Source organism: Rhipicephalus microplus, chromosome 7 (genome assembly GCF_043290135.1).
Source record: "Rhipicephalus microplus isolate Deutch F79 chromosome 7, USDA_Rmic, whole genome shotgun sequence".
NCBI classification, from domain to species: domain Eukaryota; kingdom Metazoa; phylum Arthropoda; class Arachnida; order Ixodida; family Ixodidae; genus Rhipicephalus; species Rhipicephalus microplus.
This window is the reverse complement of record NC_134706.1, coordinates 72,854,749-72,926,837: the sequence shown is the minus strand read 5'-3', so window position 1 is coordinate 72,926,837 and position 72,089 is coordinate 72,854,749. Positions and strand designations below refer to the sequence as shown.

Here is a 72,089-nt window from a genome sequence, read left to right as displayed (position 1 = left end):
TTCTTCCACGATCTCCATCTTGGGTTAACGCGTCCGCGGTCGCAAGGTTAGGCCTAGGCCTACCTGCGCTGCCTCGCCGAGGTTAGGCTTACCGCGTTAGGGTTAGCTGTGCCGTGGCGTGGTCAGTACTGCACACACCCATAAAGGGGAAAAAGTCACCTACCGTACAAAGGCTGGTGTTGGTCAAGTCCTCACAACGCACTGTGTCGGTTAACACATAATGTACTCGGTTTCAATTAAAAAAACCAACCGAAATATTGAAAAAAGCAGGAGCCAAAATCAGCGCGTCCGCACTAGTCGGCACCCCCTGGCGGTCCCTCCAGACCAGTGTTTGTAAAAACTTAAGTTCGGTACCGTGCATTGCAGCCTTGTGATAGCTACCTCCAATTTACGAGTTTGGCATTAGACTTTTCGCCAGGCTTTTATTAAACGGCGATATCCAGTAGAGTTTGTCAGTGCTGTGCCTCCAAAAGCTTGTATAAGCGCACGCCTGCGGAATCGAACAGCAGTGACATAAGCGGATGGTGTAAAGTACGGTAGAATTGATCCGCTTATGGACGACTTAGCTAAGGTATCGACTATTTAATTTACAAACAAGCCGTTCTATCCAGGCACCCAAACTAATCATACTTTTTCTCAAATGCGCAGGTACTATAGTAGGTGACAAGCAAAGAAAAAAAGTAAAACTTACCGCTGTCTATTTGTACTTTGCGCGTCCAACTGCGGCTGCTCTTTATTATAATGTAACAGTGATTATGTATCAATGACGAATTCAGCATGGCGTCATTCGAGAATAAACTCGATGTACCGCTGCACCAAGATCGGCCGGCATCCATTCGGTATTTCTGCGCTGATTTTCTTACCAAGAAGAAGCTACTTTTTCATCAACTCACGCTCAGCATCATCCTCGCTGGCCGTCATCCAATGTTGGCGTTTCTGGTTTTGCAGCGTTTAAAGTGCACCAAAACGGCAGAGCTTCATCACGTTTCGTCATTTAGGCGGCATTTCTCTGGGCCGCTGAGATGCACAAAGAATGTATCACCTGAAGATCACTACTATCAACGGCTGTCGTCGTGGTCATTTGTGTGCATTAAGGTGAAGGTGAAGTCAAATTACGTGCATCTGTGCTTTTAGAAATGAGCGCGTCTGTGATTTACCACCCGCAAAAGTCATGGCAACAGCGCTACACATGCGTCAGTGTTTTGGTTGGGTTTCACAACGTGGGAACCTTGGTAATTTTTTGCTATGTGCGCTGTGCTGTTTTCCCATATGAGGGATCTAAGTACGGATGATGCATGAGGAAAAAAGCAACTAACAGAACCTGTTAGCGCGGCAAACATGTATCACGCAAGTACTTTCGTATTTTAGTACGAAAGTATACAATACCAGTGAGTAAATATACAGTGGTGTACGTTTTATAAAGTGAATTGTGGTCCTTCAATATGTGTGTGTGGATAATTTGCGTGTGTCTGAAGACGCAGCTGCGTCATCATAACGAAATTGGTTTCCACCGGCTCAAAGTTATCTGCCACATACCCTACCTTAGCATCAACTTGAGCTACGCACTTTTATTGCGCTACGCACTTTTATTTCGATAAAACAAGGCATTGAATGAGACATTGGCGTTTACTTAGAACGCGGCAACAAGCACGGCGATACCATCGCACATTTGGTATTTATGGCAGCACAATAAGCAAAATTCACGAGGCCAATCTCAGATCACTTCTTCATTCTTCTCTTTGAGTCATAATTGTTATAGTTACAGAAAGCTGTGTACGTATAATCGAAGAAATGTGGCAGCAAAAGTTTCGTAAAACAACAAGACATTGCAAAGGACCTTATAGATGTGATTAGCGCCACAAAAGAACGATTGCTTTATTTCAAAACTTACGATAAATGTGTGGAATCGCGGCAATTTAGTTTGTTGTAGTACCACTATAGGTACCTCGCAGAAACGTCGCCCTCGAGAGATGTACATTGCTTCTTCGTGGACTCCGAAATGAGCGCGATGGGGATTGCAGTTTAAACAAGAGATATATTGCTAAGCTGACGCTAAGCTTCATACCTTCTTAAGTTTCTATTAAGTAATGCAATATAATAGTTGTGCGTGAAAGTTATTGCCTTTGTTTCGGAACTACTTTATTGTAGCGCGGAGGGATGAAAAACAGGAGAAATGTGGCCTAGTGAGAGAAGCCTATATTTATTCTTAGATTTTTACCGGCATTAGTGCATGAAACACCTTTATTATTTGAGATTCAGCAGCAACATAAAGTTCCGCAAAGACATTCAGAGAATATATAATCATAACAGCTGATGTATTTGCCATTTCCAATTTGTGTAAGGCGACCAATATAGCTACAAATTCAGCCACGGAAACAGGCATGAAATGGGTATTTGTAGGGAATAAGACCAATCTAACTTCGGGCAAATGTACCAACCCCGCACTTTTCGTCACACTGTGATGCGTCTGTAGCAATAACAAAGTTTATTATAATACTGCGCAGGTAATCTTGTAGTCGGACATCTGAAATACTATTATAAAGTAATTTGGCGCTATTAGCAAAAATATCAAGTCGAAGTTTCATAGAGTGTGAATTACCACGAGTGAGGATTATATAGCATACACCTACGGTGAGAGGCTTCAGTATATTTTAAAAATGTGATTTGTTATGTGTGGAATCGCGGCAATTTAGTCCCCCAAAAAATATTTCTGGGTTGAAAATAAAGGCTGTATACGATTGTCGTATTGGCTACTCATAAATTTGTAGTAATATCTAAACGGCCAGAATGCAAATGCAGGTGGAAAGAGAAGGACTCTTGATCCGAGATACAACATATTGCTAGCGTCTGTTGTAGGCAGGCCAAGGCATAAGCGCAAAGCTCCTCTTTCCAAAATAATTAGATGCCGTAACTGGTAAGCTGGAACTACAGGGAAAAGTGCACAACCAAATTTCAAGGACAAACTTATTGCAATGCAATATATCATTACCAGTGTGTCTCTTCTCACACTTATGCATTTGTTACTTAGCTTAACGTATTATGTCAATAGCTCGGGCACCTTTTCCGGTGATAAATCCAATGTTATATCACCAATTATGCGATGTATGATAAAATACTTCAAGGTGCTTAAGATTTCAACTGTGATATATCCTTTATTGGTAAAACAGAGAGATGTGTGCACGGGGTATAGCAGCGAGAAAACAAGGACACATTTATTCGGTTTATGTAGAAAGCAATTGCCACCGATCCAGCTTTCAAAGATAATAAGGGAAGTATGTAGCCGTTCATATAGGGTAAGAATATTATTTGTCATTGGAAAAAAATGTGGTATCGTCTTCATAAACATAAGTTCTTATGTCCTGTGGAGGTGAATGAGACTTATTAGTACAATAAACAGCACCGGAGAAAGCATCGTGCCTTGCGGTGCTCCCCTCGTTTGTGTGTGAGTATATCATGAAAACCCATCTTTAAAAGAATAAAATTTCTTGTCTGCGAGAAAATTTGAACCCACGATACTATATATGTCAAAAATAAAGCTAATAATCGATCTATTAGAATACAGTGTTCCATGGTATCATAATATTTAGCAATGTTTGAGGTAACTAAAGCTGAAACCAATTTAGAGAGGCTTAGAATTGACCTCTCAGTAGTAATTTCATTATTGTGTATATTGATGAGTCTCTCAACCAATGTCAGTAAATATGATGTCAGCGCAACTGGCCTTATGCTATTGCATAAGTTTTCATTCTGTATCGCATAAGTTTTCATTCTGGTTGTATTCATACTTTCCGTAACGAATCATTCACAAGTTTTAGCAGAAGATTAGGTGATTCCTGGAGTAAAACATTTACCATAGAATCCGTCATTCGATCTGGTTCTGGAGCTGTCTTCGTTAAGCATAATATTACGTGAGAACACTTCTGGAAACTTGTGCGAGTTTACCAGCATAGGGAGAAGGGCCAGAATATTTGTAGTAAACTTTGCACAACGTCCGCTAGATAAGAGTTCATTTCTTGCGGCATCAAGACAGATGATTCTAAGGTAAAAGGCGTTGGCAGTGCTTTTCTTTTCTGGAGGCATTTGAAGAAATCACACCTAATTTTTTTATTTGGAAAAATAACGTAATGTCTACTTTGGTATTTTTTTTTCGCGCGGGTAACGGCACGCCTAAATACACCAGCAAGGAATTGATAGCGCTTCCAGTTTGTTAGGCATTGATTATGAAGAAGTCGTTTCTAAGCAGCTTTTCGTCTTCTAAAATCGCGCGTAAACTTGTCGTCCCACAAAGGGAACATGGTTTTTTATATTTGATGGTATAGGAAATTCCACTTTTTCCCTAGATGCCTTTATTATTCAGCCAAAGGAAGATGGAATCTCTTTAACACTGACATTCAGTAGTTTAGGAATGACAGAAAACAGGCAGGCTTCAAATTTGTTATTGTGGATATATCTGCGTTTTTGGTAACCGAAAGTTATTCAAGGACAAGTAAAATCAGAACTACACGAAGATGGTCGCTGTTAGTTGCCGAGTCAACAACAGCCCATAACTTCGATAGCATTGCAGCAAAACTTTGAACCTAATATACTGATCTCAGCAAAATAGCACATAGCTTTCAAAGAGGAGCATAAATTTATATGCTGTGCGTCGATGAAAATTTTCTGTGACATGGCCTAGTTCGCGCTATTCTGTAAACCTATCCAACAAGGTAGCTATTTTCACCATGTCTAATTCGTGGATGTGTTCTGTTCGCCAAAGTGCGTTCAGTTATAAAAAAATAGGGGACCCTTAAGGTTCACCTTTAGGAGTTGAACGCGATAGCGAAATCCGGCGCCTGGTGCGCCCTTCAACCACTAAGTGCATACTTATTACTATGTCTTGTTACATACACACACACACACGCACACAGTAGATTGCACCAGCGTGTGCGCGGGAATGGTACATACAGGTTTTTCATCTAAAACAAGAGTCACATGGCCTCCATAATACACACAGTGCGCTCGCCATCTCGGAGGCCATAAGAGTCTCACAATGCCTTACAGATGGCAGCATATTATCTAGCGCTTGCTGTTTGCTTGATAAATAAATGCCTTTGCAAAGGCATGAAATGTTTTCCGCTAAATGGACACAGTTGTCTATTTTTAGAGCCTTTTGGAAGTTTTTCTGTGTTTTTAGTGGCGATGGCTGCTTTATCCCGGCCTTTTACGACGTAGTTGGAGGCCTCTCAAATGCGCCTACAAATCGCCGAAAGGGCTCGTTTCGCAATAACACCTGTCAAACAAAATGCGTTAAACAGGCCGTGAAGCACTTTTTCAAATAATCATGAAATGAATTCACTAGAAGAGCTTATTGCCTCACGACTTTAACCCCGCACAAAATTTTAAGTATCCGTAGAATGTGAGTGGTGTTACAAAAGTTTGTCGCATGCTGCAAGTAGTGTATTATCTCTACTCTCGTTCCGACGAATGTGCTGGAAGCTAAGCAGGAAGAGGTAACAGGGGCAAGAAAACCACGTCACCCGCGCCTGGTGACCTTGTGCCTTTTTTTTTCGAATGCGCGACCTTTTCAGCAGAATTGCGCGTGCACGTGGACAAGTAGCGGCCTCCCGCGGTGATCTCGGTTACAAGCTTTTTCACTCACGGACAATTTTTTGCCAGAAACCAACGGGCTCGACGCTGACGGTGGAATTTCTGGGACATGAGCTCTCTAACGCATTCGCGTTAAAACGGTCAATCTTGACGTCCAGCTCGCTAGACAATGCCAGCGCACCCAAACCATCAGCACGTTCCTGGTGTAAAAAGAAACTGCATGGACGAAGTGTAGAAGTAAAATAACTTTTAAACGAACTTGACAAATCGGAACGTGCGTATAAACATAATGAGATGCTTGAAGAGTGACTCAGGGAATGAACAGTTTTTGGGAGCATGTGACGGGGGCCCACTTTGGACGTTATTCAAGTGCTATTGTTATTATAATTCATGCATGGCCTCAGCGACGTGCGTCTAAAAGCGGATCTCTGGGGGCAGCTTTTGTTATGGCTAAACGCATTCCGTCCTTCTTATTTGCGTCCGGTATTGTGAAAGCTGCGTGGCGTCAAAATGCCGCTGTGGAAAAAAAACGGAAACAGGCAGCGTGCTGATCGCCAGCTCCAACCAATCAGGGGAGGCTGAATCGAACATGTTTACGAAGTAGACGCCGCGAGAATGGCTCCTCTGAAGGTAAAACTACAGCAATACACACTTACACTGATAGCGGGTGAACATAGCGCAGGCCATCGTTATTATGATCATCGTTGGTACGGCCCATTCCTAAACATCACGCGTTACAAGTTAGAGCCTTATCACTGCTGTTCGCGGTTAGTGCGCACTCGTACTAAACTTGATCTACCACAAATACGAATCTCTTATAATAATAAGGTGCAATCTGCGACGAGTATTGATCCCTGTTTTCGTTTGTTTACACCGAGGGCGTCAAAATAACACGAGTGGCAACTTAGAAATGCGTTGGTGCGATTCCGGAAACAGAACACGAGAAAAAATTTATGCAATATGTGCTAACAACAAATCAAGAATGTACAATAAACAGTTGATTGATATATGTGGTTTACCGTCCCAAAAGTGCAATAAACAATATTCACAAACAAGAAAGCACAGTATTAAACCGAGCAGTTGAGTACATCAAGTTCTGTAATGTGCTTGAAACTGCACGAGGCGCGCGATATGCACGACTTCGGGCTGTCGATGGCACCAATAAGAGTTCGTAACGCCGTTCTTGCATAACCTTATTCTAGAGCGCCTGAACGTCGAAGGATCTTGTATAACCCAAGGTATCGTCGAAGAGGTTTTTCACCAAGTCCACCTCGTCGTATCGGAGCCCAGTCCCACATGCGGTTGCCAGGATGGTATCGTCGTTTAAGATTAATTGCAGTGCCTTTTGTCCGTCGGTCTTATGCTGACACTAAATACGCAGACGGGCTGGTTGCCTGGCTTCTTCAGCGCGCAGTAAAAAGGTGATGACGTCGATGTTTTTTTCGTCGGTGCATTTAATAACAAGGCAGCGACAGCCGTTGCCGGGTTCCGTACATCGAATTATACTTGTAGGCCACGACGTGCGTCGTTCTTTGTACGGTTTGCGTCGTACGTGGCTTGCACGTGAGTAAAGATTGCATCTTTTGTGTTGTGCTTGACATCGACATACTGTATACATGGCCAGCACGTGGGCAATAATCTTGTTCAGATGCTTGGTGAGGCCATTGGCTTAGGTGTGGTAGGTAGTAGCTTGTCGGGGGCTTGTGTGGTTATTTGCGGAGAAAATTACGCGGTGCGCCGTGATGTCGCATGCAACAGACAGCGCGCAATTTTTTTGTTGGAAAGGCGTGAATCAGTGGTGGTGGTTTGTGATCACTGGGCGAAGATGCTTTTGTACTCAGCATACACGCTGCCCTTCTGTTAAATTCAAGGAAGAAACATAGAAAAAAATGAAGGAAAAGAACGGCAGGGAGGTTAACGAGCCTACAGGCAGCCAGTTTGCTACCCTGCGCATGGGAGGGGAATGGGTGAGATGAAAGTTGGAGAGGAGAAAAAGAAGAGAGATAAACAGGGCACATTAAGCAGTACACACGCGCACACTCAGTCATAGTCCAGTCTTGTCTTTCGTGGTGTGTGACATTGCTGTTACAGCCGCTTGTTAAAGTTCGTGTCGCGTAGGGATTTCAACAGCGCTTTCGTCACATTCTGTTGCAATGTCTTCTATCGGGCACTCGAAAAAATAGTGTCCACACACAATTGGCTGTTGTTGATTCGTGCAACAACGGACGGCAATGACTGTCTCTGGACGTCATACAACGGACAGTCGGACAAGATGTGGTGTAGCGTCTCTTCGCAACGCCAGGCATCGCAGAGAGCGTAGTCGGTCATTCCTATGACAAATGAATAGGATTTTGTTCCCTAGCCATAAGCCATAAGCGATGAGAAGCTTCCCTAGCCATAAGCGATGAAGAAGGGTGGCTTCTCTTCGGTCGACCCCAGTGCGCATGCGGAGAGCCATTAAAGGGGACAGGTGGTGTTGACGATTCATCTGGGTGGTCTGGTTGCGTGATGGGCACCATAGTGAAAACGTGATTTCACGCTCAAGTCGTCGAAGATTACTGGCAGCATCAGTCCGCGAAAATAGTATGGCTTCTCGTGTACCTTGAAGAGCTGCCCGTGCGGCAGTATTGGCATGTTCGTTCCCCATGACGCCGCAGTGACTTGGTTACTTGGCAGCCACTGAAACGTCACATGGCACCCTTTCTTGTGTGAAGTGTAGAGAAGGCATCGAATTTTGAAAACAAGCTGTTCGTACGGTCCGCGACGTAGTGCTGAGAGCACAGAGTGTAGCGCAGCCCTTGACTCGATGAAAATTGACCATTGTTGCGGTAGTTTCCGAATGACCACACAAAGTGCAGCCGGCAAACCAGCTAGTTCTACTGCTGTAGATGCCGTGGCGTGGTCAGTCCTTAAGCTGTAGGTAACATCTCTTGCTGAGACAAATACTGCACCGGACGAACACTGGCGGTTCGTGGAGCCATCGGTATATATATTATTTAAGTTTGAAGTTTGAAGTTTATTTATAATCGAAAGCACACAACATTGATTTATGAAGTGGTTGAATGGGAAGTGATGATGAAAAGGCAACTGAATGCCTGACAGAGCACAGACCCCATTCTGGCCACAATAATGTACAAGTCTGTAAATACGCATATATATATATATATCTATATATATATATATATGAGATATAACAGACAGTAATGCCAAGGAATGTACAGGGGAAGTTGTAAGAACCAATGGAATGTAAATAAGAAGAAAGAAACGTGGATGAAAAAATTACCAGCCGTGAGCAGGAATCGAACCTACGACCTTTAAATAACGCATTCGAGAGCATTAAACGCGTTATTTGAAGGTCATAGGTTCGATTCCTGCTCACGGCTGGTTATTTTTTCATCCACTTTTCTTACTTCTTTCTCCTTATTTACATTCCATTGGTTCTAATAACTTCCCCTGTACATTCCTTGGCATTACTCTCTGTTAGATCTCATTATTATTGTGTTAAAACACGGAAAAACGAGCCCTTAGGTATACACTTCTTTCCCCTATATATATATATATATATATATATATATATATATATATATATGTATATATATATATATATATATTTATATGTAGGCAGGCATGGTGGCGAAAATGGCCGTAGCGTTGCAATAAGTCAAGTAGATCCTCCAAGAGAACGGTAACAACGGAAGTGTTTAATTCGACAGTTTCGGCCAGAGTCTGGCCTTCATCAGGAGTCATGGTACATTCTGTTTGCGCTCACATTTATAGTATTTTGGGTAAAAAATGAGAGGGAAGGAACGAAAAAAAACAGAAAGAAAGAAAGAGTTTGAAAAACGAGAGAGGAAAGGATATCCAGAAAGTTCCAGGTTCCACTGTGCTTCGCGAGTGGCGTCGTCAGTGTGTATTTTCTTAGTATTGCGTTCAGTGCAGTTTGGTGGCGGTCCCTTTATTGTAGACGGGGCCTGGCTAAGGTAAGGGCTTGCGTGTCGCGAAAAATGCTTTTTTTATTATTATTTTTTATTTTTTATTTTTTAAAGACCGTCACTAATTCGGCGTCGGGGACAGCGTTCCGAGGCTCCAGGAAGTCGGCGCGGGAGAAAATGTTTCTTAAGGCGCTGTCTGTCGTTTTGAATGCTATTTTGCTCTGCGAATCCGCGTTTGGGGGTTTTAATTGTGTATGGGGTGGCCCTTCTATATGTCGGGCTTTGTTGTCGAAATGCGGGAAGGGTTTCCAAACTGCGAGAAAGGACGTTTGAAGTGATTGCTATTTTGTACTGGGAAACCGCGTTCGGGGCGTTTAGTTGTGTATGTGGATGTCGGGCTTTGTTGCCAAAATCGGGGAAGGGTTGCCAAAAGGCGAGAAGGGGCGTTTGAAGTGATTGCATTTTGTTCTGGGAATCCACGTTCGGGGCTTTTAGTTGTGCATGCGGTGACCCTTCGACAAGTCGGGCTTACAACTATTGTTCGGTTATTCAGAGAAATAGAAATAGACGACAGTGGTTCACTGAAACACGCAAAGATATTTGTAGTTGTCCAGTCCTCGTCGCCGCCACAGTGCCGCGAAATCTTGAACTGTTATGATTACAATTATAAACTTACATATACACACGTATATGTAACTTTATCGATACTTACAATACTGTGCATCCAAACATACACTTCACACACACCTACTCACAAGTAACCGTAAATTTCCTTGACGTTACCATAATAATAGAAGATGATAAACTTTCCACAACCCTCTACCGCAAACCAACAGATCGACAACAGTACCTCCATTACCAAAGTGATCATCCACGCCATTGTAAAAACAGCATTCCATACGGCCAGGCCCACCGTTTTAAGCGAATTTGCTCAAAAGACACTGACTTCCACGCGAGCTCACAAAAGCTTAAACTCGTGCTCGAAAAACAGAAATATCCTCCACATGTAATTGATGACGCTATTCAAAAAGCTAGAAAACTTCAGCGTGATGACCTTCTGATGAAGCGGCCACCACAACACAACCTGCAACAGACACACCTATGTTTAACATACAGCACGAATTTCCCCAACGTTAACAAAATCCTTAAACGACATTACAACATACTGGAACAAAGTGAACGTCTAAAACGTGCATTCCCATCGGCTCCTGGCGTCGTTTACCGACGAACACGCAACCTCAAAGACACACTTGTAAACTCCCAAATCAATACTTCAACTTCCGACAGTTCATGCCGACCTTGTCTGAAGCCTCGATGTTTTGTATGCAAAGCGATGCGAGATACAAGCAAGGCAAGCAGCACACAATCCAACTTTTCAATTAACATACGAGGAAATCTAACATGCGATTCCCCTAATGTGGTATATCTACTTGAATGCAACGTGTGCGGCATGCAATACATCGGACAAACGGAAACACCCTTTAGGATTCGTTTCAATAATCACAGAGCCCACGCGAAATCAGCGCCGAAACTACCTCTATCAAAACACCTTAACCTTCCCGGCCACTCCTTCGACAAATTGTCAGTCACACTTTTAGAAACAGGATTTAAATCAAACCGGGAACGTGAACAACGTGAATCATACCTCATACACCGATTTAACACCCTCGAAAAAGGCATAAATGAAAGTCCGGGTACACTTGCAGCAATCAAAGCACTATAATATATACATATGCATTTATATGTGTATATGTACTTATGCATATGCGCATATGTATGGGGGTGTACGTGTGTATATGTAAGTTTATAATTGTAATCATAACAGTTCAAGATTTCGCGGCACTGTGGCGGCGACGAGGACTGGACAACTACAAATATCTTTGCGTGTTTCAGTGAACCACTGTCGTCTATTTCTATTTCTCTGAATAACCGAACAATAGTTGTAAGCCCGACTTGTCGAAGGGTCACCGCATGCACAACTAAAAGCCCCGAACGTGGATTCCCAGAACAAAATGCAATCACTTCAAACGCCCCTTCTCGCCTTTTGGCAACCCTTCCCCGATTTTGGCAACAAAGCCCGACATCCACATACACAACTAAACGCCCCGAACGCGGTTTCCCAGTACAAAATAGCAATCACTTCAAACGTCCTTTCTCGCAGTTTGGAAACCCTTCCCGCATTTCGACAACAAAGCCCGACATATAGAAGGGCCACCCCATACACAATTAAAACCCCCAAACGCGGATTCGCAGAGCAAAATAGCATTCAAAACGACAGACAGCGCCTTAAGAAACATTTTCTCCCGCGCCGACTTCCTGGAGCCTCGGAACGCTGTCCCCGACGCCGAATTAGTGACGGTCTTTAAAAAATAAAAAATAAAAAATAATAATAAAAAAAGCATTTTTCGCGACACGCAAGCCCTTACCTTAGCCAGGCCCCGTCTACAATAAAGGGACCGCCACCAAACTGCACTGAACGCAATACTAAGAAAATACACACTGACGACGCCACTCGCGAAGCACAGTGGAACCTGGAACTTTCTGGATATCCTTTCCTCTCTCGTTTTTCAAACTCTTTCTTTCTTTCTGTTTTTTTTCGTTCCTTCCCTCTCATTTTTTACCCAAAATACTATAAATGTGAGCGCAAACAGAATGTACCATGACTCCTGATGAAGGCCAGACTCTGGCCGAAACTGTCGAATTAAACACTTCCGTTGTTACCGTTCTCTTGGAGGATCTACTTGACTTATATATTTATATGTATATATATTAAAGACGCTATGATGTATTGGCGATGTGGCCTGGCTCATACCCCATGTTTATTCTTTTCTGCACTTCTTCCTTCTCTGCCTCTACCAACTATCACTTCACACGTCACACGATTCCCCCTCCCCCCGAAAGATGGCACTGGTTACAAACTATAACAAATTAAAGAACTGAATGAACAAAACAATGCCCAAATTCACAGTTTCACGTCCCGACGCAGCTCCACAATCTTACGAAATCTTCAAGGCCGATTGAGCAGTCCGATGAATTTTATGACAACTCTGGTGGGCGAGGATGACTATTGCGTTCTGACCAACAGAAGCACGCCTTGAACATATAAATTACTGCAGAGACAGTGATTCTTGTCATGAATGAACAAGGCCCGAAGTACTTGAATGAATGAACAAGGCCCGAATACTTGAATGAACAAGGCCCGAAGTGATGAGGTTTCGCTTCTTCGCTGTTTTTGTTCGAGTAAGCGTTGTAGTGGTTGGGGTTCTTGGAGTTGCATTTGTTCAAATTGCTCGTTTTGTTGTGAAAGTTGGTCAGATGGGTATCTTTCAGGAACATGAGTCTCTCCTTTGCGCGATGTTGTGATCACAAGATAGTCGGCAGTCGATACTCTACTGCTGGGCTCGTTTTGCGATGAAAGCAGCGTGACAAACTGATGAGAAAGGTCCCAAAAAGGTTGGGCGTCATCATTGATTGTAAATGCTTCTGTCAGTTGACAATGTTCAGGCATTGGTGGGTTTGAAACTTCTGTAGTGCTTCGAATCGCATGTGTGTTATCACTTGACGATGAGGGTACAACAGACATGGCTACAGGTGGTTTCGATGGCGTATGTTTTTCTTTTTGCAGCGTAGTTAGCCGGACAATATCTGTCGAACGACCCTGGTGCGGAACGTCAGGGTAGGGGCGGGAATTGTGGGGATTCACCAGCTCGTCACGCGTAAATTCAGTCGCACGCTCAAAACCGTCTGGGCCTTGTGTGTGACACGAAGCATCAAGGGATTCGGGTGATTCAGTAAAATGTGAATTGTTGTGGTGCAGTGAACACGTTAAAAATGCCGATTTCATTGTTCTTGGGAAAGCCGGCTTTAGGTTTAGTCTTTTGCCGAAATGGCCTAGATTCCCTTCGGTATACGGATGCTTTACCTTGTCTGTTGCGACGTGCAAGTTACCAGTCGTGTTTGAATGCGTGACGTTTTTTCGGAAGAGTCATATGATGGCACAATGGCAGTATATTTTCTCTGAGGTCTCGTTTGGGAAACAGGCTTACTGCGGGAAGACTTCACGTAACTCTGATGGGCGAGTTGAAAAGCCTTCCGCTGATGAGGTATGGACAGGTCTTAATAGTATTCTTTGAAACGGGTGATCATTTCTTCTTTGATCTTTTTTCAAGACTCATCGTTCTCGAAGATGTGGGTGAGGTAAAACTTGAATGCCTCACCTGAGATGTAGTCAGTAAAGTTGATGATCATCTCCCGTTCCGACCAGGATGCAGCGGCGGCATGGAGCTCGAAAAGGTTGAACCAGTCCTGTACGGGTCCGTCGTCCGTTGATCTGGTGTACTTGGGGACGTCAAGGTCGTCTGATGGTGCTGTCATGATGCTGGTCTTGGTGTAGGGTTGGGATGTACTTTCGTGGTTCACGTTCGGTCACTGCGTCTCGCTGAGACGTTTGAAGATGGTGGCTGGTCGCTGTGTGCGGCCAGGAGATGATTCCGTAGTCGATGTATGGTCAGGGCGCCTTGTGGAGAACTGCATCGATAATGAGACACTGATGAAGTGGCTGGGAGGTCTTCATCCTGTCGACTCGCGTGACGCTATGATGAATGGGTGACGTGGCCTGGCTCATACCCCATGCTTATTCTTTTCTGCACTTCTTCCTTCTCTGCCTCTACCAACTATCGCTTCATACGTCATATATATATATATATATATATATATATATATATATATATATATATATATATATATATATATATATATGCATTCATAAGTTGTATATTTGTGCTTCAAATAGGTAGTGCCCGATTGGCCCCACGAAGTGCAGCTGGCAAAGCAGCTAGTTCTACTGCTGTAGATGCCGTGGATTGGTCAGTGCTAAAGCTGTTGGTAACACCTCTTGCTGGGACAACTACTGCACCGGACGACCACTAATAACTTTCCTTATACAATTCTTGGCAGTATTGTCTGTTAGATCTCACAAATATTGCGTCAGAAAACAGAAAAACGAGCGCTTTGGTATACACTTCTTTCCCTTATATATATATGGCGTCTTATATCTCGCATGCCATATATATATATATATATATATATATATATATATATATATATATATATTGAATTCTCATATTAGTCAAACTTTATAGTTTATTTTTGGTGGCTTGCACAATCCTTAACGTTAACCAGGATGTTAACTTTTAGTAGAATGCTATTGAATTACTGTATTATATCTTACACCTGCTATATTCATATAACCATACCGCGTACAATGACAAGATTATTTCCAGACATACTAAACAATGTTTTATTGTAAATAACACGACCTGATCGTCCTAATATTCACGGTTTAATGTTTTTCTTTTTCATTTCAGTCAAAAGGACTATGGGATGAGTACGTATTGGCATGAAATTTACGAATGTTTTTAATTGCTGAAGTGCAAACGGTAATTTATGTGATTGTGCTTTCTACTATTGCGCACTAAGTTATACTTTACTTCCTTCTACTATCGAAGCACTCACTTGACTATGTTCGAGGAGACGATCTTTAATTGCGAATTATTTCTATTTAAGTTACAACTTTAAGTGTTTCCGTCCATCCGTCCTTTCGACCGTTCGTCCGCCCGCCTGCCTCCCCTCCCCCCCACTCGCTCGCTCGCTCGCCCGAAGACCGTCCGCCCGCCCGCCTATCTGTGCATCCATCCCTCCGTCCATCCATCCATCCATCCATCCATCCATCCATCCATCCATCCATCCATCCATCCATCCATCCATCCATCCATCCATCCATCCGCATCTGGGTGGTCTCGTAATTGCTTTCCTTGGGTTAGACCAAAATGCGTACGGTAGTGGGAGAAGACTTGACAATATTTTCACGTGCTACACACTTCAAAGAACTGAGCCGGCGGGGAGACGCACCGAAAACTGGCAATATGGCTGCTTCAATAATACACAACTAGCCAGAGCACGTGCTGCCCGAGAACATCGTGTTCCATACTAGCGTGCCACCATGGCTTACGCTGACCGTAACTAACGGCCAAGTGGCATTACTGGCTCCTGGAAAAAAATGGGCATCAATCTGATGCTCGAAAAGTACAATGGCAAAGTCGGGGTGAACCAATAAAAAATACACGCACACACACAAACAGCAATAAGGTTCATGCGCAGCCGCACTACTGCATGAAGTACGGCTTCTGTCGCACTATGTGTACTATCTCCGAGAACTGCTTTCACTACCGTGGCGGGAAGGCACCGTCAGGGACTACCATCTAGTTCACATGACTCATGTTCGCAAGACTTTGTACGGTCCGAAGAAGTGAATGAGCAGTTTTTCTTACAATCCCTGGCGTCGGACTGGAGTCCACGTCCAAACTTGATCGCCTGAACGGTATTCAACTTGTCGATGGCGAGCATTGTAGCGGCATGCGTCTGTACTCTGTTGGTGCGTAATGTTTAGGCGGGCTAAATGGAGTGCTTCTTCGGCGTACTGGGTAAGCTGCACTGCATCAGGAGTGATCAGAGCGTCGCAAATGTCTGGAAGCATCGCATCCAGCATCGTCTGGACCTCACGTCCATAGACAAGATGGAAAGGCGTGAATCGCGTAGTTTCCTTGATAGCAGTATTGTACGCGAATGTGACATACGGTAGCACTTGGTCCCAGGTCTTATGCTGTAAATCTACGTACATGGATAAGATGTCAGCGATGGTCCTGTTGAGTCGCTTTGTCAAGCCGTTGCGCTGCGGATGATCTGCCGTGGTCTTACGATAGCTCGTGGAGCTGAGCTTGAATACGTATTGAATAAGCTGGGACGTGAATGCTGTTCCTCTGTCTGTGATTACGCATGACATGGCCCCATGTCGAAGAAGTATCTGGTCCATGAAGAATAGGTCGCTGTCGGAAGCCGTAGCACGTTGTAGTGTCTTTGTTTCGGCGTACTTTGTCAAAATGTGGGTGGCTGCTACGATCCACTTGTTGCGAGCAGATGATAGCGGAAAGGGCTTTAGTAAATTCAATTCTATTTGATCGAATGGTGCTTTAAGTGATTCTATTGGTTGAATAAGCCCCACGGGCTTCAGTGGTGGGGATTTGAATTGTTGACACTCTCGGCAGCTTTTCAAGTAACGCTTAACGGATGCAGAAAGCTTAGGCCTGTAGTGTGTTTGTCGAACTCGAGCGAGAGTTCGAGAGAAACCTAAGGGACCACTTGTGGGCTCATCGTGGCACGCGAGAAGAATGTCGTCACGCATGTCAGTTGGCACAACTAAAAGATAGGTTCTCTCATTGCAGTTGGAGGTTTTGTTTTACGGGACCCTATCTCGCAAGCAGAACGACGACAGGCTTCGAGAAATACATTGAGCTATGGAAAAAATGCGTCCTTCAAGGTTTTCGATAACTGCGCGAATTTCATGGTTCACGCGCGGTCGTGTAGTCAGATCCGTTGGAGTAAGGGCGCCAAGGAAACAACCGTCATTATCGGTGTCGTGGCCGCAAACTTTGACAAGTGCACGAGATAATGAATCAGCATCTTTGTGCTTGCGACCCGATTGGTAAGCGATTGTGAAATCGAATTCCTGCAGACGAAGCCTCCATCGTGCCAGTCGCCCACATTGGTGTCATAGGTTCGCTAACCAGCACAACGAATCATGGTCGGTAACTACCTTGAAATGGATTCCGTAAAGGTAAGGCCTAAATTTAGTTGTGGCCCGTACAACAGCTAGGCACTTTTTCTCTGACGTGGAGTAGTTGACCTCGGTGCGTGAAAGAGTGCGGCTAGCACAAGCTATCACTCACTCTGTGCCCTCTTGTTGTTGGACGAGGACAGCACCAAGACTCACGTTGCTGGCGTCAGTATGAATTTCAGTACCAGCGTCTTGGTGAAAGTGAGCGAGGACTGGTGGTGTCTGCAAACGCTCCCATAGTTCACAGAAAGCTGCGTCCTATTCTTCCTCCCAGACGAATGCAACATCTTCACGAGTGAGTCGAGTGAGTGGTCAGCAATCCTTCGAAAATTGGCTATAAAGCAGCGATAGTACGCGCAGAGCCCTAGAAAGCGACGTACTGCCTTCTTATCACCTGGAACAGAAAACGAAGCCATGGCGGTACTTTTGTCAGGATCTGGTCGAATATCATCCGGCCTGACAGCATGACCGAGAAACTTAAGTTCATTGTAGGCGAAGAGGCAATTTGCTGGCTTCAGTGTCAGGTTAGCAGAGCGGAGCGCTTGCAGCACATTCTGAAGACGCTTCAGGTGCTCCTTAAAGGTCGCAGAAAACACGGCAACATCATGCAGATAAACTAGGCACGTGTGCAACTTTAAACCAGTGAGAACAGTGTACGTCATTCTCTGGAATGTCACAGGTGCAGAACAGAGGCCCAAGGGAATCACTTTGTATTTACATAGGCAATTCGGTGTAACGAAGACGGTTTTTTTCACGTCTCGTTCATCAATTTTGATCTGTCAGTAGCCACTTTTCAAGTCTATGGATGAAAAATACTTGGCCTGCCGCAGCTTGTCGAGGATATCGTTCATGCGGAGCGGCGGATAGACATCCTTTTTAGTCACGCTGTTAAGTTTCCTGTGGTCCACGCAGAAGCGCAATGATCCGTCTTTGTTTTTCACGCGCATGACCGGAGATGATCAGGCACTCTTCGAAAGCTGGATAATGTCATCTTGCAACATATCTTGGAATTAGCTTCTATCATGTCCCATTCCATTGCCAAAACGCGGTAAGGGTGTTGTTTTATGGTCGAGGCGTCGTTATACGTATTTATTCGGTGTTTGGTAATCGGTGTCTGACGAACTTTCGAGGTGGACGTGAAGCACTCTTTAAATTGATATGGCAGTTCACGTTCCTGGGTCTCTTTTTCCGAGATGGTCGAATTCACATCAACTTTTGCAAGTAGTGAAGTCATGTCGATTGGAGTCGGTCGAAGCCCGTCGTCGGCTGATGTAGATGCAAAGGATTCAGAAACGTCTGCTATAGGGTAGGTGAAATGAATGACGGTGTCAGAAAACAGGGGCTGGCACTCGTTACTGAAATTAGTCACAAGTAGAGCAGAGTGTCCGTCATAAATCGTGACGAGGCTGCGTGCAGCGCAGACACAAAGCGCGAAAAAAAGCGCGAAAAAAAGCGCCAAGTTACCTTCGGCGAAAACCTCACCATGCCGTACCTTGTTGGACACAACATCAACTAGAACGCTCGAACGCGGAACTAACGTGATGCTGTCGGCAGAAACGCGAATGCGCTGTCACGGATGTCATAAGATTTGTCGGTGGATCCAGCTGTCGAAAACATTACGGTATGCTCTCGAAGATCGATAATAGCGCCATGCTCCCGCGAAAAGTCGACTCCCAGGATTAGGTCTCAGGAACAGTCACAAAGTACGAAGCAGCTGGTGAGAAACGTACGTCCCCGAATGCTCGCTCTAATAGTGCACGTGCCGATTGGGGTAACTACGTGCCTGCTGGCAGTACAAATTTGTGCTTCGTACCAAGACATAACTTTCTTTATGCGCGCTGCTAGTTTTCCGCTCATGATCAAGTAGTCTGCACCTGTGTCCAATAAGGAACTAACGTCATGGTGACCGTCGACTACCACATGTATATCCGAAGAAAATCTGCTTTTGGCTTTCGTCGCTTTCGTCGGGGAATCGCTTCGTGTGCGTGCTTGCGTCGGTGGGAGGCCTTGCTTGCGTCGAGTGTCAGCGGTCTCGCTCCCGAAGGTCGCTTTCGTTAGTTTTCCCGCCTAGGGCTTGGTGAGTGCGCCGGTGCCGCCCCTGGGAGGCTCCAAAAATTTGGAGAAGAATGCCTTGGGGATGGTGACCACTACTGCCACAGCAGTGCCATGCGCGGCTGTGAGAGGTAATCTTCATTACCTCTCGGTCTTTCGCCCAATCTCGGCTGTGGTTAGTCGACAGCAAAACCCTGTATACCGAGGCGGTGATAGGGACATTCGCGGTACATATGTCCAGCTTCACCACAGTGATAACACAGTAGTCGTCTGTCCGGTGTGCGCCATATGTCGAACTTTCTGGGAAACGACCGTCGATTTTTCAAGTGCTGAATTGGCTGCAGCGAAGGAAGTGCATCCTGAGGCATAGCATAAACGAAGCGTGGTGAAGCAGGAACTTATTGAGTGACAGCTTCTGCCTATGATGCACGACATGGCTCAATCGGTAAAGGCGGGACATAACTGGATTGTGGCACTGGAAGAGCCTGTCGTATTCGTTTCTGAGGAGGCTGCAAATATACCCTGCGGTAGGTTGGGACTGGCACTGAATCCTTTGGAGTTCGCGCACCACCGATCGAATGAGGTCGCAGAGAGACTTGGTGTTGATGCTGCTTCCTGCACCTCCAATCTGACCTATTGACGAAGCAGCACTCGCCGGTCGCACACAGTAGAGCGCTGCTGCAGCACTTGTTCCATAGTTGTGGCTTAGGTCAAAATTTTGCCACGGTTTTTTTCGGGCCAGAGAAAAGCTGGTCCTTCACTCCCCGCATTAAATAACGGACCTTCTTTTTTTCTGCCATGTCTGGGTCGGCTTGACGAAAGAGGCCCGTCCCGTCCTTGACGTACATCATGACACTTTCGTTCGGCATAAGAGGCATAACTGAATTGCTCGCTCGGCTCGTTCACGGTGATCGCGATTGGCCCAACTAGACTGCAAGTATCGACGAAAGGCGCTCCATGAGAAAAAAGGCTCATGGTTTTCGAACCAAGTACGAGTGCCGTCCTCCAAGCTGAAATACACGTTCATCATCTTGTCGAAGTCGGTCGAACCATTTTAACTAGATACCTGTTTAAACTGAACCAGCCAGTTTTCGACATCTTCCAAGACAGAACCGTGAAAGACCTTCGGCACACGTGTCTTCCACAGCATATGAGGCGTGGCTGCAGCGCCTTCCAGTGCGCTGGAGGCTGCAGCGCCTTCCTTAGCGTTTGGGGGTGCGACAGACTTCATCGCGGCAAGAAGTCCACGCTCAGGAGGTAGTCCTGGGAATCTTCGGCTTGAGCGCTGAACACTAGCTGTCACTGCAGCTACAGGGCTACCTGGAGACATTTGAAACATCGGCTGGGGGTCACCCAGCCGCTCCACCAGTTTTCACGTGCTACAAAAGGTCTTCAACTCGGAAGGACTGAGCCGGTGGGGAGACGCACCGAAAACTGGCAAGATTGCTGCTTCAATAATCAACGACTAGCCTGAGCACGCACTGCCCCAGAACATCCATCCCATTCATTCTAGCAGCCAGCCATGGCTTGCGCTCACCGTAACTAGCGGTGAAGTGGCAATATTGTCCGGCTAGTCATGGCATGAAAAAGATAAATTCCCACCAAGTATGTAGTCAAACCACATTTACCGGATACTTGGTGTGCAAACCTCGGTGGTCTTATAATTGCTTCACTTGGGTGATACCAAAAAGAGTAAGGTAGTGGGAGAAGACTTAAGAGTATTATCAGGCTGGTCATGACATAAAAAGTCAAAATCCTGCCACGTATGTGGTGGGATTTTGACTCAATTACTAAACACTCGGGGCGCAAACCGCATACGTCAGACCGTGGTGTGTGGGACGCCACAGGTTATTGGCAGTTTATATACCTAGGAATTGTGAGAGCAGGCACTGGTAATTGAAATGCTACAGATTTAAAGAAAAAATCACATTCACTGGACTGACTAGACAGCTGTTGAGTATATATAACAGTGCCATTGTCAGCTTTATGTGGAGATTCGTATCGTGAATTACGCCAGAATAACGTACAACCATTTTGCACGCACAGCCACGTTTATCCCCGCAACGACAGCACAGAAACACATACACATACTATAAAATTGCTACAAACCCAAGCAAACAGGCAAAATATGGATGAACTTACAGATTGAATTTCCCAAATTTGGTCCGTAAAGAGGCCCTATCTCTCTAATGATGAACATTGAGATAAAAGATAGTCAATGTATATTACTTGAAAGCTCAGCAGGCGGGTTGCTGAGGACCTTCCGGAGCACTAGCCGATGGAGTGTCTTGACGACCATCGAGAGAGTAGAGAAGTCGTGGTCTTGCCCTGGGTCGAAAACGTCGTTGCGTCCTGCCTGCACCACTTCCAAAAATGTTTTTCCTCTTCCAAGTTTTGCCATCTTTTTACGTCGGCGTCTGTAAAATATTCAGTACTGCTGGATGGCCCGGCGAGCGTACCTCGCGGGCATCACTGCAAACCCGGCGTGGGGTGCCTTTCTTCGCCGAGCGGATCAAATCTAAACGCAGAGATTCCGAGAGCCACGGTCTTCTCCACCACCTTTCAGGCTCGAGCTGCCGTATCATCCCCTCCTATCTCATGCGCAAATGACTAGCATCATGCCTACCTTTCCAGACATCGCAGACTTCATGGCTTGCTGGCGGTGGCATCCATGACTCAAACGTGACAACCATCAAGCACTGAACTGGCGTATTCTGCGTGGCAATAATATATTCTACCCCCGGGCCACGCCAGCTCTCGGAAATGTTTTTGAAAAATGCCCTATGAGGCCATAATGTTCGTGAAATGTGAGTGATGTCGGAATGCTGGCTGTAAAATTTCATGAACTTTACACATACACTCCTATCATATTGACACAATGTGACTTTAAATTACGCGCGCTAGCAAATACTTGTGCCTTCTAGTTGATTTTCAACGCATGAGCCTGCGAGACCCAGCTGCGCGCGAACCGTGTTGGAAAAAAGAAGAACGTAGAAGAAAAGGCAGAAGTGAATCCTCGAGACAATCTAGCTGTGTTATTAATCTCGGGCACAAGTTCACCCTACCTACGTTAGCCTAATTAAAGAGTTCATTGAAGAGTGCGTTACAAATCTGGTGGAGGTGCTGGGTATGATGCCAAGCCCCTCTCAAGTGACGAAGCACAGTCCAGAACCACAGCGATTTCGACCCAACGAGCTGACGCCTGTTCATCAGCGCTGCAGTCGACGCCTACGTGGTGAGGGTCCTGAATTTTCACCTTTATCGACTTCGCTTGGAACATCAACGGCTGTGAACGGGTACGCAACCGACATGACAGCTCAGGTCACTCCAGCCAACATTGTAGTAAACCAGCCAATGCTACCAAAGCCTTTCTATGGCGAAAGGTACGAGGACGCAGAGGACTTGCTTGAGAACTTTGAACGCGTCGCAAAGGCTAACGAATATGGGGAAGAGCGCAAACTTGGAAGTGTTTACTTCGCACTGGAAGATAGAGCACGAACGTGGTATGAAAACCATGAAGCTACCTTCCAGTCATGGAATGACTTTCGACGAGAGATGCTCGCTGTTTCCCGAACACAGACCGCAAAAAGAGAGCTGAAGCTGCGCTCCAGACAAGAAACCAGCGAAATAACGAAACTGTCACCATGTATCTGGAAGACATGTCTCGCTTATTCCGCCGAGCGGGTTCAAATATGAGCGAAGACAGAAAGCTGCGCCATCTAATGCGAGGCGTGAAGCAAGAACTATTTTGCTGGACTATTTCGAAGCCCGCCGCCCACCGTCGACGAGTTTCGTTCCGAGGCGGCTACAGTGGAAAGGACGCTACAACAGCGAGCAAGGTTATACAACCGGGATGCAATCGTCACTTCCTTGGACATGTTGCTATCAGCCTTCGGTAACGGCATGGAAGCACTACGCGAGCTGGTGCGGTCTGTTGTGCGAGAAGAGCTGCTGAAGCAGCGTCTTGACCAGAACGCTCCAATGCTTTCGTCTCTGGCCGATGTGATCCGCGAGGAGGTCAGGCAGGGGGTACGCTAACCTTCGAGCAACGCACAGCCAGGGCCGCCACTACAACAGAAGACGAGAGTGACGTATGCTGATGTGCTACTACGAGGACCTCCAGGACGTGCGGACGTCGCGGCGGCTACACCTATGCAGTACCCGATGCCGCCGAGCACCCTGCAGCCAATGCCAGAGAGGAGACTAAGGAAGAGCGATGTCTGGCGCACTCCCGACAGGATACCGCTGTGTTACCACTGTGGGGAGCCTGGTCATCTATACTGAACGTGCCACTACCGCCAGGCAGGTCTACGTGGTTTTCCTGCTAATGCATCTAGACCACGAAATGGTGAACGTCCCTTCGAAATTGAGGAATACCTGTCAGGTCGTCAAACCTCATGTGGCTTCCAGCGACACCAACCTCGTGCAACGACAACGGGGAGGTATAGATCGCCTAGCCCCCGACCTTCAGCAAGCTCTCCAAGGCCTCGTTACCAAAGCCCGCGTTGGGAAAACAAGAGTCAGCGACCTGTGGAGGCAAGCCTGCTGTCGACGCTAATGCAGAAAAACCTCCATTGCTGACTCTGAACGACGACCGATTCAGAAACCAGTGCTTCGATAGTGACGTTTCTTCCGATTTACGTGTGTTCGTTGACGGCTACGAAGTCATCGAACTGGTAGATACCGGCGCAGATTGAGTGATAAGTAGCGGACTTTCTAAAATACTAAAGAAAGTGCGGACTCCTTGGGAGGGACCCCAAATTCGCACAGCAGGAGGGCACCTCATCAACCCTACTTGAATATGCACAGCAAGAATCGGAATACGGGGTTTCACGTACGTCGCAAGTTTTATTGTGCTGCCGGAATGCTCAAGAGACTTTATTATCCACATGGATTTCTTACGAGCCAATGGCGCTGTAAATAACTTGCGAGAGTATTCCGTCGCATTCTCGACTTGGCATGCTATTGCTACTTTTGAAACGGAAGAAAACGTAAATGAACTTTTTATTGCAGATAATGGCGACCTGGTGCCGCCAAGATCGAGCATATCTGTCGCAGTAAACAACAAAGCATTCAGTGAATTTGAAGGATTTGCTGACAACAACACTGTCTTACTACTCCAAAAAGCGATCTGCATGGCACGAGGCTTTGTTATGTTACGTGACGGATGTGCAAATGTTCTACTCACAAACTTTCGAAATGAGGGGCAGCACGCTGCAAAAGGTATTGTCATCGCCAGTCTGAATGGTTTCGTCCAGGTTACGGTGCTGCGCACTTTCGAAACCAATGAGTCTGATTTCGAAGACGTGGAGTTTGTCCTTGCAGCCATCAACATCGAACCAGGCCTACTACCAAGCGAAAAAGAGCAAATAGAGGGTCTTTTAAAAAAATTCACCGAATGTTTCTCGTTGTCATCTGAGGTTCGACGCACTCCTATCGCCAAACATCACATCATTGTCGGCGAGTCAGTGAGGCCAATACACCAGCATCCCTACCTATGGTCACCAAGAGAAAGAGAAGCTATTGGTAATCAGGTTGAAGAAATGCTCAAAGACGATGTAGTCGAGCCTTCATCAAGTTCATGGGCATCAGCTGTTGTTCTTGTGAAGAAAAAAGACCAAACATTACGTTTCTGCTTTGATTATCGGAAGCTGAATGCCGTCACCAAACTGGATGTTTATCCTCTGCCAAGAATTGATGACACTCTGGATAGGCTGCGAAATGCCAGGTATTTTTCCTCATTGGATCTTAAAAGTGGGTATAGGCAGATAGAAGTTGACGAAAGAGATCGTGAAAAGACAGCGTTTGTGACACCGGACGGTTTATACGAGTTCAAGGTACTCCCTTTTGGCCTTTGTTCAGCACCCGCCACATTCCAATGGATGATGGACACAGTGCTTTGTAGTCTTAAATCGCAGTCATGCCTGGTTTATCTCGACGATGTTGTAGTTTTCTCTTCTACCTTCGAGCAACATTTGGAGAGGCTCCGGGCCGTGCTCACTGCGATCAAATCAGCGGAATTGACGATAAAACCGCAGAAATGTCATTTCGGCTTCCGTGAGCTGCTTTTTTTTTGGCCATGTCAACAGTGAAGAAGGCGTCTGTCCAGACCCTGCAAAAACTGAGGCCGTAGCAAGATTTCCGAAGCCAACAGACAAAAAGGCTTTTAGGCAATTTTTAGGTCTCTGCGCCTATTATCGATGGTTTGTTAAAAATTTTTCACGAATTGCTGGATCACTGACGCGGCTGAAAAAAGAGGAATTGCCTTTTGTATGGCTTGCCGAACAAGAGGATGCCTTCAATGAACTACGAAAGTGCCTTCAAAGCCATCCTGTTCTGGCGCATTTTGACGAGGAAGCGGAAACTGATATCCACACGGATGCAAGCAATTTAGGTCTTGGGGCCGTGCTCATCCAATGGCAAAACCGACAAGAACGAGTCATTGGGTATGCCAGTCGCACACTTTCGAAAGCTGAGCCGAACTACTCAGCGACCGAGAAAGAATGCCTTGCCGTGGTATGGGCTGTCAGAAAGTTTCGACCATATCTATATGGTAGGCCTTTTCGAGCTATAAGCGACCATCATTTGCTATGCTGGCTGGCTAATCTCAAGGACCCTTGTGGACGGCTTGCACGATGGAGCTTGCGATTACAGGAGTATGATATCACGCTTGTGTACAAGTCAGGTCGCAAGCACAGTGATGCGGACTGCTTGTCACGTGCTCTGATTCAACCTGCTGCTTCTGCTTCCACCGAGGATGGTGAAGATTTTATTTTCTTTGAAGCTGTGACACCATCAGAGATGGCACATCAGCAGAGATCCGACCCTGAGATACTCCTCTTGATGAAGTACCTACAAGGACAGTCTGTCGATGTTCCACGACTTTTTGTCCGCGGCTTGTCAGCGTTCGTCCTACAAAACAACATCCCGTATAAAATTAACTTTGACAACAATACAGCGACATTCCTCCTTGTCGTCCCTTCACCTCTGCGACCAGAGATTTTGGAGGCTTGCCACGACGATCCATCAGCTGGGCACTTAGGAGTAAGCAGAACGTTAGCACGCATCCGCACTAAATACAACTGGCCGAAGTTGCTTAGCTCTCTATGACACTATGTCAGAACCTACCGGGACTGTCAAAGACGTAAAACGCCACCGCTAAAACCAGCAGGTCTCCTTCAACCTATAGAACAACCAGAAGCCCCATTCACACAAGTGGTAATGGACTTACTGGGCCCATTTCCTACGTCTTCATCGGGAAAACGGTGGACATTAGTTGCGACCGACTATTTAACCAGATATGCCGAAACAGCGACTCTTGTTAAAGGATCAGCCGTTAAAGTAGCCAAATTCTTCATTTCCAACATCGTACTGCGGCACAGAGCTCCAAAAGCGTTGATCACGGACCGAGGGACTGCATTTACGGCCGACCTGATGAAATGTGTTATGAAATTGACGCACACCAGTCATAGAAAAACGACGGCATATCATCCTCAAGCAAATGATTTTACGGAACGACTGAACAGAACGCTGGCTGATATGTTGTAAATGTACATTGATATAGAACACCGTACTTGGGATAAAATATTACCCTATGCAACATTCGCCTATAACACTGCGATGCAAGAGACAACACGGATGACGCCATTCCAACTTGTTTTTGGCCGGATGGTAACGACACCTTTAGATGCAATGTTACCTATTGACGAGACGCCCGAGAATTACTTTGACGTTCACGTCTACATACAAAGAGCAGAAGAAGCCAGACAGCCGGCACGATATCGCATTCTTCAACAGCAGAAAACCAACACGCATCGATACAATCTGCGAAGAAGAGACGTCCAGTACGCACCAGGAGACAGAGTATGGGTGTGGATTCCTGTACGAATACGTGGCCTGTCAGAAAGACTGCTTCGCCGCTATTTCGGTCCGTACAGAGTGCTCCTCCGCGTCGGCTCACTCAACTGCAAAGATATGCTAGGGGGACAGGATATTTCATCCCGACGGCGGCATCGCACGGAAACTGTGCATGTCGTCAGGATGAAACCATATCACGACAGGCAATGAAACGCTGAAGATACAACGTTCTTTGACGTTAACGACATCCCCGACGAGAGTTTGTGAATGACTGCCATGCAACCAGTTCGACACAAGCATCAGGACGATGCACTCTGGAAAGGAGGGCAATGACACAATGTGACTTTAAATTACGCGCGCTTGCAAATACTTGTGCCTTCTAGATGATTTGCGACGTACAAGTTTGCGGGACCCAGCTGCGCGCGAACCTTGTTGGAAAAAAAAAGAACGTAGAAGAAGAGGCAGAAGTGAATCCTCGAGACAATCTAGCTGTGTTATTATTCTCGGGCACAAGTTCGCCCTACCTACGTTAGCCTATTAAAAGAGTTCATTGAAGAGTGCGTTACAATATAGGCATCACGTCAAGTTGTGGACAGTTGTATGCTAAAGCGTCATCCACAGGAGTAGGTCTACGTAGCACTTCCAAGCGCTACCATCCTAGCAGCCTAAACGTTACGTAACAGCTTACCGCTTTCTCGCGGTGGTAATGATCATGTTGCAAATGGTGGTCGTAAGGATCATTGTCACACAACTGTGAACAAGTAACAAGTGGTTACGTAAAACATGACGGTTCCGTAAATGTATGTGCGTGCAATTGTACATATATGGATGATTATTTCGTAAGGTTTTGTTCAATAAAGATGTTACACCACAGTCATCTCCCTACGCATGCATCAAAAGCATGAATTCTCAAGGTGCGACAAGCTTTACGCCTTCCAGAGAGCACACGATGGGGTGGTCAAACTTAGATTGCCCGTCCCAACGTGAGAATCTCAGTGTGCGCTAGCCACGTCTCTCGGGTATGTAAATAAGGTTCCACCATCGAATCATTCATCCCTGGTGCGTAAGATGGGGCGAATCCACGCACCGGATAGCCTCTGATATACACCGACTGATTCACTGGTGCGCCAATCGAGTATGCGTATTGGGGACCGGCTGGTTTGCAAATGATCAAGTGGACGCAGATGCCGCTTGCCATACAGCGGCAGTTCAACACCTGCTGCGTCTACCTCGTTTGTCTCCGAAGGACAGCTTGCTTCTGCACATAGAAACCTTCCCGTGCTCCACGAGTGCACTCATTCCTCCACGTGGATCAGACCTTCCCGGCCGGTTAACTACCCGAGGGAAGGTTGCACTAAGAGAGAAGCGCGCTGTTCAAGCATGATAAAAACAGGCACGAAACGAGCACACAAGTATACACAGGACAAGCGCAAACAACTGTCACAAGTCTTACTTGACTGTGTGTAAGCAGCGCGCTCCTTTCTTAAACACGGCTGCCGCAGCGAGTGAAGTGAGCTTTGTCTTTCCCTTATGGTGAGTCTGGTAAGCGCGCGTGCAAGAGGTACCATGCTCCGTGGAGGGGACTACCTTTAGAGGGAGCCCAACGTGAGCCTGTCACGCCAAATCGCTAATGATAACAAAACGCGCAAAAAGTTTGAAGCTCTGATGATCGCCAAACGGCGTATGTTGTACATGAATTGCTTGCCATTAGCATTCCGGTAAAACGCACTCTCCGTGGCGTAGTTGCTAGCGCCACGCACTGCCAAGCGAGAGGTTACTGTTTCAACGCCACGCGCACGATGGAATAATTTCTTGTTGTTTTTTGTTCTTCGCATTTTGTTAGTGCATATTTTACAAGATCATATCCGCGACAGAAAAATGTCAGTGGAGCCGTGGTGGAACCAGGCAGCCAACACTTTCGTGTTAAAAATATCCAGGATGAAACGGGGTTCGAACTTGGTTCTGCTATGTGCCAGCGCAGTACTCTGCTACTGAGCCGTAGTGGAGCCCGAAACTACTACGCATGAAAATGCCCCGCAAGCGCTATGTCGGGAAAGAGCCACGTTAACAAACAAAATCTAACGTGGCACAAGATTAAAATATTAACCTGCCGTCACATGATGCTAATCGTACAACTCGACGTAACAGAATATGAATTACATGAGGGCTGTGTCTTTGAATGCTTCCTAACCATTTCAAAGGGCTCAGCTATATTCCTTCAACGTCATCAGCTACTGTATCAATTCATCGAGTCAGTACCTTGAGAGTGTAATTGCATTGTAGCCCTAAGGGAGTTTGAAACTGGTTCTGGAAATGCTGGTTTTCAAGCTTTCGCTGCGATTGTGCTGCGCTTTCTGTGCAGGCGTGGCGTTTGTCAAAGCTTTATTGTTTGCGCAAGAGAAAGTAGACGCATGGTGACCGAGATGGCTTAACTTTACAGTCGCTGCAAATCACAACAAGCGCTTGCAATTGCATTGATTTGAGAATATTACAACTACCGTCGGTGAAGGGATCTTTGACCCGCTCGTATACGACTTGAAGTGGAATATTTCATGGATAGGCTGAGCTATGTATTGTTCAATACTGCTGTGCAGTCATACAAGGTAAAAGAGCTCCACAAGCGCCAAGGAAATCTCAACTCTTTCAAACCAGCTTTCTTTTTACTTCTCAAGGAACAACAGACCATGAACAGTTTTGGCCAGAATGACTAATATATCAGCTTAATAATGGTGAATTTCCTGTCGCTTTATTGCAACTTTTTCATAAAACAGTGAATATTGATGTAGCACCTCGTATTAGAAGTTTAAAGTTGTCAGTGGAACTCACGTCCAATTAGAACTAGTGAATAATGAGTAATATTTGAACACAAGAACAATATCCTTTATATTTGGTAATTTGCAATTTGAGTAACGAATAGCGCATTAAAGCTTCAAGTTATATTTGCCGCCTCGTTAATATCTGTGGTTAAAGGTTTACGGGCACTAAGGCTATCTGCTTTCCAGGTATTACTTGTCTTAATTACGTACTTTCATGAAGGTTTTAAATTCCTGCGTGGCTTTACATGATAAAATGCTGATGTCACTCCCTTTCAGAAAAATACCCATTCAGTTACAAGCTAAATTGTGCTCAATAAGAATGAATCTAACTGTCACCTGTAAGTATGATGTGCTATATTACATGTCCGTACAATTTTTATGAGCATGTTACCACGTCGGTTACTGGTAAATTTTATACATGAAAGTAATCGTTGCATCCCCACGCAGCACAACGCAGGGTAACGAATTCACGCAATAAAGTGATGCCACGCAAGATTCGTTTATTCCAGTGGGCACTTCCACAAATGCAGTAACGCTGAACTTCAAGAAACATTGAAGCACCTGAGAAAAAAAGTGCTAGAGGGAAAGGTATTTGAATTCAAACGCTTATGTTTTTACGAGTTATCGCAGCCCGAAGCAAGAAAAAAAAACATCTGGTATTAACTTACTTTGCGTTGCATGTATATTGGTCCAGCTGCTTACTTTCATAACAAGTTTATACTAACTGCTGATATAATGAAAATTACAGAATGATCTGCCACACTTGTGCGCCTAAGACAGCAGTGGTCAGGAGTCAAGTTTTTCAGGCTCCCTCAAAACTCGCGGTGGTAAAACATCCTGATGTACGAGAAATGACAAATATCTCCACGTGCCTCACTGCTTCTACACAAAATATCCGCCATTTCATCCAGAGGCATTTGCTCTCGCTTAGCACTCATAAAACGCATGTGTTTGTATGCTACAGCTACCGCTGCGGCTATCATACCCTCAATATAAATAAATAAATAAATAAATATATATATATATATATATATATTTATATGTATGTATATATATATATATATATATATATATATATATATATATATATATATATATATATATATATATATATATATAAGTATACAAATAGATGCACTTTCCCATAACTTGTTAATTCAGGCGACGTTTCGACGGGAGCCCCGCCTGTTTCAAGGCATGGTTTATTAAATATATGTATATATATATATATATATATATATATATATATATATATATATATATATATATATATATATATATATATATATATATATATATATATATATATATATATATATATGTATATATATATATATATAAGTTGGAAGCTGTCGAGGCACTAAACACATTGTGTATAATCCTGAATTTTCGGTTGTCGTTGGTTTCTTGGTGTACTGAAGGACGTGGTGGTTCATCAGAAGTTTCGGTCGCAATAACGCGCCGCTGTGGTGGTCTCGTCGCTAAGGCACTCGGCTGCTCACCAGAAGGTCACGGAATGGAATCCCGGTGGCGGCGGCTGCAATTTCAATGAAGGCGCAAATAAAGTAGGCCCCTATGCTCAGATATGGGTGCACGTGAAAAAACGCCAGGTGGTCGAAATTTCCGGAGACCCCCACTACGGTGTCCCTCGTAATATTGTGGTGGTTTTGAAACTTTAAGCCCCGCATATAAATCAATCAGTCAATCGGTGCCAATAACAGGTGTCCTATCACCTCGACCGTAAACAGCAGCACTATCACTTTTGCCATCCATGGGAGCAGACCACTAACACCACCACAAACACGAAGTCTAGAAATGGTTTAATTGAAGCTGAACTGCAGTTGATCCTGCAAATATACTAGGACTAATATTGTTGACGACGCAGGCTACTTTTAGAGCGGAGGTGACAGTGCAGTTCTGCTAGATGTCGTAGTCTTCACGGCGAAGGGACGTGTGAAAGATGTGGACGTATAGTTTCATGTCTTTTGTGATACCACATTGATTTATATGTACGTCCCAAAGCTACTATATGATATTGAGAGGCGCCGTAGTGGAGGGCTCCGGAAATTTCAACCACCTGGGGTTCTTTAACGTGCGCCCGAATTTGAGCACACGGTTGTCATATCATATTAGCGCATGCAGTGGCAGTGCTTCCACCACAACTGCTGTCAATTGAGCATTATACATGCGAATATATTCAAGGCTGTATCACCGCTGTCTTTTTTGATTCAAAATTTTCAGTGAAGGCATAAGACTGTACGTGGCTTCCGAACCAAGAGCTGGCTTCGTGATCGCCCTGTGCTTCTCAACTTGCCATTTTAGTACTAGAGCTCCTCTCCATCAGTGAGCATAATGCTTGCTTTTATTTCGCGCTTTTTAGTTGCTTCTGAAACGCATCTCCTGAGCTTTTATTTCGCGCTTTTTAAGTACTTCTGAAACGCCTCCTCTACCAAAAAAATTCGACGACATCCTCATGCGATGCCTATGTGAAAGCGTAGCTGGAAAGACCGCAGTAGTACTGTGAAGAGTGAGTGTAGAGCAGAGTCGCCAGGGTGGCTTAGAATAACCACATTTGTTTTTGTTTTTGCTGAGTCACTTATGAAGTTTTCCAGTTCCTTGTCGAGTTTTTTTTACTATTTGAATTTCGCCTTCAAATATCGCTATTTTGGTGATATTGTTCGCCAATGCGCACTTCTCATTCCCTAACTTGTTCGTCAATAGCAATAAGTACCTGAGCGAAAAGCCGTCTTTCACGTTTCCCATCAAACAGCTGACGGTGTAGTCCCTAGAAATAACTAAAATAGTGTCTCGACGACATATTGAGGGCCAGGAGACAGGGACATGAGACAGAGGATAACACAATGCGCTCTCTCTCAAGTCCCTGCCTCTTAGCGCTCAATATGTTGTCAACTTCTGTTTACCAACACGCCAAAAAAATAATAAAATAGTGCCATTCGTCTCTGTGCGCAAGCTCCTCCTTTCGTTTGTGCTGGGTAGTGCGAGCGCCATCTTTTCTGTCTTCTGTTACGGGTTTTTATGTTGTTTGTGCCTCGGCCACAGAAGCAAGCACATTCTCACGACAAAAACAGATTACACTTTCATGTGTACCGCGAGAGGGATTGCCCGGGTCGACAGTGTCCTGGTAGACACCATAGAGGCACCACTTCAGCTGCTGGGAGAGGAGGCAGAGATAAAAGCGCGTTCTGGGCGCTACTTTAGTTTTTTTTAGGGACATCAGGCAAAAGGTCAACATAGCGCCCCCTCCGCGTCCAATTAACCAATGTGTGGGCCAGTGTTTGTGCCCTTCTTAAGGCGACTAAGGAAAGGAGTGTGCTATCCCTCGCGACATGCTCCACTCCACATGCGGACGCTTATAGTTAAAAATTTACCTCAAATATAAGTGAGACAATCACCAAGCAACGTTATTTGTTTGCTGGCGAACCTGCCTTCAGCCAATTGAAGTCTGTCCTAATTACAAGTTTTAAAAAGGAGCCATCTACTTTTGGTCATGGTTGAGCACAATCGCTCTAAAGAAATAAGTGATTCATCAAGCGCCATTGATATTTGAGGCATATTTTTATTATAGTTAAAAATAATTTCAAGGAGAGGAAATTTCACCATGTTCCCGCTCCTTTTAGGCGTTTTTTGATCAGTATTGCTTTATTGTCTCAGTAGCATCTTGCAACGCGGGTGTGTAGATTTAAACGTACTCGTGCGCAGTGTTCGTTAACTTCCGCACTTTTTTGAGTATGGCGAACTCAGTTTAGTAATTGAGGACATGGTCAAACCTCCCAAGCTGTTGAATGGCTTAGGGGTGATATACCACCAAAAGCAGTGAAATATTCATCTGTCTTGAAGGACTCCAGCTTTAGATATGAAAAATACGATCCATGATTTGAGACAAGATTAACGGAACAAAGCTCTCTACAAGATGATAAATTATAACCGGAAGCTCTTTGCAGTGACTTGGAAAAGTAGTCAACAAATATAGCAGAATGACAGTGTGCATAATAATGCTCCGAATGGCCAAAACTAGATAACGATCCCGCTACTTTGCAAGTGTTCATTGATTGATATGTATGGTTTAACGTTCTAAAACAATCATATGGTTATGAAAGACGTCGTAGAGGAGAGCTCCGGAAATTTCGACCACCTGATGTTTCCTAATGCACATGGGCCTACAACATTTTCGGCTCCAACTAAAATGCAGTCCCCGCAGGCGGGATTCTAACCTGCGACTTGATGGTCTGCAGACATGTACCTTAATCACTAGAACACCGCGGCGGCGCTATGTTGCAAAGCGTTGCGACTCTGGGTCCAGCGGGTTACATTCTTGGTAGCGAGCCTCTGACGTAGTATCAATAATTCATCAAGTCAGATGAGATTCTCTGAAAACAACATATTTATCTAAATGCCAGGAACTGAGAAAATCACTTAAGGAGATCAAGTAATCAAATAAGTTTGAGCTCATTAAAGAAATAAATTTATACTGAATGTTTACTGCTTATATAGCGCCGTGTTGCCAACCTTGGGCCCACTGTGCGTATCTGTAGCAAATACGGCACTAGAAGGTCTCGGCGCTCTACCCATGAAGGCGGCGAACGACACAACACAATGCACGTGGATAGGGTACAACCTTAACGCTACCCAAACATGGTCATAAACGCACAACACTAAGCTTTTGCACAAGACACCAAAATTTTGCAAACATTCGATGAACCTGGCTGGTCTAGGTCCCAAGAATTTTTCCTTTAAAGAGAATGGACCTCGAAAGGTGAGGGGGGGAAGAAGTCGTCAACCTCGGAAAGACCAGCTGCCTTAATTGGCCACGTGCCAAACTTGCCTGTCTGCGTTCGGGAGAACAGTGTAGCACCCAGACAGGATTATCTTCAAACATGCCACCGACTATGGAGAGAAGGGGGTGAGAAGTCGAGTAATGTCTCGTCGTTTGCCAGGAGTTACTGTTTAACACCTGCAAATTTCCGTGACTTCGCTCTCCTCGACAGGTTCAGCGGCAGCCGGTTTAGTTTTAGTTTTAAAGGAACTCGCTGTTTGGCTAGTTGGTTCAACAGTGTCATGTGTTCGCGCTCTAATGATCTTTTTAAGTAGTCTCAGCTGTTACCCGAACAGAAAACACCTCCGGCTTGGAAGATGGCACTGTTGCCTCGTGGCTTGCCCGCAACGCATCTCGTATAACGTTTGGAGTTGAGGTCACAATGAGCTTTACTGTCTCGACTATTTCCTTTACGCCGAGCCGGTTTGTTGACACCCTTTTTGACGCCTGACAAAGAGGTGATCAGCCCGTCTCAACTGTGCATGCTTGCTTGAAATGCGTCAAGAAATCTGCGTTGGATCCTGAGTGCACAAAACACATCACATATCCACGCTGCAGTTCACGAACACAGAAAAAAATATCTTCTCAAGTCGCCAACAAGAACACTAGTACGCCACGAAAACTTTCGTCGGGCTTGGCACTCCATGTCTGTCAAGTGACGAGAGCTAGCGTAGGCAGGTCTCTGCAGCAAAACACACTGGTCAAAACAGAGTGACGTCAGAGCCCGAGGCCGGCAGAGTGAGCAGGCCTGAAGTTACATAGGTGGCATTGGTCCATCTCAGTGAAATAGGGGCGAAGGTTCTCGGCGGCTGACCATGAAGTTGGCGGGTTCTATCTCGACCACGACGGCCGCATTTTGCTGGAGGTGAAACGGTACAAGTTCATGAGCAGACTGGTTGATTGATTTGTGGGGTTTAACGTCCCAAAACCACCATATGATTATGAGAGATGCCGTAGTGGAGGACTCCAGAAATTTCGACCACCTGGGGTTCTTTAACGTGCACCCAAATCTGAGCACATAGGCCTACAACCATACCGCCTCTATCGGAAATGCAGCCGCCGCAGCCGGGATTTGAGCGACCTGCGGGTCAGAAGCTGAGTACCTTAGCCACTAGACCACTGTGGCGGTGCAGAATCGTGAGCAGTTCAAAGTCAGTGAATCTTTAACAACACCAGATGGTAAAAATTTCTGGAACCCTCTACTACGGCGTCCTTCCTATCATAACGAGGTTTTGGGAAATTGAATCTCAGATATTATTGAATAAATATTAACGTCAAAGGAGCACTCAGAATAGACCAACTCCACTGCTCACAGAACAAAAGTCAAGGGTTATGCGGAAATAGTTTGGCAGCTTCCTAAAGCAACCTGTACGACGTCGACGTTTTAGGTTCTTTGCTAGGAATTAGACCCAATGTATTTGTTTAAATCCAATATACAAAAAATCGCTCTGCTATTCGCAATGTTCATAGAGTGTTGCTCCGCCTAGTTAAAATCAGGAGCGTTAACTTGAAGATGATCAGCTGGCAGGTGCTCCCTTATTCGGCTGTGCTAGCCTTAGTGTTAATGCGTCAGCGAGAAACGAACATAAGCTAGTTTGCATGTTTTGTGCATCAACGAAGATACCGGACCGTCCGTGATGCGGTAAACGTGATTCGTTCTTGTGAGACGCGAAATTTTCGCAAAAATGCGTAGCGACTCGTGAGGTTGATTCTAGCCTGCAGAGTACATATATAAGGTTCGTAAGATTTTCTGCAGCCACTTTGATTAAATAAATCTTATCGGGTGACCTTTGCAGTTTTAATGCGCCTTGTTTTACATGATTATAGCATTCGTTAGGACTTTTTTTTTGTGCGTGAAGCCCATAACAATAATTGTACGCGGAAAGTAGCGTAGGCTCGCGATTTTCTCTTCCAAACTATGGCCAACGTTGCACAACTTGATTCTTACGTTCATCGATAGATGGCAGCACACTGCGAGCAATTCGCGTCTTGCCGGGTGACAGAGTTCATTTTCTTCCACGCCCAGATCAACTTGGTCATAGACGCCTTGTTGGCGTTGTGCAGGGTGAGTGAAGCGTTGTTGTCATCGAAGTCGTTCGGCAGTTTCAGCCGTAGCATTCAAAGAAACAGTATTGACGTCGAGGATTTTCCACTGATTGTAGAACCAGACCATACTGATTGTAGACTAGACCATCAACTGATTGTAGAGCGCATCCAGAGTGACAGCACAGATGAACGATGATCTAATAGCTCACGAGCAGCAAGCTGCACTTCACGTATCCTAGTGCTTCAACGTTTTTTCACGCCCGTAAGTCACTTTGATTGTAATTATTGTACGATTTCCTTCAGCGAAGTCGAAATAAAAGCATAGTTTTTCTTGTGAATTGCATGTAAACCAATTACAGTGGATGTTACGGAGCGCTGCATGCCACCAGCACGCTAAAGTTAGACGAGTGAAGCGAAATGGTTAGAGCAATGAAACGGGCAGTTACAACTACAGTTCTCGTTTCTCTGCTAAATTCTCCTTCACCTTCCCGGTAGCGTCCAAACGACGTTGTTCGTTGTTCAACAAATTTTTGCAATTTCAACGTTGCCAAAAGAACACACGTGTATTCATTGTGATATCTTTGTTGCGATCGCGCCAATTGAACTTGCAGGAAATATTCGAGTGCAGGGAATTGAGCAATGTTAGAGTCTGTGACACAATTGCAACCTAATGGAAAGATAAATTATTGTGTTTCGTTGAAGAAGCAACTCCATGCGTAGTGCTTACAGTGCAAGTAATGGCGACGGCGTTATATGTTTGCAAACTATCGGTACATTAAACAATCGTTACCATGCAGCCGCGATGGTACCCCACTTGTGGCCCACTACTGCGAAAATTTCGTCGGGTAGGCTCGGCACAAGCGATCTCGGTGTGTCATTCTGTTTATACGTCAATTCGACTCAGTTTTCTGTAGCAGGATGATGCACGGTCGATCAGCTGGCACCACCACCCTTCGCACTGCGGCATGGAATGAGGCAGTGAAAATTTAGTAGTTCTTATCGTTTGGGAAGGAACCTTAGTACTATATATATTCATTCTACGATCAAGAGTTCATCGACCGAAAGCGAGTTTTCCTATGCGAGTTCACGGGTTTATGGGTTCCTGCAGCCCTCTTGGATTGCATGGTTCGCCACCTGTAGCCCGTGAACAATGCGGATTCATTGACATAGGCAGCAATAATATATATATATATATATATATATATATATATATATCTCAAGGCTTGAACAATATATAAAGGGTTCCAACACCGCTGTTGGAACAGAGGGTGACAACATGCGCACGTCGTGCGAGGCTTGCGGAAGGTTTCCCTTGGCAAGACTATTCATCTTCCGCTGTATAGCTGGTGTGATGCAGAAAATTTCAGGTTCCGGCATTGTACTGTTTCGGTGTTGTGATTTTCGGGCATTTACAATTATTCGGGTTTTCTCAATTCAGCTTTTTGAATTTTTTGTGTTTTAAATTCCGGCACTCTGATGATTTGGCAATTTTATTCTCGACGTTTTGAAATGCACACAAGTGAACACACACAGCTCTGCGTGTGTTCACTTTTTTGTCTTTGTTATTTCCATACGCTGTTTTTTTAATATTAGTTGTTTAGTTATGTGAACTAAGAATATTCGAACTCAGTACTACCTTCTGCGTCGAAGACAGGAACATGAGTCAAAGTGTTTACTACTTTGTTGACTTCTTCATCATGATACGGTAGAGCGTAGTTATACGAATCAAACAAACTTTCCAGCCACTTCTGTGTACTGTTTTAAATGCGAAAAATTTCTTAGCGAACATCGGCGACCTTGAGCGTATCTATCTATCTATCTATCTATCTATCTATCTATCTATCTATCTATCTATCTATCTATCTATCTATCTATCTATCTATCTATCTATCTATCTATCTATCTATCTATTTATTTATCTATCTATCTATCTATCATCTATCTATCTATCTATCTATCTATATATCTATCTATCTAGCCGCTTACGACTTTTTGCTCTCCTGGCCGTTTTGATAATGGTATCACTATAAAACTTGGTATGCCATAACGTTACAGTACGGAAAACTTATTTCACTAGTCATACCATAAAAATTATGATATGTATATCATGAATGTCATGATTTACCTTTCATGGTCCTGCAGCTTTTGCGGTGGTTTCGTTTACATGGCATGTTGCGAAACTGATATGGTATGGCATGAATGCATGGCGAACACAAGCGATGGACATAAAACATTAAAATCATGACATGGGTGTCATGTAATAACATTATTGCATGCCACGCTCATGATCCTCTTGCGGCCGTTTCGCTAACGTCACATATACCGTGAATGGATGACGAAGGTATATGACTGGTGCAAACGTGATAATCATGAGATGCGTGACATGTAACAACATGACTACATGCCATGCTCATCATGCGCTCGTGGTGGTTTCACAAGCTTCACTTATACCAAATTGGTTATTATGGGGTGCGAATGGATGAGGAAGGTATGATACTGGTGCAAACATGATAAATATGAGATGCTTGTTATATAACAACATGACTTCATGCGGCGCTCATGATGCGCTCGCTGCCGTTTCCCTTGCGTCACATGTACCAATTTCGATATTACGTGACGCAAACAAACCACATAGGTAAATGACACATCCAAACCTGATAATAACGGCATGCGTGTCAAGTAACAACATGAGTACATGCTACACTGATGATAGGCTCGCGGCTGTTTCGCTAGCTTCACATATGCCAAATTTGGTATTACGTGACGCCAATAGATGATGAAGTTATGCGACTAGTGCAAACATGATAATCATAAGATGCGTGTCATGTGAGAACATGACTACATGCTACAGTCATGGTGCCAATACATTTCGACTTTACGTGGTGCACGTGCTCACCGGCGTTCACTTCGTCACGTCCCGCCGGCGTTGCCACGCCGAGAGTCGGTCCTGCCTTATACTCGCAGGAGCTGCGTTGCTTTGACGCATGCGTGTTTCAGCGCGTCCGGCGTCCCTCCGTCACGAAAAGTGGGACACGCAGTGTTTTCTAGGTAACGCGTTGGCGCGAAAAGCAGCATGTCGCGTTTCGCACTGGTTGCGTCGGTCCATGCCGACGAACGCCAGTCGTGTCTGGCGTCAGACTGTAGAGTGCTCGCGTTTCGCTAACGTAGCGGCACTGTGCCCAGCGTACACGCGCGCGTGAACGCTACATTGGAGTATAAATATACCAAATTGGGTGTTACGTGACGTCGATGGATGACAAAAGATATGACTGGTGCGAAAACGATAATCATGACACGCGTGTATTGTAAGAACACAACATATCACGCTCATCGCGTGCTCGCAGCTGTTTCGCTCGCTCCACATATACTAAATTTGGTATCACGTCACTTAAATAGATAACGAAGGTAAAAGACACATCCAAACATGATTATCATGACATGGAAGTCATGTACGACTTCAATTACCTCCAGCTCGTAACAATGATAATTTTAAAGTTACATATCAACATTTCTCAATCGTGCTTCGCATATCATTGATTGCCACTGTACGCGGGTTCTGCCAATTTTTTTTACTCTTAAGGTAAAAAAAATTGCCCGCAGCTTCCCTCGGGGGAACACTGAGGAGGATGCGGACCATATAATTGGTTAACGGGGTGTTAAAGTGCGACTTACTTGGGCCGATGGCTAAATTGGTTAACGTGGTTGTGAAATGGGGTGTTAAATTGCGACTTACTTGGGCCGATGGCTAAATTGGTTAACGTGGTTGTAGGAGGGGGTGTTAAATGAGTGAACACGTACACACGTATGCGAAAGGGCGGCGCTGGTCGAAGGGACGTCGATCATTGTGTTTGTGGATTCGTTGGAATTCATTTCACCGCGACCTTGGACGTCGACGCGCCGTACAAACCAACCGACGAGCGGCAACTGAGTGAGCGAGCGCCGACCTTGAGTATATATACAGCACGACGGCGCATGCACTGTCAGCTGTTGAATGTTCTCGAAGCGCGACGCCACATGCGCGTCCACTGGAGAATCAGGAGAATTGTAGATGTCGAACGCGGTGTGTAGAGGAGGAAGGGTGCACAGATGGTGGAGGAGTGAAGCGCGCGCGGTGTGTAGAGGAGGAAGGGATGCACAGATGGTGGAAGAGTGGGCGACGGCGCGACGGCGCATGCGCGCGCGTCAGCTGTCGAATGTTCGAGAAGCGGTGCGGACGGCGCGGACGGCGCGGACGGCGCACTACAAGGCGCGAGTATAAGATGCTCCGCATCTAAAATCTCAGCATATCCATGGAGTGAATGCATAAGGATGAGTGGGGTGAAGCGTTCATCATCCCGTCCGTGCGTCCATTCCTGCGTTCGTCCATGCGTCCTTTCGTGTGTTCGTCTATCCTAGCTTTCATCTGCCTGTCTGTCTGTCCGTTAATTCGTGTTTTCGTACATCGTCTTGTCTGTCTGTTCGTCTGTGCATCCTCCGTCCATCGATGGAACATTCAAGTACCACCATCTCGCGTCTGCTCATCATATATTCATGATATACCAGTGCCGTCATACAGCAGACTTTCCAAAGGCTAAACAAGAGGTGGCTACCGACTACTACTACTACGACTAGTACTACTACTACTACTACTACTACTACTACTACTACAACTACTACATACATCAGAGACACAATACTCATGGCGTAAATTGCTTCGCCCCTAAACGTGGTTCTATACCTTTACATGTATTCAATTCCTTCCTCAAGGACTGGCTGTTCGTTTCGTCCAGTCAAATCAGAAGCTAGCAGGATTTCTTAGTGATGTCCCTCTGTCTACCATCGTCCTTCCGTCATTCAAATTGCTGCTAAGTTTTGTGTACTGGTTCCCCATACCATGAACATATACGCTATGCAGGGTTCATGTTAAGCAATAATGTTAACAGAGGTTGTTTGGATATGCCAGGATTCTAGGAATCGCCTCTTTGCACGGCTACTTTTCGTTTTGACAACCAGATTGGTGTCGTAGTTGATGGGATGGTCTATCTTTTCACTGTGTTCTGTTAGTGTTTCGTGCCGATTTGAAGCTACTACCAGAGTCCCTTAATACCGTTCTGGTCACGAAACTTCTCCGTCACTCTATGGGAGAGCTTGATATGGTGCCAAGAGCGGCCGCTACGCGGTGCAAGTCGTCCTAGGGGGGCCATCGCCCCGCTGCGCCCGGCGGAACGTACTGGCCGCAGCGGCATCCCGAAGGCGTTGTGTGGTGGCAACTCGCTGTTTCTGCATCAGCGAAACGCGAACTTCATGTGCCAGTGCACCGTGCTCAAGATGGACGGCATGAAAATTTGAATGAACAATGCCTAAGACGTGCTGTGTGACGGGTTGCAGCTCCGGATACCGAAGCAACAAAGAAAAGGCGTCGCTCTTCTGTTTCCCAAGTAGCGCCGAACTCCGAGAGAAATGAAGCGAGCTATACCGAGGTTGGAAGCTGGCGGTTTCAGCTTCGAAAGTAAGAATGTTTGTGTCTGCGAAAAGCATTTTGATGCTAGCGACGTTGTGAGAACCGACGAGCACATCGTGAACGGGGTGGTCGTGTCGCTTCCTTTCGGCCCCCTTTCGACCAAAGACTCCATTTTGGATTACCTCGGTGGATATGTGGCCAAGAAGTTTTTTACTTTGGATTGCTTCGGCTGCATCGAAACGATGTCGAGCACAACACGTCAGCCATCTGCCTTGATCCAAACAAAATCGAGGGGCTATTTGAAAGTACCTAGCAGCCGTCTTCTTGCTCTCCTGAAAATTGTTGCAGAACATGTAGAGACGTACACGGTGCAAAACATTGCATGCGGTGACGTGTACGCGAGGATTGTTGAGGGCATTTTGCTCAACAGCCGCACAGCGTCAGCAAGTGTAGGTTGTCTGTTGCACTTTTTAGGGACAACATCTGAGGTTGTACACTTTTTTTTGAGATGTAGATTACATTTCTTCACTCGAGAAAAAAAACAAAGCCTCGCGGGCAACTGTGCGCAGTTCATGCCCTGGAAGTGGTGGGCGGAAGCCACAGTGTTAAGCATAATGGCTGTGTATGTGAGCACGCCTTCCCATTTGTATATAGTGTTGTATATCTTGTATACATTACACTGTAATATTTTCGTACTATTCATATTTATCTGCATATAGTGTAAATAGTGTATATTCAAATACAGTTTATTTTAGGCAGTGAGCTAAGGCAGAGTGCAGCTGTTAATGAAACGAAATACACATTGTACAGTAGAGTCACAGATTGTGTAACATTGCTCAGAACAGTTGCAATAGTTTCTAGTGCTTTTCTTCTACAAAGTGTTGTTCTCAGTGTATTTTGTGTAAATAAATGTTTTCCAACTTTCTCCCCATTACATGCACCATATGTGAATCTCCCATTCATAAGTACACACCTGACTACTAGGCGGCGTATCATTAGCACCAAATTTAAGATTTATTGCATGCCTTAAATCATAACCGCCCTTCCCTCCCACCCAAAAATATAAAAACAAATGTGTGATGAGGTACCTCGGTAGTGGCAGAGGCGGCCAAGCGGCTAGCACTGGCATCAAAAGGAACTTCCAGATTAGGCTGCTGTACTTTTGTTCCCGGAGAAATCATAAGTTGTCGGCCGGTAAATAATAATGCCCTAAACAGTAAACACAAGGAAACGTCAAGCGGCGGGTGTCCCGTGTAAACTGCGTGGAAAGAGGTGATCAATCAAATGTTGGGCATGTTTAGAGCGGTCGCGAAAGCCCTCGGCGTCGAAAGTCCCCGCGTCAAAAAAGCGATCGGCGCTCACAAACGTGTGTCCAAAACAACTGCGCATTTGGGTATAAACTCAATTGAAAGGTCTGGAATAAAACTTCTGTCTCAACCATTCAGTTCATTTGAATACTTGGGTAGTAGCGCGCGAGAGGCGAGCCGGATATAAACCAATGTGATTGCTCCTGTACTACCCAGTCGTGTTTCGTTTCGTTCACCTTCCTCCCCCTATTAGCGGCCCTACCAGAATATAAAGCTCACCTACCGCGTAAACATAATCGCCCTTTGGCCGGGCGCAAATACAAACATGTTGTCGAGCAGATCAAGCAGTAGCTGCTCGCATCAAGAGCATGGAGCATAAGCATCGTCTTTCAACACTTGCGAGCTATAGCTCGCAAGTACCGCTTCGAGGCATCGTAAGTAGGCATATAATTGGGCTATGAGGCAATTATTGACACAATGCGTTATCGCGCGGTGTGAGAACACTTTTAATGTGCTGCTGTTTATAAGGTGGGCCTGCACTTCCAAGTAAACTACGCGTGCGTTCCAAAGTAAACAGCTCTCATTCGTCGTCGACACTGGATCCCGTTTCAACTTATTTATCTGGTGGCATTGATGCGTTCAGAGAGGTTTAAAAAAAGGTAACAGGAAGAACAGCACGCACATACACGCGTCGAAACGTCGGCCGCAGTGCACATACAAGCCCAGCAGTGGCGGTGGCTTGTGGCCCCCATACGACGGGTGGCGCCTCTAGCGACAGATTTTGTCCCTATATCAACCTTCGGGCGGAGTTTCGTGACCAGAAAAGCATTGAAGGACTCTGCTACTACGTAAAACACTTTTGTCTTGCGCCACCGTTTCTGGAAAGTATTTTTGTCTCGCCATTATGTGTGTGGCATGGCAATAAGTGCAGAGAAGTTCCTAGACTAGACCAGGAATTCTCTCATTTAATAGCCTGGGTTTTTGTCACGGCAAGAGTCCCCCATTCATTGATGAAGGTGTCTGTGCCACCTGATGCCCTCCTTCTCTAGCACCCTCATCAGTTGCTTCCTGATTTTTGGAATACATGAAACCGCGACTCAGTAGGATGTTTTAGGCAAATCGCCAATGTTAGTGTCACCATTTACAGAAGATGGCATGTGGGGGCACATTCCCAGTTTTCCCATCACCTGTATACTCGGTGAATGAATCTCTCTACGTACCCGTAGGTCAGTAGCGATCACGTCATCTTCGCTTCGTTTTTTGGGGGGGATCTGCAGATAACCTTTACGTGGTTTAGGAGAGTCTTGACAACCGATGTCTTCTTGAAGCTGCATTTTTTGGAGCTTACATGTTTAGATGTTTAGAAGTTTAGATGTTTCTCTGCGTGCTTTGGTTGTCAGTAAGCCGAGAAGCTCAAACGTTTTTCCACCCCACTTCGTCTCATCACGCTATGCCACATGGAAAATAAGGACCATATTGCGTGCATTGAATCGCCGGCTCGATTCAATTTATGTGTGCTGCAAAGATGTCAATGTTAGACTTGTTCATAATACATTAGAATTTACCCGCATGTGTGAAAACGACTTTGGTGGTTCACTAACGTGTTCATGTCTTGTTTTTTAAAGTGCACCATCGTCTAGTTCGCCACTGTAGCTGAAATAGCGGCACCCATCCCATCGCGATTCCGCTTTTTTATTTGTAGAATTCACCGCCGAAAGAGAAATGTGCTACGTTGAGGTAGAACTCCATCAGTCGACACAGTTCATTCGTGGTGAGGTTCGTCCTTTCGCTGAGGCTATCTTCTTTGATCAGGGTGATGAGACTCACAAAAATAGCACTTACTCGGAATCACTCAGACTGATAGCTGCATTTGTGTCTCTATGAACTGTAAACTGTAATTGTGTCTCAGTAACCGACGCCTTTGATCACAATAATTAGCTGGCGTATCAGCGATGGTTCTTAGAAGTACCTGGGAGTCGGCTTGAGTATAAACGGAAATGTATACGTAAAGCTGATGGTAAAAGTGAAGTTTAGTGAACACGTATAACCACAGATTGGCAGAAAACTGTAGAGCTCACCCAAACTCACTGAATAGATACAATTTGACTGCAGGGCTCACTCGCAATCACACTCAATAAAGTTTTTTTAACTGCAATTCCTCAAATTTAAAGTCACCAACAGATTACTCCCCCACACTCATTAACACTCAGATTAACGACACGTTCTGAGTCTGAGTGAGCCTAAGTGACTCGACTCGTGCATTAGTTTGCCGACCTCTGATCTTGGGTAATATTGCGCAGGTGAGTTGGCAAAAAAGACTGGTGCACAGCGACAGTATCTGATATTTTATCAGACTTGGGATTCCATGGTGCTCACAGAATTGATACAACAAATAGAGAGTAAGTGGCCTTATATTCATATTTAGAACACAAAAACAGGAGATTGTATTAATGTTGTGGGACAAGGTATCAAGGTACTGAAGATCTGGCACAAATGCTTCTTTTAGATTTTTTTTTAGTAAAATTATTATTCCCTTATAGGTTAGTGATGCAGCTCTAACTCGGTAAGTTTCTGGAAATATTTAGTACTGGTGGTTGTATATGTTATGTTTCTTTTGCGTTTGTGTGCCCAACAATCCTAACCGCTGCATAATTTGTATAAGTGGCATAGCCATTGCAAAACTCAGCTGCTATTCCTAATCTTGCGAGTTCGATCAACACCTAGGTGACTGCGTTTCGCGCTGTGAATGTACAATGCATTAAAACTAATTTTGCTGTGAAAATAATAGTGAGGGCTCTGAAAAAGCTGTCCTCAAAAGTTATTGTTGACCATGTAAGAAAACAAGCGCAATGGCGCTCTAAATGTGATCATCAGCCTCGCAGGCTGTGAGCTTATTCAAACAGTCGGCATGTTATTGCCTACAAAATTACGCGGCCACTGTGTACTTCAAACAAAGTGGTTCGCTCATTGGTATAAAGGGTTATATGTCGAGCGCGTCCTTCTCCTGAAGTTGCAGTTCAATGTCAATGTGAAGGCGCGAGATTGAGTGAAAATAGGTCACATCTTAGCCGCAAAGGCGAAAAAATGAACACAATGGCAACAAAGTGGGAGGTCACGTGAATAAGGACAAGCAGATCGAGACGTGCCCCACGTTTCTCACGCACAAATTACGCACAAAACGTATAACGCGAATACTTGTGCCAGTTGTTACTTCGCTGTGTCTGAAGGCGCGCCCTTTTTGCAAACGGAGACTGTGCAGCGAGTGCAGTGACCTTTGTGCTCCTGGTAACTACAACAGAATAGTTCTGGGGAACAATTCTGTTGTAGATTCTAAAGCCGCCACAGTGAAATAGGCGCGTGACCTTCTTTCTCTCCCTGACCGCGTGCGGCAGATGAGAGTGCACGTGGCAGATGAAAAGTACGAGCGGAAAATGAGAGCGCCTGAGGCGCGCGCCACGGCGTCATGACGATCTGGCGTCGCGCGCTGATTGCACCGTCTCACTGCTAAAGTTGAAAGCACGATAGTTTCCCCAAGACGGATATCGCCAGTAGTAAGTGGTATATATAAATAGCTTGCCATTTCAGCTTTGAAGCAGGTTCTTCTTCGTGGCTTAATGGGTAACACCTCGCACTCACAAGCGAGAGCTTGGACTTTCGATTTCGCACACCGGACTCTATTTCTCAATTATTTTTCTTTCTTGTGTTTTAATATATACAAATGCATATACATATACGGTGAATATTTGTGACGCCGACGCCAGCGCCAATATCCTGCAGAGAGTGTCCTTACAATTGCTATAGCAATTTAACGAAACAATAAACGATTAAGGCAAAAGCGAAAGTGCATAGGTACCCGCAAGACACGGTTTTGCATTGAGCTAACGGAGTCTGTATCTACACTATTGCTGAGCCTGTATTATTACGACGGCCAAATAATGGTCTTACTCTATTGGTGACATACGACATATGCAGCTACAACAGATAAAAAAATAAGGTGCATATTTTGGTAATCCTGATTTTCAGCAAACTCCTAATGTAATGTTCATCGACAGGAGAAATATTGCGAACGTTGGTGGTGCGCTAAAACGTACTATGTAGCGGGAAGGACATTCTAATATGTCTTGGGCAAAGCAATGTCGATGTTACAATATGTATATACTTGCCCAACATTTAGACACAAGCAGTTAATAAACAATTCTCTATTTTTTTATAAGCTGGATAAATGTATAAACTTTGCTACAAAACTACAAAAACCATAGATGCCAAAATCTGTGCTAAGACTACGTAGCAAAAAGGGTAGCCAGGTAGGCAAGAAAAAAACTGCCAGAAAATCAAAGAGCAAGAATGAAAATAGCCAACTTGAGACAATGGAAGCCGCCATAAGTACCCACGCATGCTTGGAAACCCTCTATACATTTTGTTTGCATAGGTAGTGCAAATGACTTTCGAAAACACTGTAATCATTTGCAGCACGAACGCTTCAAATTATAGTTTCTGTGATTCCAGCACACTATATCGACGTAACCAATCGCTTCAAGAATGATGACGTAGTGTTTGCGCTGTTCCAAAAAGGACTCTTCACACTACTTGCAAGACGTTTTTTGCAACGACTAAAGGTCGCAAGAATACAAATAAATGTACAGCAGGATGAGTGCGCTTAAAATCACAGTTACTGGCACTTGAGCATATATCGTAGCCACTTTCGCAATAATTTCTATCGTGATGTATGCAGAATCACATTTCGTACCTAAACCTAGGAAATGATACAGGCTGTTCATCAGTTGTCCCAAACAGATAGGATAATTGGTGGGACAGCTGTTAAGAGATTCTGACGCGATCGTCAAAAGTTTTCGATTTATTGATTATTTGATATGTGGGGTGTAACGTCCCAAAACCACCATACCACTATGAGAGACGCCGTAGTAGAGGGTTCCGGAAATTTCAGCACCTGGAGTTCTTTAACGTGCACACATAGCTTAGCCCATGGGCCCACAGCAATTTTGCCTGCATTGAAAATACAGCCGCTGCAGCCGGGACTCAATCCCACGATCTGTGGACCGGCGGCTGAGTACTTTAAACACTAGACGACTTCGGCGGGGCTAAGAGAAAGTTAGGAAAATACCACTTATTACGAAAAGCGAATGCGAAGTATGCGAAAGGAAAGTTAACAAGACTTAATTCTTTCTTGAGTAAAACGTTACAAATATGATGCTGAACATGCGTGCAAACCCTACAAGTACACACTGTATGTTGAACATTTTCATATTTTTTATACGAGCCGTTGTTTGCATTTGCGTAACGACATAAAGAACAGTTGGGTTTTACCAGTATGACTAACACCAGAAACGGTAAGCTGAATTGGAGTGCTTGTGCTTGCGAGAATGGTAGCTCTTTGTACTTTTGTCAAACCAAGCATTTTCGATCATTCTGAAGGTTGCAGTCTTTATAATACTACACAATCATTGTTCAGATTTTAAAGAAACTGCAACTGTCGTGTTGGTACTGAGGAGTGATGTTATGGCGCCCTGTGAATCGCTGAAAAGAACCTATTTTTACGCGTCTGGTGCCGAGTTTATAAACCTCAGAGCATGCAGAATAGGAAGAGCTCAGCTCTTGTCAATAACATCGTGCACACAATTTAAATAATTTATGAATATATAGTTGTGGTTTAATAAAGGCTGTTGACGACGTTGTAATACTTGAGCCATCTGTATAAACGTGTATGTATTCTGGATACGGCATGCACATCTGACGAAACACCAGTTGTTGAGCAGCTTGGATGAAGACAAATCTTTTTCTGGTGATGCTATCTACTGACAATTCTATGCTTAGTATTGTACGCAGCCAGGAAGGAATAGTTAACCTCAGAGTTATGAAAGTCATTCTTTGGTAATCTATGTAGACTGTTTTGTATTTCTTCATTACCATTGCTTTTATTCCGTAGCAAAATTTTTAGTGCCAACGGGTGTTTTTGTGTTTCGTCTGCAAGCAGAAAAAATGACAGCATACTTCCGGTGTCCCCCTGACTGGAAATGGTGGTTGTCGAGTCTTTGCTATGGCAAGGCTACTGGAAGTAGCTCGTGGAACACCTAGGCAGACATAAAGTCTCCAAGCTAATAGTATTTGAAGTCGCTACTTTGAAGTTCAAGAAAGGCCGTGTAAGATTGCTGCAGAATATGCAATTTTTTTGTGTTTTGTGTTGACAGCATTGTGAACAGCGAGCATGGATAATACAGATCTGCCCCACGGTGTCCCAGGAATTCGGCGGAGTGTATTCACCAACATATTGACCTCGTTTTTGAGTTTTTTTGTGAGAGGTGCCCATGATAGCTGCTGATCCAGTACTACTCCAAGAAAGCGATGCTGTGTAACACTCATTAGTGGTTCTCTTTTTAAATTGAGATTGAAATTTTAACCTTTCTTCAGATGAACGGCAATACAGCTGTCCTAGCGCGCAACAGAACCATTGCTCTTTCTTATAAGAAAGAGTTAATATTATTTATACTGTCTTGAATTGCAATTTATTTGACTGAACGTTAGTCCCACATGCCTACATATACGCATATACTGCATGTAAAGAGTATTTCAACGGAGAATGCAGTCTTTTTCCTAAATCAGCCACACATGAAAAAGGGGGGAGTATGTTTCCTTGTGGCACACCCTGTCTGACGCCCTGTTCAGCACACTAAAGACCTGCTGGACAGTCCGAGTTCCAACATACTTAACCGAACGTCAGTGTGACTACTTGTGTCGAATGCCCTTTTGGTGTCTAAGAACACTGCAATCGTCAAACTACCACAGGTGCGTTCATGCTTCATATACGTTACTATGTCTAGTATTGCATCAATTGTGCATTTCTGCTTTCTTAAACCTGTTAAGTAGTTGGACAAGAAATCTGTTCTGCTGCACCACCACTGAAGTCGCGCATCAATCATTTTGTCCCCGTTACCTTACATAAATAACTTGTCATACTGATTGCGTGGAATGATTCAAGGCTCAAGGGCGTCTTAGCTCGTTTTAAGATCATAATGATGTGAGCGAGCATCCAAGACTTGGGTACGATTGCTCGTGTCAATGAATTGTTGTAAATATCTAAGAGAACGGCTGTGAGTGCTGGCCCAAGGTCCTTGGCATATTTTACGTAATGCTGTCCAGTGCAGAGACCGCTTTTTGACGACATAATACTATAGGACATTGCAGCTCACTTAACGTAAATAAAGGGTCTTCTTGAGAGCGCTGGGCCCAATAGCAAACACTAATTTGCTGGCTGGCTAACCCAACAGTATTATCCAGTAAGGCACGTTAAGATGAGCGGGGCTTACGGATAAGTTGCGAAATTCATGTGCAACCACAACTTCCCGTTTGTTCAAGGCTACGAAAAGAGCACAGAATAGGAAGCTCTGTGATACAGGGCCCCTAATTACCCGAAATACAAGCCAATTCTCGAAAGAGGCGTGTGCCGGAGATGGCGTGCAGCAGCCTTAGAAGAACTCAAATCCGTTGATGTAGGAAAGGGAGGCTTTATTTTACAAGTATGATGCCAGTTTGAGCCTACTAATCTTGGAAGACCCCGTTTTTTCTTTCGTGCTTGCTGGCGTTCATGATTTTCATCTGGTGGTCCGCCAGCCTTTGCGATAGGCTTATCATTCCTGGCCACGCAGTGAAGCTGGCCGCGCAGTTCTAGGCGCTACCACTTCCGGGCAGGTCATAATACAAAAGCACCTGTATTTGTCTACCACTAAAAAAAACGGACGTCGCCAGCTGGATGTTCTCTGAGAGATTCCGCAATGTTGATGCTGATTTGTCGTGTAATCATGAATTGTTTACTCTTCAAACTGATACTTGGTTTTGTGAAGCTTCTCTCTCCACTTAGTATGCACATCAAAGATCTCTTTTGCCGCCAGCTCACTGCTGTTGGCGATCGTGTCAATGGGCCTCTCAGTCTGTTGCTTTGCCACTTAAAATGCAGGCGCCTTTTTCCTAAACTGTCCCGCAAGGTCTTTTTGTCTAAATTGCTGCTCTGGTGGGAGGATTCGGTCACTTTCTCACCGATGCTCGAGGTATTATGATGGCATGCGTCTTCTTCGGCGAGCTGTAAGAAATACCCACGCAGCTACAACATAGCAGCTTGGTCTTGAATGTGCAATTGCTTAATGGCCCCTACTTCCTCGGGTGATTCCGGTAGGTGGATTTTCTAATTAGGCAGTCATTCATCACATGCGGTCATCTCCGGATACATGGATCTCTCCATATGTTCTGGCTGCTTGCTTCATTCTCCAAATTCATTCTGGTGCATCTCCTCAGCCATCTTCTGTTGAATCTTGCGCACCAAAGGGATTGCATGCCGTAGCCTTTCTTCTACTGCAGTCAGCAGCGGTCGCCCCTCGTAAAACACCTGAATAAAGTGATGTGCTTGTGACTCGTACTGTATCACCAAGTCTCGCCGAGAAGCTTACTGCACGACTTCTTCAAGTTTACATTCGAATTTTTCGCGATGTCATTGCTCCTCTGAAAACAGAAATTGAAGTTTTGTTATCTTGGTCGCTTAGTCGCTCTGTCCCCGTTCGCGGTTCGTTATCTCTTCACGCAACACTAAACGCAACTATATCATCTTGGTTTCCGGCGATGCTGCCGGCTCCATGTTCGTGTACACTTTATATTGACACGTTGCAGCATCTTTCCCGTGTATGACCCGTTTGCGGTTGTCATGAATTGCAGTCTTCTTGTAAGTCTTTTCTGCAATTGCAGATGTGATAATAAGGGCAGTCGAAACATCATCTTCAGAGGTTTTGTTTCAAGTCGTATAGCAGAAGAGCTTGCCTCTTCTCGGTCATCAACTTCTGATGACTTCCTTAGTTCCGACGCCTTTGCACTTATTTTATTTGAGTGTTCCTTCAGTTTGTTCACATGGTTTTTGGTGAGGCCTTGGTGGGGGGTTCGAGTAATCATCCGTGAACCACACAAGCTGAAGGCATGTCGGCCTTTACAATTCAAGCAAAAGACTCTTCGTTTGCAGTCACGCGTCGTGTGGCCTTTCGTTGTTCACGTAAAACAATGTTTATTGCTGGACAGCACTTGTTTCTTCTGTGTCAAGGACATGTCAGTAGGCTTCCGTGGAGTGTTGCTTCGGTGTGCGAAACACACAATTATTTTTTTCACCTTCGAGATCTCCGGAGGATTTCGTCAGCAGAACAGATGAAGTCGGGTAGTCCCATCTGTCACTTCGGGCTGGCTGGCTCGAAGAATGTTGATGACCACTGTCTCGCCTGCTGCTATCCTTATAGTCACTCTTCTTCAGGCTTTCTTGTTTGATTGAGAGGAAGGTCAGCAGATGTTTGAGCCCCGAAGGATCAGCAGCATGGTCCGTAGCCCCTTGTGCAGCACAGGTATGGTGATAAGAGACCACAACGTCTCGGGACAATGTTCTAAGTGTGATGCTATAAGACCAGCCACCGCTGAAGCAGCGTCCCCTTTCAAAAACTGCCGCTAATAATAGAACTTCTCCGTCGTTGTCAGGGTGGCGTTGTTATGAACAAGCTGGGTAAACTTCTCCCAGAACTCCTTCAATTTACGAACATCTCCAGAAAAGGGCGCAGTCGTCAGCTTTGAAAACTTGCTTTCCATTTTGTCACATGGTGTAGCGACCGTATGTGTAGCCATCACCAATCCATCTGCTGCTTGTGTACTTGAAGTGCGTGCATGCCTGCTGTGTAGCTCGGGCAGGATACGCGTCACGCTGTCCTCGTATTCTAGAATTGTATTGTACTCAATTTCGAAGTCCTCATCTGAGATGAGATTTTCCAATTCAGAGATGACCTTCTTCGGCTCGTCGTTGTTCGTTTTCAGCCTCTCGTAGATGGAGCCAAGCTGCTCACGCGTCGCGGATTTATTGCGAAATAGGCACTTGCCTGATTGATTATCCGGCTGTTCAGAGCTCATCACAATGTCCGCTTCGCCTTGATCTTCTTCATGTCTTTCATGGCACTCGTAGCCGTCGAGCGGTCAATCCTGGGTCGATCAGAACCAAAATTGTGGGGTGATATGGCGTGGAGTAGCCTTAGAAGCACTCAAATCCGTCGATGTAGTTAAAAGAGGCTCTATTTCACAAGTATGAAGCCAGTTTGACCCGACTAATGATGATTATGATGATGATGATGATGATGAGGAAAAGCTTTTTGGTTTGCTGGCACTCGCCCACAAAGGGGGTTCGGCCAAGGACCAGGCGGCAGGATCATCAAGTTAGTTACTTATGCATTTATATCGTTAAATAGAACTTCAGTATCATAGAGGACCACGTTTTTTTCTCTCGTGCTTGCTGGCGCTTCAATCTCTGGTGGTCCGCAAGCCGTCGCAAAAGAATTACAGGTGTGTGGGGAGAGAACATGCTATAAAATCATGCCAGCACTGTTTACCTAACTTTTCTAACTGTCTGCGCACTACACAGTCAATTTTCTGTGCATTGTTGTATGCTTCTAAACTTCCGCGCCGTTGATATGCCCTTTTGGAAGGTCGTCTGATAGCACTTAGATGTTCATAGTCTGAATGAACAGCAGCATTGTGTTCAGAATCCGGAATTTTCATACATTTATTCGGTTTATCCTGCAAAAACTCAGTAAAGCTTTGAACTATCGCAAGTTCACTAATATGGTTGGTTAGGCGGTACTGAAATGCTTTCTATTTCGTCAGTTGGGTGTAGCGCCTGATGTCATCATCACGGAAGTAGGAGTGATTATTAGAGTGGAGAAATGATCACTCCCATGTGTTTCCAGATCGATTGTCCATCCCACAGCATTCACTAGATTTTGGGAACACATAGTAAAAACTATGCAACTCGAGCAATTATATTCACGGAGAAAAGTTAGGGAACCATCATTTAATATAGTCGAATCGCATTTATCTGCGGCGCACCAACAACGTTCTCACGTGCATCAAATTGATCAGTACCCCAGATTATGTTGTGCGCAATAAAATCTCCACATACAAATCTATAATTATTAGAAATATTGAAGATATTTGTTAGCTCTTTCACCGAATTACGGCTTGAAGGTTGTAGGTAAATAATACTCACTGTTATGTTCTGCTCACCAAAGGATACTTTACAAGTTGCGAATTCCGGAAAGTCCAAATCATTTGAGTGAACTTTGTAAAAAGGTAGGTCTTTTCTGACACACACTTGTTCTCTGCTAGGACCACTTCGACGAGATGACTTATATATAACGAAGGGGGAAATTGTCATTCCTGTCTCTTGAATGCTATGTATTAGAAAGATATATTTTAAAAGACGTTTACGGAAGTCTGCACACTTCCTTCGAAGACTGCTGGCATTCCACTGCAATACAGAGATATTTTCATAGCGCCTACTTATATTGTCGCGGTACAGCGCGACCAAAGGCAGATAAACGCTGACACAGTGACTCTCAGCAGCCGAACAGCAAGATCGCCTTTGTTATCTTTGATCAGCCAGAGCTTCACTACCTGGTGTCCGCCAAATCCCCTTATCGTCGTTTTGGTCCACCAGTACACACGCATCATTTGCCCCCCTCTAAATGAGCATCGCCCCGATGCTAAACCAGTAGAGCAGTTTTTTTTTGTCTGTTCTTTAAGAAGTGTCTTGCGCAGTCACTACCTTTCGTAAGGCTTCATGTGCACAACGTGAACTAGTTCAGGATGGTGCTGGCGAACCCTCGTACTATATGAACTGTCGGGGACGACCTCATAAGTAACATCACTCAGTTGTCGCAGCACTAGATATGGCCCAAAGTATCTCCTTAGGAGCTTTTGAGAGAGTCCTCGTTTTCGTATGGGCGTCCAAACCCATACTCTGTCGCCGGTCTGGTAAACGACTGTTCTGCGGCGAGAATTGTAGCGGCTCGCGTCGTACTCTTGTTGATGCTGGATTCGCAGGCGTGCTAGTTGCCTTGCTTCTTCCGCTCATTCTGTAAACATCTCGGCTTCCGGTTCGATGTCGTCGCATTCATGCGCTAGCATCGCATCTAACATGGTTCGTACTTCCCTTCCGTGAATTAAGCTGAACGGGGTCATCCGGGCTGTTTCTTGCTTGGCAGTGTTGTACGCAAACGTGATATATGGCAAGAATTTGTCCCAATTTTCGTGCTCGACGTCTACGTACATTGAAAGCATGTCTTCAATTGTTTTGTTCAGACGCTCTGTAAGCCCGTTCGTTTGCGGGTGGTAGGCGGTTGTCTTACGATGGGTTGTTCGACTCAGCATGAGGACTTGTTCCAAAAGAGTTACCGTAAATGCGGTTCCTCTGTCTGTGATTACGACGCTTGGTGCACCATGCTGCAGGACAACGTTCTCGATGAAAAATTGTGCCACCTCCGCTGCTGTACCTCTCAGGATAGCCTTTGTTTCTGCATAACGGGTAAGGTAATCAGTCGCGACAATAACCCAGCGGTTCCCAGCAGTAGAAGTAGGAAGTGGGCGCAAAATATCCATGCCAATCTGGTTGAATGGTGTTCTTGGGACCTGCACGGGGTGCAGGAGGCCAGCTGGTTTAGTCGGCGGTGACTTCTGTCGCTGGCAGTCGAGGCATGTACGAACATGTTGTTTTACGGCTATGGTCAGTCTTGGCCAGAAGTAGCGCTGCCGTACTCTGGCCAACGTTCTTTTGTAACCTAAGGGGCCTGAAGTCACCTCGTTGTGGCATGCTTCGAGTACTTCGGAGCGAAGGGGTGCTGAGATGACGTGCAAATACGCAGATCCTGTCGTAGAGAAGTTTCTTTTGTATAGTACTCCGCCCCGTAAGCAAAATAATGACAGTACTCTTATGAAAACAGTTGGTGCTTCTGAGATCTTCCCTCCAGGTAATTAATTAGGGCAAGTAACTCAGGGTCGCCACGTTGTTGCTGTGCAATAGCGGTTGAGTCAAGCAGACCGAGGAATGCTGTTTCCTCCTCATCGGATAGAGTTGCAGATTCAATGGGTGAACGGGATAGACAGTCGGCGTCCATGTGGCGGTTCCCTGACTTGTGTACGACAGTCATGTCGTACTCCTGCAGCCTCAGACTCCAACGCGCTAATTTCCTGCTGGGATCTTTAAGATTTGTCAACCAACACAGTGAATGGTGTTCGCTGATGACTTTGAAAGGGCGGCCGTATAAATACGGGCGAAATTTTGCGACCGCCCATACCACGGCGAGGCATTCCTTCTCAGTCGTGGAGTAATTAGTCTCGGCGCGTGTTAGTGTTCGTCTTGCATAGGTGAATACTCTTTCTGTGCCCTCTTGCAGCTGCACAAGCACAGCTTCCAAAGCAATATTGCTAGCATCAGTGTGTAGCATAGTTGGGGCTTTCTCATCAAAGTGGCCAAGCACTGGAGGCGTCTGTAGTCGCTGGCGGAGGTTCTTAAAAGCAGCTTCCTCTTCGTTGCTCCATTGGAAAGCAACGTCTTCTCTCGTGAGGCGGGATAACGGAGATGCGATGCTTGCGAAGTCTGCGATGAATCGCCTATAATACGCACATAGTCCGAGGAATCGTCGGACAGCCTTCTTATCAGTCGGCACCGGGAACTGTGCAACAGCTGCGATCTTTTCGGGATCAGGACGAACGCCTGCGTGACTGACAACGTGGCCAAGAAATTGCAGCTCTTCATAGCAAAAGTGGCACTTTTCAGGCTTCAACGTCAAGCCCGCAGACCGTATGGCTTTTAAAACTGCCTCGAGTCTTTTAAGGTGCTGGTCAAATGTTGAGGCGAAAACTACGACATCATCAAGGTAGACCGAGCAGGTTTTCCACTTCAACCCAGAAAGTACGGTATCCATAAGTCTTTCAAAGGTAGCAGGCGCTGAACATAAACCAAAGGGCAAGACATTTAATTCATATAAGCCATCTGGTGTCACAAAAGCAGTCTTCTCGCGGTCTCTTGGGTCTACCTAGATTTGCCAATACCCACTCCTTAAGTTCATCGATGAAAAGTAACGAGCGTGTCGAAGTCTGTCGAGAGAGTCATCTATACGAGAAAGTGGATACGCATCTCTCTTTGTCACCTGATTGAGTTTTCAGTAATCTACACAGAAGCGCAGGCTGCCGTCTTTTTTTTAACGAGGACTACAGGTGATGCCCAGGGGCTGTTTGAGGGCAGATTGACGTCATCTTCTAGCATTTTGTCGACTTGCTCTTGTATCACTTCGCGTTCCTTTGCAGCCACGCGATAGGGGTTTTGGTGAATTGGTCTTGCCATGTCCTCGGTAATTATCCGATGCTTGGATAGAGGCGTGCGGCCAACTCTTGATGTTGTCGAAAAGCAGTCTTTGAATTCGGCCAGCAGCTCAAGAGGCCTCTTTCGCTCGTCCTTAGGCAAAGTAGTGCTAACGTCGAGAACTGGTGTTGAATCAAGTTTTGGCGCCTCGTCGACTACTGCCAAGCAGCCTTCTGCGTCTGTGATATCGTCGAAGTAAGCGACGGCCATGCCTTTTGGAAGGTGCCGGCGCTCATCACTAAAATTTGTCAGAAGCAAGTCCGTGCGTCCAGCGACGACACTGACGATACCTCTTGCGACGGAAATGCCGTGTGTGAGGAGAAGCGAGGTTATTCGGTCTGCTACTCCATCGCCGTCAAACTGGACAGCGGCTGCCACAGAAACAAGCGTGCATGACTGAGGAGGGAGAACCACATCGTCATCAGTTAGACGCAATTGGTTTGGTCGCACCTGTGTACAATCAGGTGCGCCTGAACTGTTGCGGAATGTGATCAAACTGTCTGGGATATTGATGACGGCGCCGTACTCTCATAAGAAGTCCAAACCATGAATTGAATCCTTGCAGCATGCGGCGAGAACGACGAACGACGCAACGAAAGAAGAACCTCCTATGTCAATTCTCGCTGTGCATCTTCCAGAGGACATCAATAACTGACCACCTGCCGTCCTTATTTAAGGGCCTGTTCATGGCGTCTTCACTTTCTTGAGGTGTATGGCGTGGTCCTGACTGATAATAGAAAAGTCGGCACCGGTGTCGACTAAGGCTGTTACTTTCTGGCCGTCAAGAAAAACACTCAGGTTAGCGCTCACAATATCGTCGCTCTCACGTCTTGTCGGATTTACAGCGTCGTGTAATGGGAGCTTTTTGTCATCATCTTCATGGTCTGCAACCTTACCCCCGGAAGTCGCCGCCCTCAGTTTCCCCGGCGCGGGCTGGATGACCTTCTTGCGTTAAGGTCCGTGGAGGTACGTCGGTGTGACGAAGGTGTATGAGCGGGAGAAGGAGAGCGGGATCGACGTCCCAAACCTGGCGGGCCGGTAGCTATTGCCTCCTCGTCAGAAGTACGGTATTCGTAAAAGTAGGAACGGGCTCCATGGAAAGAGGCGTCCTCCCGGCGAGGTATGTATACTTCGTTCGCACGTCGATCGTCAGACCATGTTCGAAGATGGCGGAACGAATCACTGCGGTGCCAGCAATAACGGGCAATATGACCTGCACCTCCGCAGTTAAAGTACAGTGGACGTCGATCGATTGTGCGCCATGCGTCCGTTCTTCGGAGCGGTGGACGTCTGAACCTCCCTTCTTGCGGCGATGTCCATGGTGCTGCTGTGGACGCCTGGTGGTACGTCGGTTGGCTTGGCGGTCGGCTCAGGGTCTGTTCTTGCGGCGGTGACCAAGGGGCCGTCGGCACTGGGTGATATGGCGGCGATGTAACAGATGGTGAACGTCGCAGAGCATCGGCATAGCTCATGGGACGGTGCTCGTCACTAGGACCAGCGGTAGAAAATGCATGGCAGATTTCGTCGCGTACCAGTTCAGCGATGGACGCAACGGGGGTTTGAGCAACTGGATTTTGGAACTTTTGCAGTTATTCGCGAACTATCTCCCTAATGAGGTCTCGCAGGGAGCTTTGATCCTCAGATATGGCGGCAGCATTGATTGGGGTGCTGCTAGACATTCGATGATACTGCCTGCATCGTTGATGGAGGGCCCGCTCGATAGCCGTAGCCTCCTTGATGAAGTCAACGACGGTACTTGAAGGGTGGCGCAGTAGTCCGGCGAAAAGTTGCTCCTTTACGCCGCGCATGAGGTAGGTCAACTTCCTATTTTCACTCATGTTCTGGTCATCTCGACGAAAAAGGCGAGTCATATCTTCAGCAAACATAGTAACGCTTTCATGGGGTTTTTGAACCCGTATCTCCAACAGCTGCTGCGCACGGTCGCGTCGATCGACAGGGGTGAACGTATCGACAAGCTGTTTTCGGAAGTCGCCCCAAGTTAACAGACTGCCTTCTCTGTTGTCTTACCAAATTTTCGCACCGCCGTCAAGGTAGAAATAGGCGCGTGAAAGTTTTTCTTGTTCAGGCCACAGATTATTCTTGGCGACACGCTCATAGTGCTCAAGCCAGTCGTCCACGTCTTCATGGGCGCCGCCACTAAAGTGATCGGGAACCACCGGTTGAAAGATAGTTACCCGTGAAGGCTGTGTTGGCGGGAGGCCTTGAGGCGCCAGTTGCGGACTGGCGTTGGCCATTTGGAGAGGTAATCGGCATTTGCGAGGTTCCGTGGAAGGAGTAAACTCTGGAGCGAGGCTTATCAGCCGGCGACTGAACCGGTGCACGGGAGTTGCAATGAGTGACAATGCGTCCGAGCTAGATGAACGGCTCCCAGTGCGAGTATGGAGCATTAGGTAGGGTTGCGCCCCAGCACTTCCACCAGTGTCGTGGTACAGCGCGAACCAAAGGCAGATAAACGTTGACACAGCGACTCTCAGCAGCAGAACAGCAAGATCGCCTTCTTTATCTTCGATCAGCCAGAGCTCCACTACCTGGTGTCCGCCAAATCCCCTTATCGTCGTTTTGGTCCACCAGTACACACGCATCAATATGTTACTTATCGCAGGTTCAACCCAAATTATTGATGCAATAGTGCTTCCAGAGGTAGCAGGTAGGTTGTTTGCTTCCAGTGGAGCAGACAGGGTTGCTTTAAGTGCTGCGAAAAGCATTGATAGAATCGATTGCATGACTGATGCAGATACACGGTCACCATTGCATGGTTTTGTTTCTGAGGCTTTCTGAGAGTGACGTCATGTTTAGGTGTAGCGTGGGCGAACACTGGCACTCTCAATTCTGATACTATGCGTCTGAGGTCGCGCGGGCGTTCGCAGCTTCGACGCGTAGGTTTAAGTACTTGAATGCACTTGTCGTGAGTCGTCTCTCGGGTATGCTCTTCGCGGTTCTTTTGGTGTGTTTCTTGGCTGTTGTTGTGGTGCGCGCATAGGTAGATCACGTACAGGATGAAAAACATCAAAGTTTGGAGAAGGTTCATTGGGGCAAAATTTATTGCGTGGATAGGCTCATGCTGGTGTGTTTTCGCAACAGTTTTACTTTGCGGGCAGCTTAAATATGACGCAGCATGATTACCTCCACATTTGCACATTTAGACTCAAGAACTGGCTTACAATCCTCATGGTGGTGATCTGAACAGATCTTGCACTGGCGAGTGTTACAGCAGCTTTTCGCCATGTGCCCGAATCGACGGCATTTCTGCTAGACCGAAGTGCTAGAGCAACATATTCCCCACATGGTGACTGGTGAATACTAAGTAGATTCTTCATTGAATCGGGCGGTCATCTCGGAAAGTCAGAATTACTGTGTGAAGTGGACGCGACGTTGCTGCTCCGTTTTCCTCACTATAAAAAATTATTGGCCGTCGCGCCGATATAACCCCTGCATCTGTCAAGTATTTCTGGAGTTGTTCATCTGAATAGTGCAGAGGCGCACGCTGTACTTTCCCAACGTTCTGAGTGTATGACTCTGGCATAAAAGGCTTAACTTCCAAGCTGCCTAGGTTCAAATGCATCAGAAGACGCTTTGCTGAAGCTAAGAAAACAACACCGATACTGAAGCTGCCATATCTCTGGTCATTATGAATGACAATGCTTTTTATTTAACAGCGGAAGCTACTTCTGCTTACACTAAATGGGGCCTCGTTTTCCAGAAATGAGCACCTTCAACTATTGGACGAAGGAATACTGGCATGCGTTCTGCTCGCATTCTCTTATGCGTAACCAACGTGAATGGTTCATCTTCGCCCATGTCTTTTTAATCATTTATGTTATAAGTTGACATTTTATCGTCAAAATTAATATCTTCTGAGCACAATTTCTTGCTCTCAGATTCATCGTCATTCATTACTGATGAGCTCGTTGGAGCCGTTTCTCTGTTATGAATGAGAAAACGTGCCGGCTTTTTAATGTTTTGTCACGCCTGTAAGCTCCTAGGTTTTTCACAGTGTCCTGTAGTATCACTCATTAGAATTGACACACTTGGACAAGCTTACCGCTTGTGGAAATTGCTACCAACCACTGTAGTGATCACGTACTAGCCAAGTCTTCGAAAAACGAACTTCGTACCTGAAAGGCGCTGAGCTCTCGGAGTCTTCACCCGACGTCAAGTTGGCACACCAAGGATAGAGAAATGGACGTCAGCGTAACAGTCCAAGGAAGGAAATAAAAAAAATCTAACACTGCACAGAAGCAATGACCGAACAGAGCCTTCTGTATGGTTCCTAAATATTTTAGTCTTCTTTTGTGTTGTGTTGTTGTTCGCATTGCTACGACCTTGAGCCGAAATTTTGAATTGTTTATTTTGTGATGGCCAGCATTGGGTCTCACTCCTTTATAGGCCAATGCGCCATTCTTTTTATTATTTTTATTTACGTAATAAAAATACATAGCTCAATTTTCAAAGTTCTACGCGCGCTTTGACTTCAAGGTTTCGCCGCCATATATTTGCACATGAGCTGCAGCGACATCACCAGATATTGAGGACCTTGCTCAAACAGAAGGCGCGAAAACTTATCATAAAGGAGTCAAGTACCCAAGACAATTTTCTACCACCACTAGGTCAAGAAAGTAACCAAATTGGCGCTAAATAGCGAAATCTGCCAACTCTGGGCTAATACAAGTAATGAACTTTTTGGAAATGATTTCCAATAACTCGTCTTTCAAATATTTTTACTGATTCATTCAGTTTTGTTCAGTTAAATATTTTTCAGCTTACAGCAAAGTGCGCAAAGCGCAGTCCTCATATTTGATAAAGCTAAAGCAAACTTTTTCAGTTCTGAGCAAGCTTATTTTAATAAGTGTATGTTGGTAAAATACTTACGGATATAAATTTCAATCGATATTTAAAGAATATACTTAGAATAAAAGCGAGAGTCAGATGGCAGCAATAAGAGAATATTTTGTACGTTCATAATTTCGAGACCCCCCTTTCCTTGTTATTGTCAAGAAACTCCCACGTACTTGTAGGTGTTCTAGACGCTATTTGGTCGCAGTCTAGATTGATCAACGTTGCGAATATTTTCAACTAAGAAAGCAGTGGGACGACTCACTATCTCCTTGCAAGATAAGAAGGAGTTTTAGCTTGTACGTATACTTACTTACGTTAACGTAATACCGGATACCGGTTTGCGTTTACCGTCATACCAGAACGGATCCTTTTCAACGTTTTAGCTCCTCATGCGTTAAATTTACGTACTACATAAACGCGTATACCTTTACGTTTTCGCAAACCATGAATGGTCATGCTAACTGCATATAAACTGCAATTACCTTACACATGAGTGAACCACCAAGGTGGCGAAATTTCTAGACGTTCGTTTATCGAGTGCAGTATCCTCGTATGCGCAAAAGGATGAAAAATACAAGGATACTGCAACGATGGCATTGACATCTTGTGGCATTTCGTGCAACCACAGTCATGAACATGTTAGCTTACGTGTATTCTTTTTGGGGTGGAAATGGGTAAAAAGGTAACTCATTTGTAATAACACCACTGCGCAGATTTCAGCAGACGTACACTACGGTGTTTTTGCAATTACAATAATGTGGTTACCAGGTTCACTATTGCCCCGCTAGAAGGTGCCACCTATCCAGCTTGTTGGAAGTTTTCACTTTTTCGGCGTCTATGTCCTAAGTCATTCTAGCTCTGGTAATCCGACTGAAACAATGTAATGGCTATTGGAACTTGCACTTCGGCTTATTTCAACTCAATGGTCAAGTCCACGCAATGCGGACACCACGAGTTTCTACGAACGAAGGTGAATTTGCGAGATAGGGCGGGACACGTAAAGCCTATATGGCGGGAAACGTAAAGGTTTACGTTGTGTAAATACCCGCGCATGCGTAGATTCTATCCGGTATCCGGTAATATAGTAATGTAAAGAAGTATACGTACAAGCTAAAAGCCCCTAGTTGCTCAAGACTTGACACGAGTTCTCCTTTTGTGTATAACATAAAGATTTGACAGAGGCATGTAGAAAACATCATTCACACTTTTCATGCATTTCCTACTGATGTGCTGTCCAGGCGGCGTTCAAAGCAATGCATCGATATCTTCAGGACGAATTGCTTGCGCCTGATGTATAAAAAGTATCCAGTTTGGCGAACAAGCCTGCCACTTTGCACGACCGCAGATTATGCTGCGAAGAAAAAGCGTGCGGCATTACTTATAGGCTTCGCAGTCCACAATTCAAACAGAACCGCATTAATGAAATATAGGCACACGGTTTGTGAAAATTGAATTCGTGATATCGGCCACTTATGTCTAGATATGCATGCCTACCATAGAGAAAGGTTCTATATGAAGATTGGTCACATGAGTCTTTCGCGGCCCAGCGAGAAAGAGTCTGACCAATCGCTAGATGGCGTACACATGCTCGCTTCTACTTATTTTTCAAGACATCTAATAGCCACCTCGGAAGGACGACAGGAACCCAAGATTGGCATCAAGTTTTTGTGAAGAAAAATTATTGATTTATGCGATTTTTCACAAATCCGTCTGGATAGTGTCCGGCGGAGGACGTTTATCGGTTTGCCACAAAAATTCGTAAAGTCAGAACAGAAAGTGTTGTCTCTCTGCATTTATTTTGCACAAAGCGTGCAAATTCATGTGCTTTCGATGCACTCTATATTTATTCACTGTGTGGAAACATGGGTGCGCAGCCTAGAAGTAACGACACTCGCCTTTGGAGCATGAGGCTACAGGTTCAAATCGCAGCATTGGAAAAAAAATTATTTTATCCATGTTGAAGACATCCATGGGTCTGAGCAGTTGGCGCTGAAAGCAGCGAAGTAGCTTAGCCACAAGGCCCCTATGGGAGTGTCCGCTCTTTACAAACGTTTTTCTATGTGCCTACAGAGGAAAGTGTGCAAGCATCATATCGCTCCGGCATGTGAAAACTGTATTTTCAGTGCTTGTTGCATAGAGCAATATTTCAGTATGAAAAGTCGTATGCGCAGCAGAAAACTAGAAACACAAATAGATTTACTTGCACATTCCGGGGGATGACCACTTTTCTCGTATTTTTAAAGATCTATCTATATACGCATCACGCATAGCGGCAGAGTAACCTGGACTCAAAATTTAGGAGTGGGTATGTCTGAATAACAATCACGTAAACAATCTCGATGTTAAAAGACTGTAATACATTTTTGAGATATGCAACTCTGCGTGGCACATGAATATTCAATTAACTTTTTTACAGAACCACTGCTGTGTTCTCTTTGGGCGAAGTATGATTATATAAAACACGTGGACAATTCAACAATGACTTATTTTAATAGAGTTTGCCAAAACCCAATCTACTGCGGGTACCAAATTAATGCCCGAAAGAAGACAAATAAAACCTGTCTCATGAAGTAAACATGTCATGTTAAGGTATGGGGAACTTCCGAAATTGAAATGCGCTCACCGAAACGAAAACCTGCTTCGGACAGGTGAGCGTTGCTAAAGAAGTTCTCCGGACAGTCCATTTACCTTTTCCTTCTAGATTGATTGATACGTGTGGTTTAACGCTTCAAAACCACCATAAAAATATGAAACAAGCCATAGTAAAAGGCTCCAAAAAATATCGACTACCTGGGGTTCTTTAACGTGCACCCAAATCTTAAGCACGCACACCTACAGCATTTTCGCCTCCATTAAAAATGCAGCCGCTTCTGGCGGGGTTCAATCCCGTGACCTGCAGGCCACCAGCCGAAAACTTTATCCACTGGACCTACGCTAGGAGCCCCTCCTAGGTAAGTCGCGAAGAATGGGGGCTCATTCTAAGATTTTCATTTATTGTAATTGAAAATAATTTGTATAACGTGGTATCTTCGATCATAAAGCAAATGAGCCCAAGGTAATAATTTAGAGCCACAAGAGATGCATGTTTGTGTTACAATTAGATGTTTACTGCGAACGGTCGCTATTGCCAGCTTCATAGCAAGTATAACTGTACTGGAGTCAGCTTGAAAGTTTACTGTTTAAAATTGTCAAACTATTTTTCACTGCGGTTGTCGTGTCCCCCTCACATGAAGGAACACAAAAAAATTACTTGACTGTTTTTGAAGGGAGGGCTGGGTGAATTTGCATGTGTCCTAATTTTTCTAACTCCATTAGGACTAGCTGACCAAGTATCATTTTTGGTCACTATAGTACCTGCTTTCATTATGAAAACAAAATTTGAATGACCATTGATTGATGTGTCGGGTTTAATGTCCCGAAACAACCATATGAATATGAGAGACGCCGTAGTGGAGGGCTGCAGAAATTTCGGCCACCTGGGGTTCTTTAACGTGCACCCAAATCTGAGCACACGGCCTTACAGCCTTTTCACCTTCAACAAAAATGCAGCTGCTGCAGCCGGGATTCAATCCAGCAACCTGTGCGTCAGCAGCCCGATACCTTAGCTACTAGACCACCATGGCAGGGCCAAATTGTTTGAGCACTTAGGCTAACTACTCACTGTGACTGCAGCATTATTCATATCTCACTGAAATCGCTGAAGTTCTACCAAGCGGCCGCCAGTGCAACGGAGAATTCACACCCGGGGCTGAACGATTTGTCAAAGTGACGTTATTTCGTTTTCTGGTGAATGCTGCAGAACAAAATTGCAGAATAAAATTTTCGCTATGGTACTGTAGAGTCAAATTGGGGTGGACACAGAATAGGAGGCTGCGTTCGTACGGCTCCTGTGGACGCGCAACTAAATCTGCGTTTCTAGAGCTTTTTTTTCAAGTGTTCATGAACTATTACTCGCATCGGTTCCGAGAACTCATCAGGATTCTACCGATATCATGATTGACCACAGTGAGTGATTTTTTGTCAAGTTAGGAACAATTTCTTTTCCTGTAAAGCGGTGCCCTTTTTGACCCTAACGAGTGGCTTGGGAGACCGCGCTTTTTTTGAACTTGTTCTCGCCTGCGGTCGGCCGTTTGGAGGCCCGGTGCGCGGAATTATTTGCTCACGATGGAGTATGAATTGCACGGAGAGGATATTTCAGAAGAAGAGTTTACTCCAGATGAAGGTTGGCAGTCCACTGGGGCCAGAGGAGCTGGCGCAAAAACACGCACTGCCGAGTCTATCGCGCAATCGTCGCAGCCGTATGCCGCCGCGGCAAATCGAGTGGAGCTGCGCTGAAGTCCGAAGTGATACGAGCGGGAAAGATGCCCTCCCTTCCTCAAGATGACATCAAGATTGTGATCCAACTGAGAGGTGGACTCAATATCTCGAAAATTGGCGCAGCTATGGTGGCAGACGCAATACTAGTTGCCGCTGGCATAAGCCAGGAAGATTTGTGCCAGGATACTCTATGCCCGAATCTGCAGCAAAATATTATAGTTACCAGAACTCCCAAGCGCCAAAACGCAGGCCGATACGTTCGGATGAAGCAAATACTCATTTCGGGAAAGGTGCACGAGCTAAGTACCTATGAGACTGCCCCACACTCCACTTGCAAAGATGTCATTCACAACGTCCCACTTCAGGACGGCCCTCACGACATCGATGCGAAGATTAATTGTCAACACAAATAATCCACTCGCCTTAGCAGCCAAGAGAATAGCCCAAACTGGCACGGTCATCATCGCTTTCGACGGGCATAGTGTACCAAACTTTGTCAGTTACGGACCGGTGCTGGTGCAGTGCTAACTCTACCACAAGCAAATTGACGTGTTTTATGCGTGCGGCCGTCATGGTCATCGCGCTGACGTGTGCCCCACTCCCAGTGACACGATTTGCCGAGACTGTGATGCCGCAAGCCCGAACAAGCAATATGTGCGTACTCCCAAGTGAAAACTCTGTGGTGGCCAGCATCTCACGGCTAGCGAACACTGCGCTTAAAGGTTCAAGATCCCGTACATTGTGCGCCGTCGTCGCAGTGAGCGTGCCAGAATGACTGGTGCTGCGTCACCATTCCCGCAACGTCCTCTCGACACTGCAGACGAGTTCCAGTCTTCGCCACCCACCACGGATACTCAGTGCAGAGGGCACCCCCGCTTCAGGGTACGCTCGGTAGCCCGCTCCGGATCCAGCTGCCGTGGTGCCTCCAGGGGATGTTCCGGCTCGCGCTCCAGGTGGACAGAACGTGCCTGGGGAAATCCTTTTCTCAGCCTCACTCCACCTAGAGGCCGGGGCACGTTTTGTCGGGGCCGACCAGGTCCCGCTCCCACACGCCCACCACCTCTAACAGAAAGAAGCCGACGCTCTCCTGGGTTGACAAGGCCCGAGGAAGACGTGAGTCTTCTAGAGGCGACGAATCGAATTGTGGTTCTCCCCACGCGAGTGAGCTCGACGAGATACGCTGAGCTAACGAGCAGCTGAGGAAAGAAAACGCGCAGCTTAAGCAAGTGAGCAGGCTAGCTGAGGAGATGGCGGAGATTAGTAAGCTCGCGTCTTCGCCCCCTTCGGCGCAGCCCGCCTCAGCTCCGGTCGCCATGAATACGTCTGAGGCACTTCACAGGTCTAGAGAAACCAAGCGCCAAGCGGTTGAGAACACACAAAAAGAAGAGCCGGTAAACTTACTGTCGGAACTCAAGAATTCTTTCGTCAACATCCAGGCTACCTTAGCGAAAACACAAGAAGCCGTGGCGCACCCCAAGATGGGATTAGGAGCACTGAGTGAACGCATAAGCAAGTTAAAAGAGGTCGATGCGAAGAGATACCCCGGTCCGACTCCTTTGCAGGTCCCAGCACAACGCAATGCACTAGCACCACCGACTGAGGGCGCGATCTTCCGGGCCGCTATAGCTGCTCAACCATTCTTTCAGCCAAAATTTGGATAGTGTGGACGAAAATTTCAGAATCTGGCAGTGGAACTCTGGCGGGTATACTCACAGAAAGCCCATTCTACAGCAATATTTAAGAACTATCGATGTTAAGCCCCAAATCATCACAGTTCTGGAAGTTGCGTCTGGCACCCCGATTAAACTCAAGGGTTACCTGGTAGTGTCATCACGTTCAGGAGGTAGTGGAGTTGCCACTCTCATCAGCAAAAGGTACAATTACCTATCGCGTGACCTCGGTGCAGTTGCCGATAGCATTGAGTGCGTAATGACTGAAATTATGACAACTCCACACGGAAGGGCCTTCAAAGAAATAGCCTTTTTATTCTCAACGTATACTGCAGTCCCAGTTATCGCAGGGCGAGAGCAAACTGTCTCCTCAAAAGGGCTGTGAGCTTGGCCAGTAGTTACCCCCTCGTCGTCGTCGGGGATTTCAACGCCCCGCACAGCGCATGGGGATAAATGTATGATACCCCCAAGGGACGCGAGCTATGGCAAACTACGACAGAAGTCGACTTGACGCTTATCACGGACAAGGATTTCCCCACTAGGAGAGGTAACTCCACATGCCGGGATACCGCCATGGACCTCGCTTTTATGAAGAATATAGATGGGGTCAAGTGGGTCAACACGGCTCCAGACAGCGGAAGTGACCACTACGTCATCGAGGTATCCTTCGCGATTGCCCGCTTTAGGACGAAAAAAATTCAGGGTGACCGACTGGAACGTTTTTCGCAAAGTCAGAGCTGAGAGAGCACCAACGGCGGGGACAGACTTTGAAGGATGGTACAAAAGAATTAGAGATGACGCCACGGCAGCGACGAAGGACGTCGTCACTGACCTCGATGTTGAAAACATGGACAGCAGGTTGGCCCACCTACTAGAAGCAAAGTAAGCCCTACTCACGAGATGGAAGGGACAGAAGCATAACAAGAGGCTCCGCAAGAAGGTTTCCGAGGTTAGCAGGGCGATAGAGGAGCACTTCAAAACCTTGTGTAAATTACCATGGCATGAGCTCTGCGAGAGCATCAAGAGTCAGCTTAGATCTGGGAAGAGCTGGGGTCCTCTCAAACACCTTCTCAATCAGGGCAGCACAAGGTCTAGCCAGAGGCGAGCCCTCGCGCGAGACATACATCTTGCTACTGACTCTACCCCGGAAGAATTGGTTGTCAGCAAGCTTATAGACAAGTATCGGTGAGTCGCGGATAAAGCTGCACCCACACAGTTTCCGTAGTATACGCGGGGTGCGACGTGGCGGAGTTGGACCGGGATCCGATGGGCACCTGGTCGAACAGGCTCTCAGTTGAACTTAGATCTCAGTTGGACTGAGATCCGACAGGCTCTTTTTTCTCTAAATGCCAAATCCGCTTTCGCCCTGATTGCATAACTAATGAGATGCTCAGGAATCTTGATGATGACTCCATTGAATTCCTTACGGAAAAGATTAATGAGGTGTGGCGCAGTGGGGAGGTCCCCGCACAGTGGAAGATGGCCTACACAATTCTAATCCTGAAACCTCGTAAAGCACCAGGAATAGATAATCTAAGACCGATTTCATTAACTTCCTGTGTCAGTAAGGTCACAGAGCACGCCCGTCTGAGCCGACTAAAGGTGCACCTCGAGACAATGACATGAACACCCACAATATCATTGGTTTCAGAGCTGGCCTCTCGACACAGGGTGCTAGGAAGCTGATAAAGCACCACATCTTCGACCAGAGCACAGAAGATACAAGAGCCATCCTTGGATTAGACCTGACAAAGGCTTTCGACAACGTTTCTCACGAATTCATTCTCCAGTCTATTGCCAGCCTAGGGCTAGGGAAGAGGGTCTACGACTTCGTGAGATCCTCTCTTTGCCAGAGAACTACCAAGCTCAAGATCGAAGGGTACTTTTCACGAAATATCAACCTAGGTTCACGCGGCATGCCTCAGGGCTCAGGTATTTCACCAACATTATTTACCATTGTTATTATCAGGCTCTCCAAGGAACTCAAGAAGGTTTAAGGAATCAATCATACCATCTACGCAGATTATATAACCATCTGGTGCACCGGCGGGAGCGATAGTGGTGTTGAGGAAGCCATGCAGCACGCAATGGACGTGACCGAACGTTTCCTTCGTCTCATCGGTCTCAGGTGCTCTCCATCAAAATGTGAACTTCTGCTCTATCAGAAAAGACCCAGAGGCGGCGGCCACCGTGACTGGAAACGTGCATCTCAAAGTTAAATACGGCTTTTCACTGGTGACGGGTCCCCAGTGCCCCGAGTGGATTCGCTCCGAATATTTGGAATGTATATAGGGTCCTACGGTGCTAACGGAGCTGCACTCCGACAGATCACTGCCAAGACGGAAAGTGCTCTCGGTCTCATCCGGAGGATCACCAACAGACAACGGGGAATCAAGGAAGACAATCTCATTCGCATCATACATGCGTTTGTGCTCTGCCACCTTTAGTACTCGGCGGCCTTGCATAATTGGCATGTTGCAAAAAGAAGTAAGCTCAATTCTCTCATAAAAAAGGTCTTCAAGCTCACGCTCGGTCTGTAAGCACTCACACTGAAAACCTTTTCAAGCTCGGTGTTCACAATACGCTCGAAAAGATAATTGAGGCGCAAGAGTGCTCACAGCTGCTCAGGCTTTCCGGAACCATATCGGGCCGCAAGATACTCGACGATTGCCGCCTCAACTCTATTGACCAGTTCCCCGATTTTATGCAGATTCCCAGAAACATCAGGTCTCAACTACGCATCGCACCCATTCCCCGCAATATGCACCCTGCGCATAACGTCGGTCGGTGTATGGCCAGGGGTAGAGCTCTACTCGAGCACGTCCATAGCAACCCCACTGATGAGAGCTCTGTGGATGCTGCGTCATATGTCCAACAACAGGCATTCGCTGTTTTTATCGTCGACTCAAATTCCAGGCTCACTTGCTCCGCCACGGTACGCACATCGAAGCCTGTGATAGCCGAACAGGTTGCAATCGCGCTGGCTATGCTAGATAGTCGCAGAGAGTCAATATACAGCAACTCGAAGGCGGCTATGAAAGCCTACAAAACTGGGATGGTAGCCCCTCAGGCCCTCCGAATTCTCCAAAGCGTCAAGAGTATCACGCCCCATTCTCTCACTTGGTTTCCCGCTCACCTGGGGTTGATTGAGGGCTCTACCTCTAACCCGAAGGAGGGCGCACACGAGGCCGCGCGAGGACTCACTGACTGCGCCACCTCCGCAGTCTCTCTGCCTCGGTGGGAACCCTTACTTACGCTCAACAAAATAACAAAGCACTTCTATCTGTCAAGAAGGATATTCCCTCTCCCACACCCTGCCTTGTGCAGGGCGCAGGCAGTCAGCCTAAGACTATTGCAAGCCAGTGCGTATGCTAACCCTGCGGTTATTCATGCCATCTACCCTGAACGGTATCCAAGTGCAGATTGCCCAGCTTGTGGACTGTTAGCCGCATTCAATGATGTGTTGTGGGAATGTGAAGGCA

General features: G+C 45.7%; 1 long non-coding RNA gene across 1 annotated transcript; it reads left to right on the top strand.

The window, feature by feature from the left end:
* Positions 1-30,189: 30,189 nt before the first annotated feature.
* Positions 30,190-65,123, top strand: LOC142766973 (uncharacterized). Its single transcript, XR_012884692.1, has 3 exons — positions 30,190-30,253; positions 45,843-45,941; positions 65,037-65,123. It is a non-coding gene; the product is annotated as an uncharacterized LOC142766973 (long non-coding RNA).
* Positions 65,124-72,089: the final 6,966 nt, after the last annotated feature.